Here is a 72,089-nt window from a genome sequence, read left to right as displayed (position 1 = left end):
AATCCAGCACCAAAATAATAAATAAATAAAATAAACTCACTTGTTCTATTGTAATCAGTTTTCAAATTGGGCCAAATCTTGTCCAGGGTCTAAAAGCAGACCTCCTTATAAACCCTCAGATAAAGGGTTTAGTCAACTCTCAAGGACATGGGTGAATAGAGCAAGCAGTGTGCCTCAAACAATTCAACCAAAAAAGTTGGAAATCCATCCATGTTGACAAAAGGGATTGATTAGAATGGAAATTTATATTCAGGCAGGGAAAATGCTTATATTTTATTCATCCTTGTTTTTTGAGAAGTGTCAATATCATTAATTTCTATTCTCTGGGTGTCCATGAACCTCTGGTGAAGGGGAAAATCTGATGGAAAATGAGTCTTTATTGCAGAGGAAGCAAAAGTGAAAAACCTTGATTCATCCAAGCACTAATTCAAGTTGCCTCCAGGTAAAGTGATGGTCTTGCTAAGTGCTAGGTAATGTGGTTGCTAGAAAAAATAAGAACAGGAACACACGCTGCCAGCCTTGGGTGGAGAGGGTACAGGGCGATGTATTATGTCTCACAATAACGTGCTTCAGGGTCTTGCTTTAAAAAAATCACCCATTCCATTGGTGATAAACTCATTTCCCCCATGCTTAATAAGTACGGCATACAGGCATTGAAAAATGAGTTTCTAGGTAAAGAGGACACAAGTGAGATTAAGTTAAGAAGGAAAAGAGACAAACTTGTTCTACTTCTGACCCAAATTTCCTACAGAGAGGAAAGCCGTTATGAAACCTTTCCCCTCACAAGAATGATCCCCTTGCGGGCATTCTCTTTCCTCTCCAAGAGCATGGCCTTGAATTTCAAAGGTACAGTCTCAGGGGAGGATGACAGGCAGCTTTGCCTACTCAGCCCCCTGCCAGGTGCACAGCGTTGCTGGGTGATGACTTACACTTACTTTCTGCTCGCCTTGTCCCACTTTCCCCACGGACTTCACTGTGTATCTTTCCATCTTCCTCAGAAACTCCCCTTTCACATTGTCACAGGTTCATCATTTCTGTCATTTGCATCAGCACACTTTTCTTCTTCGGGTCATCTGGCAGGGTACTTCTTATGGAACTTGGCAACAATTTATCATACAGCCTGAGATTATATTTAAAAAAAAAATTTTGTTGACATAGAACTGAGACAATGTTAGAATCCAGATGTGATATTATATCATCTTTTTGTCATATATGAATTTGGTGGCTGAATTATGCTAGTTCTCTTGCTGTCCCTAAGATAAGTAGATAGCTCATATGAAGAAGTATTATCCTATCACAGATTTTGAACTTTTCTTAATATTGAAGTAAATTAATGTTTTTCAAGAGAGAAGTGACCCAAGTGAGAATATATATTTCTCCTTTACTCTAGCAAGTAGAGCTTTCGTTGGGAAACAGCAGTGAAATGAGATTTTTAGTGAGAGGCTTTTTGAAGCAAGTTTTAGGAAGTACTGGAACAGGAGTGTGTCCAAGTACACTGGAGGGTCCAAAGAAAAGTGATGAAGGCTGCCTAAGAGGGAACAAGGAATAATGAAAGACAAGACCTTTACTCTTGAGTCCTGCAACCTGTCATTGCTCCAGAAGTTTTAAAAATATTCTTTGAGAGTTCCTTCCTTCCTTCCTTCCTTCCTTCCTTCCTTCCTTCCTTCTTTTCTTTCAATACTTTTTACTTGTAGGTGGACATAATACTTTTCATTTTATTTATTTATTATTTTTATGTGGTGCTGAGGATTGAACCCAGCGCCTCGCAAGTGCTCTATCACTGAGCTACGACACCCAGGCCCCCCCTCTCCCGCCCTCTCTTTTTCTTTCTCTCTCTCTCTCTCTCTCTCTTTCTCTCTCTCTCTCTCTCTCTCTCCCTTCTCCTCTTCTCTCCTTTTCTCTTTCTCTCTGTCTCTCTCTGTCTCTCTCTGTCTCTCTCTCTCTCTCACTCTTACGGGGAGTGAGACAAGGTCTCACTATGTTGCCCAGGTAGGGCTCAAGCTCACAATCCTCCTGCCTCAAACCTCCCAAATAACTGAGATTACAGGTGTGCACTGCCACACTCAATTTGAAATTTTTAAAATACACAGTCATATTACCTTCAAATAAAGACAGTTTTGTTCCTTCCTCATCTGTATACCTCTTATTTTTTTTTTCTTATCTTATTGTATTAGCATATTTCTAGTATAATGATGATGAGAAGGGCTCATCTCTGCCTTTCTCCTGATCTTAGGTGACCATTTTCTAAATTCTAACCACTGTCTATGATGTTAGCTGAAGGTTTTTCATAAATGTTCTTTATCAGGTTGAAGAAGTTTCCCTCTGTTCCCAGTTTTCTGAGTTTTCATCATGAATGAATGTTGGAATTTGTTAAGTGCTTTTTATGCATCTATTGATATGATCATGTGATTTATTTTCTTTAGTTTGTTGATGTGGTTGAATACACTGATTTTTGTTTATTGAATAAGACTTGCATAACCAACATAATTTCTGCTTAATCATAGGGTTTCATTCTTTTCAAACATTGTTGGATTTGGTTTGCTAATTTTTTTTTTTTTCAGTTTTAGGAATTGAAGCCAGGGCCTCATGCATTCTAGGCAAGTGCTCTACCTCTGAGCTACACTTCCAGCCCTAGTTTGCTAATATTTTCTTCATGATTTTTGTCTATATTCATGGGAAATATTGATATATAGTTTTTCCTTCATAATAATGTCCTTGTCTGATTTTGGTATTAGAATAATGCTCGTCTTGAAGAATGAGTTAGGAAGTGTTCCCTCTGGTTCTCTCTTTTGGAAGACATTGTGGTTTATTGATATTTTTTCCTTAATTGTTTGGTAGAACTCACTAGCGAAAATGTCTGGGCCTGGTGCTTTCTTTTTTGGAATATTATTAATCATTGGTTCAATGTCTTTAATTGATATAAGCCTGTAGTTTATGTCTCCTCTGTGTGTAAGAGTTGGTAGTTTTGATCTTTCAAGAATGGATTATTTTCATTGAACTTATCAAATTTGTGGACTTGGAGTTGTTTGTAGTAGTTCTTGATTATCCCTTAAATATTCTTGGGATCAATAGTTATCACTCCTCCTTCATTTATGATATTGATAATTTGTGTCCTTTCTCTTTTTTCCTTGGTCAACGTGACTATATGTCAATTTTATTGATTTTTTTCCCCCAAAAGGACTAACTTTTCAGTTGTTGTTTCTCTGTTTTCTCAATTATGTTTCTGTTTTGACATTACTCTAATTTTTATTTCTTTTCTTTTCCTTGTTTTAGATTTAAATGACTTATTTTTTTTTTCTAGTTTCTGAAAAGAAAAGGCTTTGAGACACTTAAGCTGGGTATGCTAGTCTGGTTCCTCTGAGAAGCAGACAGCAAGATAGAATGAGACACTTTCATTTATGGAAACATCTGTGAAAGGAGTTGGGGAAGGAGTCCAAGAAGCTTGGGAGAAACCATTAGATCACTTTGGAAGTCTGTCCTAGAGTAAAGAAGAGAGGGAGGGGAGGTTGGGCAGAGTTTAAGGAAGGCTCACCAAGGGCGTCAGGGAGTCTTCAAGTCAAAGTTGACTATCAGGTAGTTCTGTGCTGCTAGAAAAAGGCCTGCAGGGCTCTTTCAGTGGGCAGGAACATCCCTCAGGAAGCATGGTCTTAGCACAAATGTAGCAATGGAGGTCAGGGCACAGCAACTGGGACGTTTGGTCAGTTATATGTCCTAAGTGGGAGGACTAGGAGATGCATTTTCATGGCTGCTATACCAGGTCTTGAAAAGGAGAGAGCAGGAGGTAGTTGTCCCCAGAGGCATGAAGGGACTCAACATGTTTGAAACAAGTAAATTTCTTTGTGGAAGATTGGGGTAAGTGATAGGAAGGACACAGGATTAGTGTGAGGTGTACCTTAGAGAGTAACCAGGGACAGAATATGGGGAAAGTCCTTATGGATCATGGTGAAAATTTTGAAGTTTATCCTAATGAGGCTACTTAAGAGTTTTAAACAAGGAAGTGACAAAATTGGATTATATTCATTATATGGAAAATGTTCTGGCAACAGTGTGGAAGGTTGAGTAGGGTCAGGGAGTGGAGGCAGGGAAGACTGAGGCAGAGAGGACTCATGACTTCAGCCTATGAGAGATGATCAGAGTCTACACCAGCAAACAGTGGTGTGTGGGACCAGTCCCAGGGTCTTTTTTTTTGTGTGTGTGCAGTTTTGGGTGTTGGACCCTGGAACGCTCTACTACTGAGCTATATCACCAGACCTTTAAACAATTTTTTACTTAGAGGAAGGGTCTCTCTAAGTTGTCCAGTCTGGCCTCAAACTTTGTGGTCCTCCAACTACAGCCTTCTGAGTTGCTGGGATTACACGTATGTGCCTCCACACCTGGAAGACCCCAGAATTCTTTAGGAGATAGAACTAATATAACTCGGCTTGGGATGGGAAGAGTGTCAAATGAGTCCCAGATATTGAACTGAGGGGACTCAGGAGAGAGATTCACAGAAAATGAAAAGAGGGAAAGCAGGTATGAAAGGGAAATCAAGAGTTTAGTCAGTTTGGGACAGATGGCTTCTGAGGTCCCTCTGTGTTGCTGGCATTTGGATACTTGGGTTTAGGACTCAGTGTCATTACCGAGATCAAACATGGAGGCTTGAGAGTCACAGGTGTTTGGGTGAACTCTACAGCCATGAATATGATTGAAATTATCCTACATAGGATATAACTTTAGAAACAAAAGGGGTCAAATTCTGAAGTCCATGGAACTCAAGAGTGGAGATGAGTGGAAGAAGAGAAGCTGGTAGAGGAGACTGAGGAACGTGTTAGTGGGTGAAGAATTGAAAGAGTGGTGCTCTAAAGGTCAAGGGAGAGGAGAACTCTGAGAGGAGTGTGGGCAAATGTCAAATGCCACTTTAGGGAAACTGGTAAGATAAGAACAGGAAAGAGTCCGTCATCTGTCCAGTGTGGAGTGTTACAGGTTGAATTGTGCCTACCATTAGGACATGTTTAAGTCCTAATCGCTGGAACTTCAAAATGTGACCTTATTTGGAAATACAGTCATTGAAATGGAAGTTAAGATGAAGTAGCACTAGTGCAGGGTGGCCTCTTAATCCAGTGTGACTGGGGTCCTTAGAAGAGTCAGAGAGGAAAGAATGGTGTGCAGATTTAGGCAGGTGTTGGAGTTCTGCAGCTGGAAGGTACCAGGACTGCTAGCAGGACAACACTGGAGCAAAAAGAAAGACATGGAATGGACTCTTCTACAGATCCTTCAGAGAGAGCACGACCCTGCTGACACCTTAACTTCACACTTCTAGTCTATTGAACTGTGACTTAAGGTAGTTGTTTTAAGTCACTCATTTTGTGGTGCTTTGTTACAGCAGTCATAGGAAATCAATGTGAAGTTGAAGAGCCATGATTTTGATGCAAATACAAGACAGGCAAGTCCTCTTAGAAGAAGTCTTAGAAGACTGAGTCCTCTAAGACTTTGGGGAAGGGCTAATTGTTTATATATAGATGGGGAGTGATGGAGGGGGTGATAGAATTGCTATCTTTTCCTCTATGATGTTGGGGGCACAGGTCATTTGCTAAGAGTGAAGAGGGTAGAAGGAGGTCGCATTTTAGTTAAAGCTCAGAATCTCTCATGAGGTTCTAATCAAGGTATCAGCCAGGGTTCCAGTCATCTGAAGATTTGACAGGGTTTGGAGGATCTGCTCCCACTAGGGCTTATTCACATGGAACTCTCCATAAGGTTGTTTGAGTGTATTCACTACACATAACCAGTTTTCCCCATAGCAAGTGATCCAAGAGGGAGACCAAGGTAGACACTACAACATACAGACCAACTTCAATACAGTGTAGGAGGGACTATGCAGGGTATAAATACCAGGAGGCAGGGAGTATTATGGGCCCTCTTGGAGGCTGACCACCATACCACCTATATGCTGAGGCCTTCCAATTTTGGTCATGATTCTGACCTCTCTCTCTCTGAGCATCAGACACTTATAAAGTGTCTTCTGGTCATCCCTTCTTGGATGTCCCATGAGTACCTCAAAAGCAATAGGTCTAAAACTGATCTCTTCACTCTATTCTCAAGTCAGATAATTTCTCTAATAATATCTTAGCAGCCCCATTAATGACTCAAACACCCAAACTAGAATTTGGGAACATCGATGACTAATCTCATTCACCAACTCTTCCATCCAAACTAGCCAAAAGTTCTGTCAATTTTACTTTCTAAATATTTCTGGAATCTGTTGCCACTTTTTAAAAATTTATTTGCACTGCTTTGGTTATGGAACTTATTATCTCTCACTTGGATCACTGTAACAGTTTCCAACACATAGTTACCTTCGATCTGAGAACTATATGTTAGAACTTTACATTAGTTTCCAATGACTGCTGTAACAAATCACCACAAAATGGGTGCCTTAAAACAACTGACATTTGTTTTCTCACAGTTCAATAGGCTAGAAGTTTGAAGTTAAGATGTCAGTACGGTCATGCTCTCTCTGAAGGATCTAGAAAAGAATCTGTTCCATGTCTTTCTCTTTACTCCAGCATTGGCCTAATAGCAGTCTTGGTGTCTTCTGGATGCAGAACTTCAACACTTGCCTCCATCTGCACATCATTGGTTCTTCTCTGATTCTTCTTCTTTTATAAGGACCCCAGTCACTGGGATTAAGAGGCTACCTACTCTAGATCTATGGAGGATCTGAGATTTTACTTTATCCTACTTGCAAACTAACAAGTTATCCTGAACTTTATCAGAATACACAAGACTCCTGGGTCAGAGACAAAGAACTTAATAACTCCCAGCATAGCAAACCACACAAATTTCACATTTTCTTCAGTTCCCCTTGATTTCTGAGGCAATGTAGAGTGACTCAGGTGAAAGATGTTTCACATTAGTGAAACTCTGCCTCAGCTGAGAAATCCCAAGCTTGGGGTACCTGAAACTTTTATAATGGGTTACTACCAAAGTTACCTGCCCTTTGTTACACAGAGTTTCTCTTTCTTCCAAGGATACTTGCTATACAAACATCTTTGGGGAAAAAATACAGAACAAAAAGGCTGTTAGTACCTCACTTACAAGACATGCAAAAAAATGAAAAACCTAGAAGAATTGCCTTCCACCAATAGCCAAAATCCACACTGGGCCATTCAGTGACTCTCTGTGCCTACAGAATCAAGTCAAGTCCCTTGCACTGACACGGCCCTCTCCACCAGCCTTATTGTTCATCTTACAACATGAATTTGAAATAATGTGAAGTCCCTTAAATGGTCTATGTTCATCCTGGCTCCCAGGTCTTTGCTTGGATCATCTTTGAATTTCCCTCTTCCTTCCATAGAAATCACGTATTTAATGCCCAGTGGTACTACCTTTAGAGGCTCACATACAAGCCGTAGTTTGTTATTTGTTTATAGGGACATGAATCCAACAATCATTGCTCTTTGTTGGGCTAATGTTTACCACTTGCAGCTCTTTCCTTCTTTCCCTAAATGGAAATGCCCTCTATGAGGCGAAGGCCCAGCACATTCCAGTGAAATGAATCTCCCTAATTTTTTCAGCAACTTCTGTGGCAGGGTTGAATAAAGGCCTAATTTCTACTCTCACTCCTGGTTCTAGTTTGCTTCTTAGTTCAGCTGTCTCCCTAGAGGGACTGGAGCAGTTCCATTCGGGGCTGGCCTTACTCTGTGTCTGATTTTCATTGTACCAAAGTCAAAGTTAAAGTCAAATGTGTATTTTCACTAACAAAATAGTCATTCATACCATGACTTTGTAAACCTCCAACTGGAGGCCTAGTGCATAAATGGAAGAAGTGAAAATAAGGTTTTGAACAGTGGCCTAGGGCCTATTTGTGCAATACCACCTGCAATGGTTTAAGTGTGTCCCCCAAAAGTTCATGTGTTGGAATCTTAATTCTTCAATGCATCAATGCTGGAAGATGGGACCTAGTGGGAAGTATTTGGGTCATGGGTTTGGAGCCCTCATGAATGAATTAATGTCTTTCTCACAAGAATGAATTAGCTGTTGTTGGGGTTCCATCTACTTTTCTCTCTTCTGAATACTCCCTCTTGCCCTTCTGTTTTTGCACCATGAGTCAAAGTAGCATGAGACCCTCAAAACACAACAGCTGTATGTGACTGCCTGATCTTGAACTTCCCAACCCCCAGAACCTTAAGCCAAAGTAAACCTATTTTTAAAAATTATCCAGTCTCACATATTCTGTTACAGCAGCAGAAAATGGATTAAGACACTACCAATTTCCACTTCTCTTCCCAAACAGACCTGAATAGAATGTGTCACAATAATAGCCTATCTTTGGTTGAGACAGTTTTCAGAAATGCTATGAGAAGACTACTAATCAATTGCAGAAATGAACTCTGGTGGTCATTTGATCATACTTTGAGAATCATCAGATTTGAAAGAACGTCAAGGAATACCATCCAAGCAATACTGACTGCATCTAACTCTTCTTGTATTGCCCCTGTTTTCTGCTTTCATTTTTATTTTCTGTGGAATAAAGTTAACAGCATGAGCCACTGACCTGGCTCTAAGTAAAAAGAACTAACAAGGAGAAATAACATTAGTCTCATCATGCACTGGTGAAACTTGAATAAAAAATACTGTATGAGACCTCCCACTGTGAGAGTGAACTAAAAAAGCAGAATAGTCCCATCTGACATTTTCTTTTTGGTTGTGTGAATGTCACCTTTTGACATATATGCCCAACTGGCAATGACCTTCTTAATGAGGCCCTCTATAGGGTTGGGTTCCTGGTCTCCATGTTTATGAAACATAATTCCGACTCCCATTTCCTCCTATCCCTACAGGACTCTTTTTCATTTCCTCGAACATCCCAAGCACCTACCACAGTGCCTGGAGCATTACTATTTGTCGAATTGATAGTATTGGAGATTGAGATTAATGGAGAGATTCTGCCTGTGCTTTTATCTGAACTATAAAGCGCGTGCACTCTGGACCTGTGGGTAGCTACGTGTTATCGCGGAGACTGCAGAGCAGGTGTTAGTTTTCTGTCACTATACCAAACAAGTATATCAACACATAGAAATGTTTTATTTGGCTTGTAGTTTTGGTGGTTCCAGTCCATGATCAGTTGGTCCCATTGCTTTGGACGTGTGATGAAGCAGCACATCATGGCAGAAGTGCATGGTGGAGCAAAATCACTCACCTCATGATGAAGGAGCAAAAAGAGAGGAAGAGGAGGGGGTGGAGGTCCCAAAATCCTCTTCAAAGTCATGCCCCAAATGACCAAAAACACCTCCCACTAAGCCCTGCCTTTTAAAGATCCATCACCTCCCAATAGGGACTTACTCGGATCAAGCCTCTGCCCCATGGACCTTTGGGGAACATTCCAGATCCAAGCTATAGCATCAGTGAAACAGAGAGAGATCTGGAGAGGGGAACTTGAGCTGGCTGCCACTGATTCTGTCGCTCCTGCTACCAGGTCTTTCCCAGACCAAGCTGCAAACTTCTTTTTCTTTGAATAAATTCTTTTCTCTGTGCTTAAACTAGCTCCAGGGTGTTAACCTAAGGTCACACGGAAAACCTGGGAGCAGAGATGGTAAAAGTCTAGGTGTGATTAACAGAAAAAAATGGGTCACTCACTACCAGCAGCCATGGAACTAAAATGGGTTGTGGTCGAGGGAAACTGCAGTGAGTTAGCCATGACCCACCCATTTTTCTCCCACTGGTCTGAACTCACAAGCGTGTTCCGACAGTGATATATGGTCACTGGTTCAGCACTGTGGGGGATGTGACATGGTTAAACAATAAAACCCCATTTTTCACAGAGATACTTGATAATGTTGTACAGGAAGATCATGGAACCCATATTAGCGCATGGACATATCAAATGGACATTTTTTGTTTTGTTCTCCCACCATGAAGTAGAGACCAATAAATATCTTTCACACCACCATAGCTCCATGGAGGCACTTAAGACAGATGATAGCATGGTTAGAGCAGAAACTTGGACAAGAAGCTGCAATATCATGCATGTAGACTGTGGTCCTGCTAATCAGTCATTAGTGGCAGGCTTCTTTGTAAAGGATTCCACAAGTGAGGGAGTGCCCTGTGTTCCGTGTTTTTAAGAATTAACTTATTGAGCTACTGCTGATGAAGTTTTGGTATTTCAACTCTGAACTTTGAGCATTTACAAGACAACTCATAATTTTCTGCAATTAATATTAAATACACCATTAAAAGGAAGCACACAGTGGTGTGGAACACAAAGAATTCAGATGACAAAAGAAAAATTCCAGATAGAACCAGGATGAAGGCATTTCCCCAAGCCATGCCTGACTTAGTATTTCACCAGTACTAATGAGAAGCTGTAATAGCTGGCTGGTTTTGCTAAGCTAGACTGCAATATCGGCCAACGCTGCAGCCTCAGGGACTCACACCAAGCAACACTTATTTGTCACCATTGGCGGCTGTAGATTCTTCCGTAGCTCCCTGACCCACCTCCATATAACACCATTCATCCTTCCCACTCAGGTCCAGACTAAAGGAGCAGTTCCTGTCTGGGACATGCTCTCATGGAAGAGAGCAGAGAGAAGGCAGAACCTATGCATGGCTCTTAAAGTTCTGCTCATAGCAGCATCCCCACTTCCCACTCACATTTTATTGACCAAAACAAGTCGCATGACCAAGCCCACCTTCAGTGGAGCAGGAAGTTCAATCTCCCAGACAGACCCTTAGGGTAGAGTCAGGTAGGGCAGGAATATTTTGATAGTAATATAGTATAGCGGTGATATGGCTGTATATCTAGACCCACATCTTCTATCAATAACAGTCTAATCCATATGTAAATTGCTTAAGTTAATTTTAAGAAAACAATTTATAGTCACACTACAAAATGTGGGCTCAATCATTTCTTTCTTTCTCTTTTTCTTTTCTTCCTTCCTCACCCCCTTTTCTTTTGGTACTAGAGATTGAACCCAGGGACATTCAACCACTGAGCCACATCCCAAGACCTTGTTTAAATTTTTTAATCTTGAGACAGGGTTTCTCTAAGTTGCTTGGAGTCTTGATAAGTTGCTGAGGCTGGCTTTGAACTTGTGATCCAACTGCCCCAGTCTCCTAAGCTGCTGGGTTTACAGACCTGCACCACCTCGCCCCATAGGTTCAGTCATGTCTAATTGATCCTTTTGTGGCGCTCGGACTTGGGTATTGGAGACTCTCTTAGCTGGAACTGCAGGCAGGATTCTCAAAGTGGGAAAATGATTTCAGTGGTATCCCTCAGAGAAGTGTTTCTCAACGTGTGGTCCTTCTTCTACATGTAGCAGAATGACCTAGAATACAGGTTGAACATGCAGATTTCTTGCCTCAGTCCTAGATTGACTGAATTGTAGTTTTAAGGGTGGGACTGGGAATGTGCATTTAACTAGCATTCTGGGTGATTCTGATATGGACGAGTTATTGAGAATTGCCACTCTAGTCCTTACTAGAGCTCACTCCTGTCAGAATGCATTGTTCTGGATGTTCACACCATCAGCTACTCTCAGTAGCCCTGGTTCTCAGGGCTGCCTCAAGCAGGAGCCACTGTGCACTTTTACACCCCTGGGCCATGCGTCCAGGCAGGCCGTGGGATTTCCTGACAGGTCAAGCAGAAGAAGGTACTTTCTATGGGATGGTTCCTAATGAGGGCCTGTATCCCTCCTTCAAACACATTTTAGTTTATATAGTTTACCATTTTTCTTGTAAATCAACATCTGCGAATCATTTTATTTGTCTATTTTTAGAAACAAAGTGTGACTACATTGAATAATGTTCTCATAAAAAAAATCCTCTTGTAATAGTAACGATTGTTTTAAAACTTGTATTTTTAACTGTAGTTCCTCAACAATGTACAGTTGGACACAGATCTGTGAGGGCAATTTAATTGTAAGTTTCCATACCTGATTTTTGTGAGGTTTTCATTTGATTAAATATTTCAGTTATTGATCACTAAAAGTAAAAGTGAAATTTAAAAGTTTATATTCTGACTGGGCTCTGCCTATGATTTTCCAGGGTGGCTTTAAAGTGAAAGCAGTATTTCATCCAGGATGGTTTAGTTTTAGAGTTCTGTTCAGTGACCTCTGCTGCCTCCTGGGTCATTGAATTTGATAGAGTTCCACTTTCAAATGAAAGCTTTCTGCTCTTGTGGTGCCATAACTGGGCCTGGTCTAGCACCCAGGTAACCTAAGCTGCCCAGGAGCTGCCAGCTCATTTCAGGACAGCTCCAACCCCTGTCAGTGTACATGGTGAGAAGGGCATGGGCAACGGGAGAGGAAGGAGAATTGCCATGTGGGTACTCACCTTTCCTAGGAGCCCTTCAAACACCCTCAGAGTGCAAGTTCTTGTTGGGCTGCTCAGCTCAGTTTTCCCAGAGGCTCTAGCTCAGCACCATTTTCTGGGAGAGGCGACATTTGGTAAAGGTCTGTTCTGTTGTTCACACTGCATACAGGAATTTTCTTCTCAACACCAAACACTGAGATCTTAAGTGTTATTTTGAAGTTACTTCCTGCCTTTTTGAAGTCATGTCTAGTCGAAATGAGGAGGAGACAATTTACTGCAAAGTTCAGTTGAGGGGAAAGAGGGAAAGGGGGTGGGAAGAAGGAAGGATGAAGAGGAAGAGGAGGGTTTGAGAAGAAGGGTGGAGAGGAAGGGGAAAGAGACAGATGGAAAGAAAGACAGGAGGAGAGTGGGGAAGGAATAGATCCCAGTGAGACAGGGAGAGAGGAAGGAAGGGAGGGAGAGAGGGAGGGAGGGAGGAAGGAAGGAAGAGAGGAAGAGAGGAAGGAAGGAGGGAGGGAGGAAGGAGGAAAGAAGGAGGGAGGAAGGGAGGAAGGGAGGAAGGAGGGAGGGAGGAAAAGAGGTAGGACATTTCCGCTCTACTCAGCTTTAGTGGTCTTTGCTGTGCTAACCTGGCCTCATTATGCCTGTCCACTAAGTCCAGACATTCACATTTCTGTGTCTCTTCAATTCTGGGCTCTCTTTCCTGTGGCTCCTAAATTCTGCAAGTTGAGCACAGCCAGATCCATGTCACAAGATGAAAACCAGCATGCCCAAGGAACTTCTGGATCTCCGGGAGGTTGGCACTGAAAAGACAAAGGGCGGCGTGAAGTCTAAACTCAACCATGGTTGTCATGAAATTGTCGTGAGGCTTGCTCCCTGGAAAGGACAGGCTGCCTTTTGTGCTGACCGCAAAGCGGCAGCTCATTAGCGTGGCATCAGGCTGGCCATGCGAGTGGCAGAGACGCCGTGCCAATGCAAGGCGCTGCTTTTCATACAGCTAATGGAGACTTAATTGAGTTTCTTGGGATTAGAATGTTTCAATTTTGCCTTATAAAAATATTCCATTCTGGTTTCAGGCAGAGCATGAGTGCAGAAAAGCTGTGAGGTTCGAGCTGCCAGATCTCTTGCATTCCTGTTATTGTCTGTAATTTCTAAAGACTAGTAAGTAGACATGGCACTTTACAAATACACAAAGACAAGGGCCTGGCCTTCGGTCAGAAAAACACAACCCAAATGAAAATAATCCAAGCAGAAGCGGTAACAGACGGTTTGTGGGGGAGGGCACCGACTTTGGAGAGCTAAGTTGAAAGTATTTCTGTTTTTGTTTTTGTTTTGAAATGGGAGTGATGGGGGAGGGAAGGAGGTTGCCGGTGGCTGCATCCTGAAGTTTGCTCTGTGTTTAATCTTTCCAGGCTCGTGGTCTCAGGAGGTCACTGGATTCAAAAGCCAAGTTGTTCAAGCTGACCCCTCCCCCTGCAAGGAACTGCTTTCTATGGCAGTCAGCTCCTTTTCTCTGATGGCTTTGTGGCTGACCTCAGCTCCCCAGACAAGTGTAGGCTTAAATAAGATAATTGCTTTCTAAGGCACTATGCCTCCCTTGTAGAAAAGCTTCTGGAACAGAGAGCGCAACACCTCTGCTGGGAGGGGACCACACCTGAAGTCACATTCCCTAATCTGTTGTTTCACTTGCCTTCTTCCAGAAAGCTCTCCAGACTGCGACTGCGTGGTTAACTTCTAGAATCAGGCCAGCTACTCTGTACTGTGGCACAGTCAGTTCATCCAAGACACATTTTTATGAAAACCTCAAGTTATAACCCACATATGGTGGCAGATCATTATCCTAAGACTCTAAATTGAACCAGTTATATAGTTGGAGGTGGATCTATCATAATCTGGAAAACTTTTCTTTTACTGGTCTATTTTAACAAGTGTAGGGAGGAAATAAAACTTGAAAAGCATAAACTGTTTTACGTTTTGAATTGAACTTTGATAAAAATGGAAATACTCCAAAAGAAAGCAATACTGGCAAAGAAGGAAGGAAAGATGCAGAGAGAAATAAAGGAGAAAAATGTGGAAATAAAAAGGTTCTGTTCTTGCTTTTACATTTCCTGATTTATTTCAGTGAAAAAGGCAGGATGCACAATTGTAACAGAGATACAATTCCTAATGGGAGAGAGACATTCACAGAGATAGACAGAGAGGGACAGAGGCAGGGAGAGAAGTAAACACATAAAATGAGATGGATTAAATAGATCCCAGTGATTATCTCTGGGAATTAGGATTACAGGTCACTTTTATTTTGCCTTGGAGTCATCCAAATTCTCTGTGTTGTCCATGTTTTTCTTTAACCAAAATCAATTTAAAAAAATGTTTAAATGTATTCTGATTCCCAATGCAGTGATCTTCACCTGAGTCTGAGCACACACAAGCAGACAGAGTTCATGGCTGTTGAAGAGAGTTCCTACTTGTCTTAGGGCACCTTTAGACCCAAGGGAACAGGAGCTTGTTCACATGTTCTCACACATTTTGCATACAGCTCACAGATAGACATAAAGACTTTTCCACACTAAATATGTTTTAGCAGTTCCTACATCTGAGGCTGCAGTAACAGATGACACTGTGTTCTTGAGTGTTGACCTATTGCAAATTTTATCATTACCATCAGCAGACACCATCTGCAAGGTCAATCATAAATGATGCGTTGCTTTACGCCTTCTGCGCACTGCATAACATGACGTTGGCCTGCTATGGAGGATGCTGGGATGACCCTGGTTCTGGGTTTTAACTGTATTGGTTATTTCAGGAGCCATGGTCTCTAGATAATGAGCAAATGCAGCAAATGTCTGCATGCTTTCCAGGCTCCAGCTGTTCCAGGCCCTGCAGACATTTGTTCTGGGCATTTTGTCCCATCCATATCACACAGTTGGCTGCACAATGCCCCCTCTCCACAGGAGAGTCTATATAGCATGTCCCACTTCCTTGGCACTTGTCCTTTGGGTCACATGTGTAAAAGGCACTCTCAGAGGTGGACTCCAGACAGTTATCCTGGCCCACTACCTTAAACTATCCTCTCTGTTCTTCTATTTGAAAACCCTTGAATTAGAGGTTTATTAGGGTAAATTAGATCCTTTCCACAGGAGCACAACTGTCTCAAATAGGACTAGAAGCCATCTGTCAGAGCGACCTTACATAAACTGGTTTCCCAACAGAGGAATGGACATGTTGGGGGATCTGGAAAGGGAACTGAGTGTCTTGTCAGGTGTTGAGGATGCAGCTTGAAGACTGAGGCAGCAGGGAGCACTTTGACCCTAGCAGGGCTGAGGAAATAGGCACACAAAGGTGTCTGAAGAGAGAGCAGTCCTCCCTTCACCTCGAGTCCTTGCCCTCCCTCTTCCCCTCACTCTTGGAGGAGGATTCAGCCACCTAAGCAAACATGAGTCTCCTACACTTGATCCCACTCCAGCCTGCCCAACTTTCCCAGCCACACTTCTGGGAAGAGTCACTTGTCCACCTTGCTTGCATCTGCCACCTTCTACTCTCAACCTGCTCCATCTTCTTCTCCTTCCCAACTGTGAGACCAGCATTGCCCAAATCGCCAATGATATCATAACCAAATGCAATAGAAACTTCCATCCTTGGCTTTACCTGATTTCCCTAAAAGCCCTGGATCCTGATAACCTCTTCCTGCTTTTTGACTCTTTTCCTTGACTGCTTACCTCTGTTCTGCTTGGGTGAGTCGATCCACACCACTGTGCACTGTGTGCCTGCCAGCGCCTCCCATCTGCACTCTCTTAAGCTGTACACACCACGCCCAGGTGCCTGCAGGACAACCTATGCCTCCCAGATGTGCCAGGCAGCCTCTTCAAAGTGGAACCCATCCCACCTCTTACTACCCTACAGCCTGGTGCCTCACATCTCCAGGGAAAAGTGCAGGCAGATGCCCTGCTTAGGAAGCACTCCTCTTCCCCGGGCCCTCTCACCCCTTCACCGGGCTAACCAACCATCATTCATCTCTTAGGTCTTAAGTTAGATGTCCCTACTTCTGGGAAGCCTTCCTTGATGTCTTGAATTTGAGTCAGGTGTTTGTAAAGTCTCACAAGTTTCCATCTCATTAAAGTGTTTATTCTTTCCACCCAAATGTGTCACTCGGGAAGGTCAGGGAGCTTTCAATGTTGTTCATCAAATCCTTTGACCCAGCATGATACCTGGCACATAGGATGTTCAGTAAGAATGCGTTTATTGAAAAAAATAAACTATATCTAAGACCTGGATAGCTAGGAAAGGCCAGTGTGTGTGTGTGTGTGTGTGTGTGTGTGTGTGTGCGCGCGCGCGCACGTGCGCGCCGGGGGGACTAGAGTGTCCTTCTGTTCCGAGCCTTCCCTCTGTGCAGATTCCTATTCATAATATCAAGGATCTGTTACTCCGATGAACACCTTTTACACCAATGTTCTATTTAATCACAGGCTGTGGTTTTACCTGATTTCCCTAAATCCCTCCTGGCCCTCGCATATGTCCCTCCTGGCCCTTCTTCCACCAGGCATGACAGTTTGATTCTATGAGAATCACTAACTCAGAAATGAACTTTTGTCATTCTTTTCTTTTAATTCGAGAACTCTCTCTACCATATGTAAATATGGATCACTCAGCACAAATACACTCTAGGTCAGTCCTTCCAAGTAAAATAAACAATCTCGTCACAGGATAATTCTTAAAAGCAATTTGGTTTATATCTTAGTTTTTGTTTTCCTTTTTGGAGCTGAACTGTGCTAAAGAAAAATGTTCAATTCCAACATGGTCATTTGAAAATGCATTTTTAGAGTTCCAAAAGCTCAATAGTTTCTCCTTTTGCTTTGGCTCATTATGAAGATTTTATAGGTCCAAATACATATTCTTTGATGCTTTAATTAGTGCTCGTGGCTAAATTATGAAAGAAAGAAAATATTTTAATCAGTTTATGGGAATGAGTCATGAGATTTTCCCAAGCAAAGCCACAACACAGCACCCTGCACTGTGGCACATCTGTTTGTCTCTTTCCAAAGGTTTGGTAGAGGATTTTGACAGCAAATTTGAAAATAACATGGCTGTGTTCATCACCATGTTGGCAAAGGATTTATCTTGGGATCTTTCTTCCCAGGTTACTATATCAAAGGATGGTAGCCGTCTATAAGATTGTTGGGCTGTAGCATAGTTTTATAAACCAACGATGAGACAGAGGGTATTCTGGTGTCTCTTTTGCCAAAGAAAGCCATTTTTAAAATAAGAGTAATAAAATAGCACAAAGAAAATAGAGTAAGTGGACTGTGATTGGACTAATTATTCTGGTTATCTTTGAAACATTGGGTAAAATTCATTCTTGGTATTACATGGATGAGCTTCCCCACAACAGAATTTTCTAGAAAGTGCCTATCACACTGCTTGGATAACCACAGTCCTATCATCCCCAACCTTGAGAATGTGTGACGGATACTTTTGGGTTGTCTTTCATTTTTTTTAAGCTCATTTTGAAAAGGATTGGCTCTTCATCCGTCTTTGGTTTTCCTCTTCAGTTTTTTCTCTGGGGTAGACATCTGTTTGGAAGCCAGGTCAGAGACTGCAACAGGGTCCTATTTCTCTGTGTTCCTAGAACGGCCCTCCTCTGCCCTCTGTGGATCCAGATCTGAGGCTTCTCTTAACTCCTACCTGATGATCCTCAAGGGAGACTTCCTGTGCCCTTTGTTCTACTGAAGCTTCCTCTTCCTGTTTTCTGCAGGCCCCTGCACTGTGCTGGAGATGTTATGTGTCCTAGCAATAGCAAAGTCAGTGTCACTCAACGTTGTTTGGGGACTAGCAAAATTAATGCTCCTCGAGACCTTGCTAGGAATGAGCATTCTCAGGCCTCATGCTCAATACCATGAATCAGGATTGTTGTGAGAAGGGCCTGAATCTGTTTTAACAAGGTCTCCAGATGATTCCTGTACAGCTGTGGCAGGGAGGAGAGAACACTGTGCTCCTTCCTGTTCCAGGGAACCAACATCCTGGCAGCAGGTTACAAAGTTCTCCTGGCCAACAGGCAGTGACTGTGCCCGAGGTCCGAAACAGAATGTTTTCTGAAATCAGCAGCAAGGATTAAGGAACCAGTTTTGCCAGCTGAGAGGTTTCTCTTGGATATCCCAAAGTACCCATTTCTTTTTTCCACTGTACCCTGCTCCCCCACAAACACTTGGTGGCAACTGGTCTGCTCTGCTCATAACTGGCCAGGCCACGATCTCCTCTGTGCCCTCACTCCTTCATGGATCCCCGGAACCCTGGCAATCTAGAATAGACCTCCCAAGGGTTGGCACTGTCCAGGAACACATATTTATTGAGCACTCTGACATGTACAAGATATCTTTGACTTCCTCTCTCTGTAAAACCTCCTCTGCCCACTGATGCCCAGTCCCCTGTGGAGTTCTTGTCTCTGGGACTCCCCCTGACCCACTGCAACTGCTCGGTCACAGCCAAGGGCCCTTTTCAGGTTCTGCCATAATGCCTTTCAAACATTTTAACATGACCACATTGGAACACACACAGGTAGACAATAAAACAGAGCAGTCTTTTATTAGTATTAATGCATTTTGAAGTTAAAATGAAGTTAAATTGTATGTTGACCACTGAGTGTAATAAAGTTACTTCAATAATCCCCAAAAGTGAGTTTAGATGGATAAGTCTCTGTGTCCAGGGCATTTCTGCAATGGTTGGCTGTGCACTATTATTCAGATAACTAGTTGCACATGGTAATGGAGTATTTTTGTTTTTTAAATTTGTTTAGATGTTGATAGACCTTTTATTCATTTATTTGTATGCCGTGCTGAGAATCGAACCCAGTGCCTCACACATACTAGGCAAGCGCTCTACCGCTGAGCCACAACCCCAGCCCCTAATGGAGCATTTTTATTGTTGTTATTTTAAGATAGATTTCCTTGCAACCTCAGGATACTCTTTTATTAAGCAGATGGCAGGACAGCTTTATTCCAAGGTTTACCCACACATAGATATTTACATGGCATTATCACAAACACATTGGCAGACTTCAGTGAGTTAAAATTTGGCATGTTTTGTATTTGATTGTCTTATTTTATTTTTTAATAAGTTGTTGAAAAAACATTTAATGAAATTCGAATCAAATGTTTGTGACAACTTTAAAAACCTCTGCAACCCCGTGGGGCTCTCCAAAGTCCAACAGTCACTTCACAGACAAGAGGCCAAAATGAGAGCAGTGAAGTCACTCCGGTCCTGTGGCTTTTGGGGTCAGAGCTGGCTGCGTCTCCTGTCTCCCGATCATGATGTTTATTTTATGTTTCTCATGGACGTCTCAGCCCCCAAGTAGACTCCTCTTGCTCAGGGCTGAATCTTCCAGAGCAGGAGCTGTTTATCCTGCTTAAATGAATTAAGGGCTGGAATTTCCCCAGAGCCATCTCTCTTCCACAACCAGAGGGTGCCGGGGCAGCGAGAGCTGGGCAGCAGAGAAGATTCTGTGAGGTGACTTTGCCTCGTCCTGGTGTCCAACCAACCCATGCTGGCACGCACAGGCCTCTGAAAAGAATCAGTTTTCCTCTCGGCAGCCAGGGCTTGGCACGCTCATGGGGCTCTGCTCAGCTTTTCTTTCATCAGGCCTATTCCCAGAAAGCGCTTGCTCATTTAGATGAACTGCTGCTGGCATGTGCTCTCATTTAGCTAAGAAAGATATTATTCTGGCAATGTGGGGGGCAGGAGAGGGAGCAGAGAGATGGCCGGGGCTCAGAGGAAAGCCGTCTGCCCTGGCATCTGCAGACAGCCTTGGCTATCTCAGGCCTGGTCACACAGACCCTTCCTCCAGCAGCACAGTTTCCAGGTCAGCGCCCTGGGGAGACAACCTCAGTGGGCATAGGCCAGGGAGTTCCTAGAGAGAATGGAACTGCCATACCAGGTGACTGCCCCGTGAAGAAGCAGAGGAACCTTTTCTCTACCGCAACAGCGTGACTTGTCTTTCTACCTCAGAGAACTGGCAGCCGTTCTTCCTGGCACAAGTTGCCAGGGCCTGGTGACCGAGCATCCCCATCTGTTGGCTCCAAACTGAAGCTGCCCACCTCCATGCAGGCTTGGAGATCAAACAGGTTCCAGGCATGTCTGTCATCAGAGGGAGACGTTCTGTCACACAGGCCTCACGAGGCTCACTCCATAAGACCCCCTCAGGTCCCTCAGCAACTTGCTGAGTTTGGATTTTTCCAACTATTTTTGCAAGGTGGAATCTAATTTAAAAAGGTGAGAGGCCAGTCAGGAACAGCAAAGGGACTGGGACTCAGAGGTTTAGCCAACACTGATCCCTGGAACTGGCCTACTTTATGAGGTAAACCAGCCCAGGACCAAATGTGATTTATTCTTGACTTCCTGTTAGAATCAAATGGATTGCTTTAAAATTTTTGTCTCTCACAAAGAAACCTAATAAATCTAAGAGGCTTCCATGCTCTAATGTTCAGTCATAACCTTTCTCCCATAATGACCCTTTAGGAGATACTGCTGGTTGCTTCATTGGTATCCATTTCCTTCTTTCTTGCCAGAAGAAATGATGTGTTCAGTTGAAATCACACCTTCCCCCAACTCTTCTACACAGGGGAGCAGTCATGCCACCCAGTTCTTGCCAATGATATGTCAGTAGAGTCTAAGAAGTGGGCCTTCTGATGAAGATAGATTCAGATAATAGGAAAATTTTGCATGTTCCTCTATCTTTCTGTTGGCTGGAGTATAGACATGATGGTAAGGCAGAGCAGCCATCTTGTAATCATGAGGAGGATATCCTTACACTAACAATGGTGGAATAAGCAACTCAAGGGGTGTGGGTCCTCGCTCTACCTTGACCAGTTGAAGGAGTCCTTTACTGCATGCCTCAAAATTTCTTCTCAGCTGAACAAAATAAAATCCCATTTGGTTACGACTTTGTATTTGGGTTTTTCTTAAGTACAGCTAATAGCGATCCTAACCAATACACTTTCAAAACAGACTTCACCTCATCACTTCAAGCCAAGGAATGCTCTTGCCCAGCTGGTAGACAGGAATCTCTTTTTGTATTTTGTAGCATAAGAAGTTGAGTGGTGGGAAAGGTGATTCCCCCTTGATGAATCAACTTCTGTTTCCCAGACCTTGTTAGCCTCCAGCAGCCTGGGCCAGTGACTTACCCTCCTCCTTGGGACTTGCTCCTTCCTTCTTTCTTTCTTTCCGGTTTTTTTTTTTTTTTTTTTAATTTAAATTTTTGTTTTTAGTTGTAGATGGACACAATACCTTTATTTTATTTATTTATGTGGTGCTGAGAATTGAACCCAGTGCCTCACACATGCGAGGCAAGCGCTCTACCATTGAGCTACAACCCCAGCCCCTTCCTTCTTTCTTTCCATGGGACTATTTTTCTGTGCCTATCCCCATCTTTGTGGCCCATTTCCGAGTCTCTCATAGGTCCCTTTTCTTCTGCCAGCCCTGTAGTGCAGATGTACCCAGGCCTTTCCACGCTCCTTTGGGTGGGAAACTTCTATTTGCCCTGGACATTCACCCTGTACCCGGGATGAGAGGCACAGAGGGGTACCTACTGACTTTGGCAAGAGATGTCTAGAAAGAACTGCTAAGAGGAAAAAGTAGCTCACAAGGCAGGATGTGCTGTTTGATCCCATTAATCCAAAATGGGAGAAAAAGGAGAATTCGATGTCCAAACAAGATGTTAACACTGGACAGGCAGTGGGGGCAAGAATTGGAAGTCTTTGATTCAAGTGTCAGGTGAATTCCTAAGGATTGAGAGGTAGTAGAAGTTGTTTCACTAGGCTTTTGGTCATTTCCAAATTATTTTCCCATTTTTTTCTCCTCAGATACTTCCTTGTCCTCAACTCAGTCACTCACCCCCTCCTCAGTGAATTTTTGCTGTGTGACTGTCATGTGCCAAGTGTGGTGTGAGGGACTGCAGACAGCATTGTAAAACAAAGCCCCAACCCTAAGTACAGGGCGCTCTCATTTGAAATCACTGGCCAGACAGGAATCCACTGGTAGAGAAAGGACATAATTTGGTGCTGTGGAAGGGATTTTCCGGGTAGAACACAATAAGTGTTAGGCAGCAGCTCCCCCTGGCATCGGTCCTGACTAAGCACCAGGCATGAGGCCCAGGCCCAGGCAGAAATTGCTCCTCCATTGTCCCAAGGGACTTTCTTGGAAGAGAGACAACTTATATGCAAAGTCCCCAAGAATCTGCTAGGCCTACCTTTCCTGGGCATTCTACCAGGTACCCCCAGGATGTTTTCCAGCTTTTCTGGTTAACTTTAAGCACTTAGAAGTGAAGAGTTTAGAAAAACGAAAAACAAAACAGAGAGAGAGAGAGAGAGAGAGAGAGAGAGAGCGAGAGAAAAGCCACCTACACAAATGTCAGAAATTGCTGTCACATAGTCTTGTTCTGTTTGAAGTTTTGACCCTCTCCATCATTGTTTCCCTTGGTCCATTTCCAATCTCATTAAAACACTAAGGTGATACAGACAGGTCTTACCTACACACAGAATTGGAACGGTGGTGGAGGCGGCTCAGACTCCATTGCTATCAACACCAGGCCTCGAACCCCACGGCAGCTGTCTTAGCTGTCCGCTTTCCCTCCATGACTGCTGGAGGCTGCCCTCACCCCTACTCACAACCAAACCTGCCACTTGCCCTTCTTAAGGCAGCTCCCTGCCTCTTGTCGAATCTCTCTCCCTTCCTCTCCTGGATCTTCAGCCTTTTTCTCTATGTACACTAGTACATCCTCTTCAGCATTTAAACACTCTAAAAGCCTTTTCCAATTGGGAAATCGCACACGAGGATTGATTGTGTTATACATTTTGCATGAGGATGGTGCTGCGTGCTATTTGGCTGGCCTCTTGCACATCTAACAAAGTGCTGGGCCTTCTGGGGATTGCGGGCCCATTAGTGGCTTGCACTTGCCCTGAGACCCTGTCGACATTCTGCAAGATATTTTTTGATTCTGAGGTCTCCCTCCTTTGGTGGAGAAGTAACGTTTCCCTGGAAAGTCCTCTGATTCCTCCCATGAGAAATGTCGCTCAGGTCCTGCTACTAACATGTGTCCAGTTGCCGTGTGGGCAGAGTGGATGGTGCTGAACTTTGCCAGTACACAATGTGCATAGCACACTCTTTATTCTGCCCAGACATGGCCATGAGCCTGAACTTCAAGACACGTTGGCTCCACATGCTACCAATCCTTCATCTGGGAGGCCCTGTGCATCCTTCGAAGGAGAGCTGCTTATCGGTGGGCTCCATGCCTGGAGAACAGGAACACATCCTAGCTGCACAAGTGGGGGGGATTTGGAAAACACTGAAAATGTATGCAAATTGTTTCCATTTTCTGAAGAGAAATGTCCATTAGTGTCTTTTAACTTGTCCATCAAAAGTGCAGGACTCACTCTTTCCCTGGATCATTATGAGGGAATCTGATCCAGTTCTGTAAAACCACCCTCACTCGTTTAGGATTGGGATTCAGCCACTGTTGGACAGTGCACAGCCCTGCATCACTTGAGTGACCTTCTGGGCTGTGTACTGAGTGGGCAGGGGGTTGAGTTGGCCCCACCACAGAATTCTGAAGAATCTGCTGTGACCTCAACTTTTTCAAGGCTTACCTGAAATCTCGAAACTCTCATGACTGTTGACCTCCCCATCTGCCATTAGATGTTTTGCAATGGCAGACGAGGCCACTGCAGCAGGAAGGCAGCAGTCTCCCAAGCACCAGGCAGCTGCCTCCACAGAATCTTCTGGTGGGTTTAACTCTGGAGGCTGGCCTTTGGCACAGCTATTTGCTAAAGTGTGAGTGCTCCTGCCCGAAACCCCATCCCCAAGGGCTTTGCCCCTGCTTCCCTGCCGGCCCTGGGCACCTCTTCCCGTCTTCCTCTTAGAGGATGCCAACCCAGCAGTCCCTGAAAATCCTGGCCAAGCTGGTCTGCTAACGGACTTAATTATGCTGAAAGTGAAAACAGAGGCCTGAAAAAACAATTAGCTTTGAAAGACACCAGAACAGCACCAAGAAAAGGCCTCAGGATGGTCTGTTATAGATAGGGGTGACGGCTTTGGACAGCATGCTTGTTTGTTCATGTGTCAGGTGTGTGTGTGTGTGTGTGTGTGTGTGTTCTTTTTTTTCAATTTTGTCTTTGCCCAGATGTGAGCACAGAGCACAGGCTTTGCTGGTAACAAGTGATTTGATTCTGAGGGGTGTCCGTGTACATGTTCTCTGGTGTATATGTGTCCAGGTCAAAAGAACACATCAGTGTCTGGTCTCATATTCTCTGGATCCTTCTCTGAGCAGTACTGTTTGTTAGTAGGAGACAAAAATTCCTTGAATGTCCTTTATTGCCAACATTTACACCTTTTCCTGGTATGCTTCTCACCTCTCCTCAGTCCTCCCATTGTCCCCTGGACTGTCCACTCCCTTTTGTCGTTCTTCCTTTGCGGATCAAACTGCCAAAGTCCACTCTGTTTGCCTGCAGCTGCAGGACTGACTTGTTTGAGTTTTATTCTTTTATTTTTTGGGGGGAGGGGCTACCGGAGTTGCTTATGCCTCACTTTTGCTGAGGCTGGCTTTGAACTCACGATCCTCCTGCCTCAGCCTCCCGAGCTGCTGGGATTACAGGAATGTGCCACCATACCCAGCCTTGTTTGTGTTTTAATAGTAGGAAGTCATATTGGTTCTAACACTCTCCAGTGCATGTTTCCCAGATGAAACTTTCTTGGAGTAGAAGGGAAAAAAAAAAAAAAAAAAAAAAAGAATCAGACTCCCTTTGCTACATAAATAGATGTGACATTCAAACCCAGAGTTAAATGGAATTTCTTGAACATTAGTAGGCTTGTGCAGTGACCTATGAAGTCAAAGTCACTAAAGTTTTCTGATTAATTAGTTGCACGTAGTAACTTTAGGGCTCTAAGGAAAAAAGAAAGAAAGAAAGAAATGAAACACTTTGCAGCCCTGGCTCCCTGCTGAGATGTACGAAGGTTCTGGTGAGCATCGCCTTCCTATGATGGTCCTGAGGCCCTTCCTTTATCAGGATCTGAGGATTTTGCTAAGAGAATTTAGAAGGGAGGCAAATCTCTTGTGATGGTCTTACTGGGAGCCAAGTGCAGCATTCACTAACAGGCTGGGCAGTCAGGTCAGCGTCAAGACAGGGGCGACAGTGATGAATCCGAAAAGAGAGGATGAGGGGGCTCCCCAAAGTAGTGGAGCAGACACTATCATGGGTTGTTAAAAGTGACAGTTACCTTGAGAATATCAGGTGGCAAGTGGAGCCATGATATTAGGAGCCTAAGCAGTAAGGTAACAATAAGGGTAGCAGCTGAGAGGGTGGAACGTTCCAGAAGAGGGCTGGGGATAGAAGGGTTTTTGAGAACCATAGGTCCTAACCCAGTCCTACTGGTTTGGATGAGAAGTGGGTTTTCTGTAGAAGCTGACTATCACTGACTGGGAGAAAGGAGAGAGAAGAGAAACCTTCATCAAAAAAGGGATTCTTCTGAGATGCCATTCAGCCCAGGTGGAGCTGCAGAGCTGGGGTCGGGTGGGGCTCCCTGAGGTGAGACAGGGCCCAGTGGTCACAGCCTGGGTGGAACCAAAGAAGCCAGTTGGTCCATGAAACGGTTCTTCCTGCCTGCCACACCAGGGGGATTCTCTTCCTATGTAACATAATAAATTCTCCTGCAATCTCAAGATGCAGGTAACAGCCTGGCCCTGGTGAGAAATGGCTGGCTTCATGTTTCCCCCCAGTATGACTTCCTGTACATACAGTGAGGGGCCCTGCCCACTCCCCTGTGAGCCTAGAAGGGAAAAACAAGCCTGATTCATGTTTGTGATTAACTTCTCACCTAATGCTGTAATTCCATACGTAGAACCAACCCAGCTGCTAGTGCTCAGCTGGGAACTCGGATCTCAGAAGAAGGGCAGGCGATCACAGACTGCACCAACCTGGGCTCCAACGTGGTCTCCAACGCCAACCCCTGTGGCCTGCCTCTCCCTGCCAACGCCACCCTCTGTGGCCTGTCTCTCAAGTGACACCTCTGTCAGGGCACTTTTTTCTGTCTCTACCCCTGGGTCTTTCCCTCTGACTCCTTGGCATTTGATTTGTGCTTCCTTTATGATACTCGTCTTTTCTTCCCTTATCAAAGAAGGTGGCAACCGTGTTCTCCTCGTGTGCCAAGCCTCAATGCCAGGCACAGGTTCAGAGCTCTGTCAATCACAGCGGAATGAACTGAACAGCAGAGGATGACCTCCTTGGCCAGACTGTGCTGGAGAGAAAGGAATTGCAAAGTGAATTCCAGCCCTGGCCGGCAGTGCAGATGCGACCTCCCTCTGCTTTTCTCAACACTAATCCCAGCCCCTTGTAATGATAAACTACTTGCTCCTAGCTCGGCAGTACATCAGGAACTGGACTATGGCCAAGGAAAACACAGGGGCAGTGGTAGGACTATTGAAATAAATTAATGGCCTATGATAAATACAGAAAAAATCATTGCTAGTTAATGCACTTTTATGCCAAAAAAATCATATGTTATTTAAGAGGAGGAGGAGTTGTAACATAGCTGTTTATAGCTTTATGTAATAAGGCTTATGTTAAAGAAAAAAAAAAAAAAAAAAAACAAAACTAAACCAAAAAAATCCCCAAGTAATTCACAACCATTTTAGCCAAGTAAATGCTGGTCCTTCAAAGTTGACATTAATATTTTGGGAAGCAGCAATTGCCTAAAACAGCTCTATTGTTCTTTTCAGAGGTCTTCAGAGCTAGTACAGGAGGAAAATTAGATACATTACTTTATAATTATATTTTTTGGTTTCAAGTCCCAAATGATATTAACCAATTTGATTACTGGCCCAGTTCACCAGATTTGACTCCAAATTATTTTTGAGAGTTATCTAAAATTAAATCTACTATGCCAGGGGCTGTGGCACACACCTGTAATCCCAGAAGCTTGGGAGGCTGAGGTAGGAGGATTGCGAGATCAAAGCCAGCTCAGCAATTTAGCGAGGCCTAAGCAACTTAGTAGATTCTGAAGGGTTATGGAAAATAATATTCCTGCAGGATAGCCCCCGAAGAAAAATGGAGAGAGCGGTGACTGGGGAGGAGGGAGGAGAAGCTAGCCAAGTAACAATGGGTCCTGGGGGAAAGGGGTGGATACTGAATGCTGGGTCTTAAACCTTGACCTTCCCCCATAGCAAATTAGTACTAAATGGAGGCACAGCAAATACCAATGGGCAAGATTTGAGTACTCATCCCTCAGGATCTGGACTCTTATCTCCCCAGACAACTATGAGTTTCAACCTTTTTACAACTACCTTCCTAAATTAAAGTTTTAACCTGTACAACTAGTCCCTGATAGTCAAAGTTTCACGGACACGGCTTTCAATGATTACATCATCCTCATTGTACCCTATAAAACCAAAATCCCCTCTGTAATTAATTGCCATTTTTGCATCCAGAAAATGTGCCCCGACAATGCACAAGTCAGCGAATGAATAAAGGCTTCTCTGAATCCATTGAGGTCGGTATTCTGTCCTTTTGCACTTATAGATTCTGTTTCTAAATAAAATATAAAAAAGGGTTGGGGATGTGACTCAGTGATTAAGTGCCCCTGAATTCAATTTCCAGTACAAAAAAAAAAAATTTTTTTAAATCCACCTTCAAAAAAACCACTCTTCCTCAGTCACACTAAGGAAAGTCCTGTAAAGTTCTGGAATTCCAAAGGGAGATTCCAAAACCATTCTGAGCAAGAAAAATGTTCACGCTGACCTTGCAGGTGACCACTGCAAATATGCAAGTTCTGATTTCTTTGTTTGAAGATCTGTCATGTCACTTTAGACTCAGAGTTCCTACTCACTCATTCTGTGCAGACTGTCATCAGGTTTGGTTTGCATGAAATAGTTGACCCGAATCAAGGAATTTAAACTTTGAATACCAGACCAACGATGACATTTGCATCAGTGGGAGCCTTCGCAAATCAATATGAAAACCTGAGCAGCCCACATGGGTGTCTCACCAGCTGGCTCACCGACAGGAGGCACATGCAGTGAAATAACTAAAAGCAGCCTGCTTTCTTCTAGCCTGGCATAAATCACTCTGATTCGATTTCAAGGGGCGCAGGCATGACTAGGCCAAGACCTGCAGCCAGAGCCTTGTTGAGAAGCTTGGTGTTTGCCATGTGCTGTTCAGGTTTGGTTTGCCTTCCTGAAGGCAGAATGCCATGATCCACTTCCAGATGAGAGTAAGCACACCCCAGCACCAACCCATTGCTCATGCAAATCAACCCCAAAGCACTGGCGGGTCAGGGGAAGGCTCTGCTGTGCTGCTCCTTGAGGAAATGAGCTGCTCAGAAATTCCTGCTACTCAGGACTTAATTCATGTGCCCCAGGAGGTCTAGCTCTTTCTCTCTTGCTGTCTCTTCTCTCCCTCCTAAGAGCTGTATGTGAATGAAAGGGCACTAATGTACTGAGTTAATCCCCATTTGTTTGCTAGGTCAAAGATCTCCTTTCCTCAACCCATCTAAGGCAATGGGAATAGTAGCTCCCAGTTCTCCAGCAACCCTAGGACACTTCCAACCTGTAAAACCCACCCGCTCTGCCACCCTCCTCATCTGGTGTCCACCTTCTACAAGGCGATACTGGAAAGGCTTGATTTAAGAGCTTTCAGGCTTGGTAAAACTCCAGCTGCCACAGGTTCTGCCTTGTCACACTGATGAACATACCTATGGGTCTACTTCCCTAATCACAGGGATACATCAGAATAGATCTGCAGGAAGGGGCAGAGTGCAAGGAGAAAAACTCTAGACATGTCTACACCCAAGGGTAGCCTTGGCCATGAAAGTCACAAGGGGATGATAACAAGAGCTAAGACGTTTTACAAATCCAAGTGTCCTTCAACCTAAACTGTAACATCACAGGGTCTGTGGTCCATCCGAGTCAGTCATATCATCCAGGCATTACTGAGATTTTTGGTGCCATGCTGGGGTCCACAGGTTAGTGCAGGAAGTAAGAACACGACCATTGAGGGACTTTCCCTGGAGTTGGTTAAGGGCATAGATTCTGAAGTCAGACTACGTGGGTTTGAATCTGGGCTCTGCCACTTACTGTGTGACTGGGCAATATACCTAACATTTCTGTGCCTCCATTTCCTTTTCTGTAGAAAGGTTATCATAACAGTAACTTCCACATGGAGCCACTGTGAGGATTAATGATTGAATATATGTCCCAACTTAGAATAATGCTGGCCACATGGACTGTAAAAACACATGTCAAGGTCATAATCACTAAAGACAAGAATGTGCAGGGAGAGGACTTTGGAACTGGCCAAAAAAGAGGAATTCGTGGTACTGCAGTAGGCAGAATGGGCTCCCAGGAGAGATGGGGTCTAAGTCAGGACCGTGTGGGTTGGGCATGGTCTTCTCTGACTCTTTTTCTCTAAACTAGACTGTAAGCTCTCTACCCATGAACATGGGCACCACCACCCATAAGACGGGCCTCAGCTTCTGCTTCCCAAGCTTGCAGCACAAGTCCTGGATCTATGTCACCTGCTGCTCGCCTCCCTACCCAGGCTTTTGGCTCCATCTTTGATTACTGGCTTTGCCCACCTACTGTTGGATCAGGTGAGAGATTTCAGTTCAGTCAACAAACTTTAGGACAAGCCTATTTTGAGTGAGAAACTGAGATACAAAAGCAGATATTGCCCTCGAGTCCCTAGTCATGGTGACAGACAAGAAGAGTTTTGTAATTCAGTGTGTCAAGTGTGACTCCTATTGGAGCAGAGGAGGAAGGCTTGGCTCAGGGGTAGACAGAGGTCATGGCATCTTCAAGGGTGACAGGAGTGGTGAGAGAGAGAGAGAGAGAGAGGGCGGGCGGGGAGAGAGACAGGGGGATGACAGTTCAGAAAGAAAGACATGCTGGAAATGCTTGAAGTTTAGTTTGGAGTCCCAGCTTCCTCTGGGAACACTGGGTGATACTTCCTTTTGCCTTCCTCGGCCTTGAGTCACTTTGAAAAAGCCTCAGGATGCACCAAAGCTAGAAGCAGGGAGACTGGAGTGGCCCTGGGTCAACCCAATCTCTCTTATGGGCCAGTCACAGGCTTCCGAATGGGCCTGCTGCAGACTGGGCAAGTGGGGGTTGGAGGTCGGGGAAGGAGGCAAAGACTGCAGCTCGCAGTCCAAGTCGTGGGTGCAGTACCAACCTTATTTATTTATCTTTATTTGTTCTTTTTAGATATACAGTGACTGTAGAGTCTATTTTGACAAATTATACCATGCAAGGAGTATAACTTGTTCTAATTAGGAGCCCATTCTTGGGGTTGTATAACAGAGCCAACTTTAAAATTAGACTTCTACCATCAGATGGTTTTGTCATCTGGCAAAGTCACTTTGCTGCTCTTGAATCTCACTTATGTAGTGGGAAGAATAGTACTTGGTAGAATGGTTAGGAGCCTTGGGTGAGATATGTGAAGAATACCTAAGAAACACCTATGATGAGCACAGCTGGAAGAGATGGCCAAGACCCTGCCCCTCTCTCAGTTTGCTATCTCACATACAGAATATGACATGTGCACAGTGTTAGTTTTTAATAACAACTGTTTGCAAAACATTATAAACAACTTAAGTGTCCATCAACAGATGATTTGACAAATGAAGTAGAACACTATGCATACATGTAGATGTGTGTGTCAGTGTGTGATGGTTAATTTTATGTCAACTTGACTGGTCCACTGGATGCCCAGATGACTGGTGAAATATTTCTGCTGGGTGTGTCCATAAGAGTGATTCTAGAAGAGTTAGCATTTGAATCTGTGAACGGTAAAGAAGATCCTTCTTCACCCATGTGAACAGGTGCCATTCAATGTGCTGTGGGCCTGAACAGAACAAAAAGGAAGAGGGTGGGGATTTGTTTTCTCCACTTGAGCTGCAGCATTCACCTTCTCCTGCCCTCTAGTGTCAGGGCTCTTGGTCCTCAATCCTTCAGGATGGGGATGGGACATTTGAACTTGGACTGGAACTATACCACCTGCTCTCCTGGACCTCCGACTTAAAGACAGCAGGTGGTGGAAATTCCTAGCCTCCAAAACCATGTGAGCCAATCCCTCATAACAAATCTCTATATTCCATAGCTATATACATGCTATCAGTTCTGTCTTTCTGTGGAACCCTGAATAATACAATGCACATATATGTGTACATTTTATTATGTAAATATCTCTGAGAGATGGCATTAAGTCAGAAAAGCACGGTGTAGAACAGCCTGCATGGTATGCTACCTTTTGTGTATGTGTTCAAACAACTCTGGGAGGATCTTCAAGAAATATATTTCATTTGTGACTTGTGGGGAAAGGAATAGGTGGCTGGGGTATAGTCACAGAAGACTTCTTTTTTTTAATACTCTATGAACTTGAATATGTGACCCACAAAAACATTAAATAAAAAGTATCTCCCTTAAAAATAAATGAGCCCTTGTTGTCATTGGCAGATGAGTGGATAAATAAAAATGTGGTATATATGCACAATGGAATATTATTCAGCCTTAAAGAGGAAGGAGATCCTGACATGGCTGCAACATGAATGAATCTTGAGAACATTTTGCTAAGTGAAGGAAGCCAGTCATGCAAAGGACAAATACTGCCTATTCCATTTACATGAGGTACATAAAGCAGCCACATTCAGAGAGAGAGAGAGCGAGAAAGAGAGAGAGAGCAGAATACTGGTTTCCAAGGGTTTGGGGAACTGGGGAGTTATTAGTGAGCTCAGAGTTTCAGTTTTGCAAGATCAGAATTTTGAGATTTTATGCACAACAACATAAATGTACTAACACTACTGAATTGAGTACTGAAAATGGTTAAGAGGGTAAAGTGTATGTTACATGTATTTTGCCACATTTTTTTTTCCTTTTTTTTAATTGTAAACAAATGGGATACATGTTGTTTCTCTGTTTGTACATGGCGTAAAGGCATACCATTTGTGTAATCATAAATTTACATAAATTTACATGTTGTTTGATTCATTCTGTTATTTTTTCCCCTTCCCTCCCGCCCCTCCCACCCCTCTTTTCCCTCTATACAGTCCTTCCTTCCTCCATTCTTGCCCCGCTCCCTAACCCTAACTCTAACCCTAACACTAACCCCTCCCACTCCCCATTATGTGTCCTCATCCACTTATTAGCAATATCATTCGTCCTTTGGTTTTTTGAGATTGGCTTATCTCACTTAGCATGATATTCTCCAATTTCATCCATTTGCCTGCAAATGCCATAATTTTATCATTCTATATGGCTGAGTAATATTCCATTGTATATATATATATATACCACAGTTTCTTTATCCATTCATCAATTGAAGGACATCTAGGTTGGTTCCACAATCTGGCTACTGTGAACTGAGCAGCTATGAACATTGATGTGGCTGTATCTCTGTAATATGCTGATTTTAAGTCCTTTGGGTATAGGCCAAGGAGTGGGATAGCTGGGTCAAATGGTGGTTCCATTCCAAGTTTTCTAAGGAATCTCCACACTGCTTTCCAGAGTGGCTGCACTAATTTGCAGCCCCACCAGCAATGTATGAGTGTACCTTTCTCCCCACATCCTCACCAACACCTGTTGTTGCTTGTATTCTTGATAATCGCCATTCTAATTGGGGTGAGATGGAATCTTAGGGTGGTTTTGATTTGCATTTCTCTTATTAGTAGAGATGTTGAACATTTTTCCATATGTTTGTTGATTGCTTGTAGATCTTCTTCTGTGAAGTGTCTGTTCATTTCCTTAGCCCATTTGTCGATTGGATTATTTGCATTCTTGGTGTAGAGTTTTTTGAGTTCTTTATAGATTCTGGAGATTAGTGCTCTATCTGAAGTATGATTGGCAAAGATTTTCTCCCACTCTGTAGGCTCTTTCTTCACATTGCTGAAAGTTTCCTTTGCTGAGAGAAAGCGTTTTAGTTTGAATCTATCCCAGTTATTGATTCTTGCTTTATTTTGCCACATTAAAAATAAAAAATTGCCCATAAAATTATTTTTTTTAAAGGGCTCTTGATTAAATTGATTTTGTCCTCCTACCCATAACAACCACCTACTATGATGTCAGAGGGCTTGAGGGCTCTCCTCTGCCTGGTCTTTCCCTCAGCTATAGAGCAAGCTTATATTATCAGATTGCTCTCTGCTTTTGTTTTTTAATCTGAAAAATAGGAACACGATTTTCCAGCCCTGGTATCTTAATTGGATTATTGCATATTTGATGTTTCTCCACTCAGGTTTCCAGTCATATGATAACATCAGCCCTCAGGAATTGTCTACTCATTTTATGACATTCTTCCAACCCAAGCTTTGAAGAAGGCTACTGAGTTAGCATTCATGAAATACTTTGAGCACTCTAGATTCCAATGAGTTAAGTGTAAAAGACTCTTTTGACTACTGGGCATTCTTCACTGCACGTCTCTGAACAGAACAGTTGCTTCTACACAAAGCAGAGAAGCCAAAGGCGGAGATCACAGAAGCCCCTGACCAAATCAGGAAGCTTATCCTGCAACCAAGCAGCAGCTTCAGTGTCCTGAACCCCCAGCCTCCCCAGCAATGTGAGAAAGGTGGCACAGAGGTGGGAAAGATCACACACAGGAGGCTGGTGTGTGTCCTCTCCATGCCCCTGACAAGTATCTTAGAATTCTGTCCAAACCAGCAAACCAGATGGTACATGCCATTCTCCTGGGTTAAACCTGTAGGTTACATTATACCCACAAATTAACATGAAAAACAAAACTGCTGGGTTTAACAGTGTTTGTCGCAAAACAGCATACTGACTCCCCGGCCAGGGCTGTGGGGAGGTGTCAAGAGGGTTTTCAACTCAGCACCAGGCCTGATTGACAGCCTCCCTTGACCATCCCCTCAGGCTTCCCTCTTCAGGGCTAAGATGGGAAACAATGAAGGAGTGCTCTTGGCTTAGATTGACCTGGTGGGATTTTGAGACTGAGCCCTACTCTTTCTCTAGTATCAAGTCTAAAGTTCACTGCGGGCTTCCACACCCACTGCAGTTCTGCTCTACCTTTCCATCCAGCCCCCTTCCTACCACCCAAGGTGAGCATGCTCATCTCGCTGCAGTGCTCGGCCTGGGAGTCCTCTGAATCCTCCCTCATGCCTCTCCTGCAAAGCCAGGCGCAGGTCCAACCCTCCCCTGGCCCAAATCCATCCTTTCCTCCTCTGAATTCTTATGGCATTTATAGTTTGCCCCCTACAATTTTCTGAACCACTTAATTATATGCTCTTGGGCATTGCGCAGTGATTAGTTCTTGCATTTGAGTCTGACCTCCTGAGTAGATAGATCCTGAACCCAGTGGGGCAGAAACCAAATTTTATGCATTTTTATTATACCTAGAGTCATAGCAATATTAATGGAGGCCATTTATTATGCATTTAGTGTATACCTGACAGTACTTTGTATATGCTACCTATTTACTATCCACAATGCCTCTAATGAGGGATCATCATATCTATGTTTCAGATCAGAAGACCAAAGTTCAGAGAGAGTCACATGGATACAAAACTTGCAAGGGCTGAAATGATTCTGGCCAGTGGTCCCCAAATACTTTAATCAAACTTTTTAGCCAATATAAAAAAAAGGAAGTAAAGAAAATAGAATTATGCTCAATGTAACCACAAAACCCCCAGAAGTTCCCTAAGAACAGGAACTTTTGCCTGATTTATTTGTGTCCCCAGCTCTTAGAACTGAGCCTGACTCACAGTAGGTACTTAGTAAAATATTTTCTGAATGACAAATAAAGTGTAATCAACAAACCTACTCCGAGCATCTCCTAAGTGTAAAATCTGCTCATATGATGAGAAAAATAATGTAAATAAACAAAAGTATGCTCTCTACCATTTCTCTTTCTTCCTCCTCTACTCCATATTCTCCCACTCTGGTGGAAGAAATTCCACCGGTTTATTCCCAGCCCTGAACTACCTAGTTTAGCAGAGAATTTCTCATTTCTCCCTCAACTCCCTTTCCCAAGAGCCTCCTCCACATGTCCACATACTCGAAATTCTTTTAATGGGGATAAGTTATTTTCATCTAAATCAAAACCCAAACTTCTAATGTAAATAACCCTGGGTGAGTTAACACAGGGTCTTATCATTTACACGAAGTTGTGAATGTCTAATATAATTTTTAAAGAGGGGATGGGGATGGAAAGAGGCAGGAATCTTTTCCGGAGCCGACGCCTGCTGGTGCAGCTGCTTTCCCTCCACCGCAGCCCCCAGCCCTGCTCCCTCCCAGGCCTGCTCAGAAGATACCCACCACCCAGAGGCAGAAGCAGAAGACACAGTTGCCCTGACCGGCTCTATATCCATTCCAGACTCAGGATTACAATAATTTGGGAGAGGGTCAACCAAGTCAAAGTCCCAGATGGCAGAAGAGCTGCTTTAGCTTAAGACTCTTAACTCTTTCCTCAGGGCAGGAAAGCTTTGAGACAATGAAGGATGAGGCTTTCCAGGCCCAGGACACAACCTTGATCCAAAGCCTAGTCGTGGCTTTAATTTTTGTAAATCAAAGCCTCCAGCTTTCCTTTTCACTCTCTTAGCTGAAGACATGTTTCACAGGATGTTTGAAAAAAAGAAAAAAGTAAAGGTACCAAACTGGAGATTGTGTGACATCGGGTGTCACTAAAGTCCTTTGTAGGCAGGAATCCCTGTTTTACTAAACTCCTTTTCTTAAGCCTTTCCCCACTGACCAGTGTCTTCATACAATCATCCCATATTGGAAAACATTTGTCTAATTATCATCACACACAAGGATGGGCCTATTGCCAGCTGCTTTTTATTTTAACTTCGGATTCTTTCCAGGGTGTTTGTTTTTTTTTCTCGGGGGTGGGGAGCAGAAGAGAGAAGTGTGTGTCTGTTTTTGCTATTACACAGACCTGATCGGATTTCCTTTTATAATCACAATTAAACTTTCAGACCCGGTCATATGAATATTTCGAGTTTAGAGGATCTGCATGCACATTGACTTGATTTATCTCAAAAAAAACTGGAAAATCTGGAGGTGAGAAGCTGATCCATGAAGTTGAGCAAATCATCCAAGGAGAATAATGAATCCAAGGACTCACGGAGCCCAGGGTTCCTTGTTCTCCATCATTTAAGACTGGGTACTGTGGGGTTAAGCGCAAGGAACATTTGCTGTGGTCCCTGTAATATGATGATAAGCCCCATAAAATCAGGGCCTTGGTCCATCTTGTCCCCCACTATCGTCCCAGCAATCTGCTTGGTGCCTGGCATTATAGTTGGTGGGTAGCAAATCCTTGTTGAATAATGGATTATTTCTTGCCACCTACTCCCTACGATGAGGGGGTGGAGGCAGGGAAAAGGCATACTTCATAGACTATACAAAGCAGGACTGTCAAGCATTAAAACTAGTTAGATCAGTCGCAGTTCTAAAAGGATTTAAGCACCCTGGCTGAAGGGAATAGGGCTGGGGCTTAGGGATGCACTGCACAGCCAAACAGCTTCACTTCCACTGCATTTTATTTCAGGGCTTCTGGGGGTGGGGCTCAAACTTCTCCTTCACTCCCTGGCACCCCAGTAGCTCAGACACACAGCTAGAGGTGAGAGGCAGTGTTAATGGGAATCTGGGAGCGGGGAGGGTCTCCAAAGAGGTGCAGAGGCTTTGGAAGAGGTTTCCTTTGCTCCCAGAAGTCTTTTTTCCTACACCTAAAGAGCACGTATGAAGAGGAATGTCTATGAAATTAAATCTGGGTAGTCGTCACCTTGACCCAGAACTTGAGTGATGATAAGTATAAGTTCCAAAGTGAGAGCATCTTCATCAGGCATCTAAATCCTGTTGGAAGTGGAGCCCCAAATTACCATTCGCTGTTCTGCTGCTATGAGCAACAGCCAGTGTGGGCCAGCCTACCCCTGATTAATGGGGGGGGGTTCCCCTGGAATAATCTGTGCTCTTTAAATGCACAGTGATTCGAAAGGGGTTAATCCTGTGAATTACACCCCAGTGAGATTTACTTTAATAAGCATCTAATAGTTAATGCTATTTAAGAAAAGAGAAAGGTACTTTAATCTTTTATTGGAGTTTCCTTTCTTTGCTCTTTTTTTTTGGGGGGGGCAGGGGTAGTGAGAAAAGATAATTAGTGAAGGGAATATTAATTCAAAAAACGAGTACTTGCTTTGCATGTGTGAGGAATTAACAGTTTCTAATGCAGAAGAGAAAATAGGACAAACACAGAATTCTTAAGTACATCTATGTAAGTGATATCAAAACAAAGTACTGTGAGAGTCAGGGGAGGGAGTGATTTCTTATGTCTGAGCAGTGACTAGGTACTGACCAAGGCAGTGGAGGATTTTGACCAGTGGAGATGAAACAAGGGAATGCCAGGCATTAGAACGTTCCAGAAAGGTCTGGGTCATGAGACTAAGAGGGGTCAGACTGCTGGAGAAAACCAGAAGACAGGTGAATGACGGGAGGGGAGCAAGGGGTTGGGCCAAAGCCATCCCAAGGAGGAACAAGTCAGACTGACCCACTAACTGATCAACCAACTAAGTCATCATCTGTCTGCAGTGGATCTGGGGTGCACTTGTTCAATCAGTAGTTTGCAGCCTGGCGACTTAGTGGCAGTGAAAAATCAAGGAAAAAAGGACACCAACACAGGACATGCTGTAACCTCTAAGGTGGGGAAGGTCCTCCTTGAGGCTTTGAAGGGTCAACAAGCTAACAGGGAGTGCCAGAGGGTGGAAGCAGAGCACAGAAAGAAGTGGTCAGGCCTTTTGTAAAAGCTTTCCATTTTCTCCAAGACGACTCACAAGAACCTACTAACTGGTGGTTGCCCCTAGGGAAGGTAAGTAGGAGGCTGAGGGATAAAGATGAGCGACTTTTCCTGTTCTTATCTTTTGAATTTTTACCTCCTTGCCTATTACAATGAAGTTTTAAAACCTACCAGGGTTCTGGTAGGTTGGTTTAATAATTAAGACACCTTGTTTTTACTCATGTGAAATGTGCCCAGCCTAGAGAGGTGTTAAGAAGTAATATTTCACTCCCTCCCACCCAATATCCCCCCAGTAAGTTGAAGGTTTTCCCTGTGTTTGGGCTTTCGCTTCATTACCATCACCAAGTTCTCAGTTTTTTTCTCAGATGCCTAGGAGTCAAGTACTTTAGGCAGGCCAATTTTTAGGTGGGCATCAGTGCCAAAATCGGGAGAAAGGAGAGGAAGAGACATGATTCCTGTTCAGTTAGGTCAAGCCTGCCATGGGATAGCAATGGTTCTGGTAGGCTGCACCTCCCATTGTGTTAGGTCTTCCTTGGGCTTAAAGGAGGACCGAGACTAGGTGGACTGAGGGTGCATTCCGGCCCAGGGTAGCAGAACCTGCCCGATTTTTCTTGTAGATTCCACCACAACCCCTTGACCCTGAACCGTCCTGCCCAGGACACTATGGAACCCTTGTCCTTGGCACCAAAAGACATAGTAGGGGACCTGGGTGGGAAGCGAATCGCGAATCGCTGTAGCCTCAGGACCCCGCCCTCTCCAGAGCGACTGGGTTGGGGCGGGCGGGTGATTGGGGTGCGGCCAGGCTTTGGGCGGAACTGAGCGCAGCTCTGCCAGCTCCAGCGCGCTTTCGGGGAGCTGGGTGGCGGGGAAGGCCCCGAGGCCTGGGGCGCGCTCTGCGGTCCCGGGAAGCGTGGGTGGAGTCCATTCCCTAGGGTTCGCTAGCAGTTTCCGCTCATTGGGTATGAACGCTGACTGTTCTAAATGCATTTTTCCCTCCCTTATAGTCTGTTAAATTGACTAATAAACTCAACACAGCGTTCTCTGTGCGGCTTCAAAAAACTCGGTAATTTCGTTAGAAAACGTTGAAATCCAACCCCAAAGTATTCAGCCCAAATGTTTAGTTAAAGTAACCCCGTGGGTTAATAAACTAAACAAAGACAACCCATGCAAAACTGGAGCAATGAAAACCAGGCTAAATAAACGAAGGGAAGTTTATAAGAACCCTTTCGGAGGAAAAAAAGAGAAAAGGCACCGGGCACGGAGGTTTAATGTGAAGCATGTGAGCCGGGCTCAGTTTACAGGTACGCGGGCCGACGACGAAGAGCGCTGTCAAGCGGCCCGGCCCACTGCGGGTGGGTTTGCGCCGCCCGGGAAACCTTACTCCGGCGCGGCCTGGAGCTCCCCGCCCCGCGGCTGAGCGCCCCCGCCCGGCCTTTGGCGCTCCACGGCAACCCCGGGCGGCACAGCGTGCGCCCCCTGCGCCAGCGCGCGGAGAGGAGGGCGCGGCGAGCCCTGTGGTGGTGCTTTTCCTTCCCAAGAAGGGCAGTATTCGCTAGTTTGCAAATATCCCGCATTGAGGGACACTGTGCTGTTCGACAGGCGGACGTGAGTCCCGCGCCCACGGAAAGTCCCACTCCCGCCCTTCTCGCCCTCGGGCGCTGGCAGCGGAGTAACAAAGACCATGCTGCGCCGTTGACCCCGAAGAAGCGCTGATGAAAAGGAAGGCGGGCTTCGGGGACAGAGGCTTCTACAATTAGTTTCTTTTGCCTTTACGGTTCTGGGGTCCAGGAGAAACCGAGGAGGTAGAAAGCAGAGAACTGGCCAAGGCTAGGTCCAGAAATCAGGAATCACTGTGTTTCTTCTTTTGAATTGAAGCTGTAAAACAGCTTGTCCTCTTGTCTACCTCACCCACAAAGCAGATTCAGCCATGAAAAGAAAAAAAGTGGCGAAGAAAGAGGTCTATTTTTCAGATCACTCTTTAACTTCCCTCTCCCGGGCGTCCTCACCCCCGGCTCCGGGGATTCCTTAGAGAGGCGGGCCCCCGCCGTCGAGCTGATTCTGGGCGCTCCGCTAGGAGATCAGAGGCAACACAGGTTCGGTGGTAAAGGAACCTTCAGGTTGCGGGACAATGGCGCGGACCTCACACGGGGGCACCAAGTCTTCCCCTAGCCGCTCTCGGCTCCCGCCGCTTCTTTATTCCACGTGGTGAATCCTCAGAGTCTCCTACCGCCGGCAAACCAATGGGCCGACGGGGGAGAGCTGGACGCGCAGGAGACGGTTTGAAAGGAGGTGTGGGTTTTAATTTTTAAAGGGCATAATTAGAAGAGGGTTATTTTTTCCCTTGGCTAAGGGGGGAAAAAGGGAGAAGAGAAGAAGAAGAAGAAAAAGGCGAAACACAACACATTTATCTATCAACCGCTAGACAAGACAAAGAGGTTTTAACAACAGTTTGAAAAGAGCGGCCTGTGAATGGTTACTATTCAATTTGTATTTTATTCCCCGCTGGTCATGGAATTGAGATCAGAAGAAAAAGTGAAAACACATGGCTGAGGTCAGGGGATCAGAGAACCACCACATACAGCAAAGGGAAGGGAAAGCAATGGGAACTCGTGTGAAGAAATGGATTATATAAACAGAGCTTACCATCGCCTGCGCCCCATTATCCTATAATTTACCCTGCATGGGAGCATAGAAATATATTAAACTAGTGATAGGTTTTACCATTTCTTTACAACCCAGCCTCGTGCCAATCAAGCCTACTATATACTTTGAGACATGTTTAGAATTCTTGAACTAATGTGTTTATTTTAAATATCACAGGGAAATTATTACATCACCAGAAAATAATGCCAGAGCGGGGGTCTGCCGCCCTTTTGAAGTCCTGCTGCAACGAAACATGATTTTAATTACATAATCACTTTGAAACTATAATTATACAATAAACGATGAGGATTAAGCGGGAAGTATAGAGTACATTAAAAATTGCTTAGGTCTTGAGAAAACAAACTGAACATGCAGGGGTAAAAGAAAGAGATGAAATCGGAGGTCCTGAGTAGGGGTTGATAAATCCCTACAATCGCCTTCTTCTGAGCTGTGGTGGGGATGCGAGCCTCGGGCTCTCTTTGCCTGGCCCAAGGGAGGGTGGGCTGTGGCCTGAGTCGGGTAGCTGAGTAAAAGCTAGTAAATCTGAGACAGAATCAAAGAGAAGCGCTAAGGATGGCTCCAAATGGGTTTGCTAGCATTTCTGCACCAAAACAAAGTTGTTACTTAAGCGTTTAAAAGATGCATTTACATTGAAACCCATCATACATCAGAATGCCATGGGGGCGTTGAGTGTTGCCAAAGACTGTTTTGTTGGCTCTTCCCTTCCAGCGGGAAAGGCATCCAACACAAATGGCGTCGCGGGTGCCCTGATGCCTGCAACGAGTTTATAAACAACCGCGAGGGCGCGACTGCCAATAAATACCCCAGGGCACGCCTGGTTCTTGGGATGCACACATCAACCACAGACTAAAGCCTCACTTTAGCTTTCTGACCCTGCACTCCTTTCCTGAAAGCTGTCCTGCCATGTAAATTTGCTTCTGGTTGCATTTCTGGTGAGGCCAAAGACAGGCGCAAGGGTTTTCCTTTTAAAGGTAAAAACCCGACTGCACCCAGAGGCCACCGTTATGCCCCAGAACTTCTACAGAGTCCCCAGCATGGGACTCTGGTCTTTCTTGCTTTAAAATTCTGGTGGGAGCCAATGGACAGGGACAGGGGTTCTAGGTTTGGTCACAGAGTTCTGAATGCTTTGGGAAGCATCCTGGAGACAGAAATTCTGGAATGAACTCCACAAGAAGCGGTTGTGGGTATCTCTTTTTTTCCCCCCAATAGCACCAATTTTACCTGCTGGGATTTGCCAGGCCAGGCAGTGGGAGAGGGGAAATGCAGAGTCTGATTCAGGCCTCCTCTTGAAAAGACAGGCTTTTAGGAGACTGTTATCATTAATATTCCATAGCCTTGGATCGCCTTTAATATTCCATAGCAGGTGCCCTGGGTGAGGGCGGTTTAGAATGCGGGCGCCTGGTAGAGCCACAATTTACATATAAAGGGTTAAATGCTACCATCCCAAGCTGGGCGGAAATGGTACACTCCAGCCCAGAAGGGCACTCTGGCGTTTTGTTCAAGCAGAAAATCATGATTGAAGAAGCAGCAGCGATGTTTAAATTCCCGCACAATCCAGAAGGTTTTTCCCCAGAGACTAAGATGTGAGGTATGAGGGTGAATGGGAAGAGAGATAGAAAGTGACAGTACAAATATTTTCTTGCCTTCACTTAGGTCCCAGGTCGCTCCTGACCTTGCCCTAGTCGGCCCTGCCTCAGGAGCGAAATAGTGCTCTCAGCTCTGAACCATTAATATTAGGACACATCAGCATTGCATTAGTCTTCAGCAGACCATCAACAACCAAAAAAAAAAAAAAAAATACAAATAGAAATAAAACAGTTCATCCAAAAAGTCCTATTGTGAACGTGTTTATTTTTTGCTTTCCTTAAGCCCAGGATATAATTTACTCACTGCCCTCTTGCAAACAAACACACTGCATTCGTCTGGTAAGGTTGACAAGCCCCTTTCAAAACCACTAAGGAAATTACAACTGGGCACCCATTCAGGGGCCATTTTATATGGAGCCTGAAGCGTCAAAAAGCCTCCCAGTTTGTTCCCCCCTCCAATGGTCATGTGGGAGATCCAAGATTAAAGGAGGAAGAGGAGGCGATTAGACTCTTTGGGTGTAATGTAACACTAATAAGTAATATATTTATCTACCTCTTTACACAATACAGGCAATTTACCTATGTTACTCTTTTGATGCTACAGCCACGAGGGTAAATATTGTACTTACTTTATCAATAGTATCAAATAGTTATGCCCTAGCATTATGGTGTTTTACTTTAATTTATTCCTCACAACATCACCATGTGGGTAAGGAAGATTCTTACCTCCATTTTACAGACGAGCAATTGAAGAATGCAGAGATTCACCTAATCTTCCCCAGGTCACAGGGCTATAAATGGTCAGGATGACTTTTTTCTTTTTTTTTTTTTTTGTACTAGGGATTGAATCCAAGCCTCCAACTAGTAATTCTCCTGCCTCAGTCTCCCCAGTCGCTGGGATTACAGCCCAGTGCCACTGCGCAGGGCAATGGCCAGGATCTGAAACCAGACTGAGATCTTAGTCAGGGCACTACACCAGCCAAAGAAAGTGAGGGTTGGGAGAAGTTGAGGCTTATCTGAAGTTCCAGTGAGGATACTGAGGACGAGTGATTGGAACCCAAGTCTTAGTGAGTAGGGACTGTGACGAATTTCCACCCACACGAAGCCACCTGCAATGCTCAGAGAACCACAAGTTGCCCTCGAGGCCTGCAGCACCGTCGGGCCAAAGAATTAACGCTGGACTCTGTGCTTCACCTGCAAGCCGGGATCGACCGTGGAATGGCCCGCCCGTATATCCTCGGCACCTGGGCAGCAGTTTGTTTCGCAGATACTTCAGAGGGGTCGTCAAGGACGACAGCGTCTCCCTGGGATCCCCGCGCGAGGAGGCTCAGGGGCTTGCGGTTCTGACCTGCTCCATTGAGAAGGGAGAAGGGGCCTGGCCCGGCGACTGGAGCGGCGCGCCTTGCCCGGGTGTGGGTGCCCAGATGCCCTCATGAGACTCATGAGGTTGAGCGACTCAGTCCTCACTTGCTCCAGGACCCAGATCACGTTCGGGGCAGAGCTAGTGTGTGCGACTTTGGGGAACCCCTCTCTAGCACGCACTGCGCCTCCCTAGGAGGCGCTCCGCATCCCACACTAATCTACTCTCCAGTGTAGGCTTCTCCTTCTCCGCAAGTTCGAACTCCCGTTCAGAGCAGAACTGAGACATATCCCGGTGCAGAGTCCCAGAAATTGGCCAAGAGGGACGGTTTGGAAGTTGTGTCTGAGATGTGCTTGTTAAGACCACCAGGAAACGTCGCCGTCCCTTCTCAGTCTTTGCCTTCTCTGGAACAGGGCGCATCAGTAGTGATCTGCAGATCTGACAAGACGTCCCCACGGCTCCATTTATTGGCGCCGCCTGCGGGCGCGCAAGCTTTGTCTTATTTCCGAGCAACTGGCAAGACAGATGTGATCATACTACTTGGAGAAGAAACTGTCCAAGTGGCTTAGCACAGCACCAGCAAGCACTTCTAGGGGAGGAATGATGCCAGCTCCCTCTCATTTTACAGGAGGAAGGCACTCACCCAGTCCTGGAGACACCAGCTAGTGTGTGCCTGAGTCTACCGGAATGCATCTGCCAGGCACCTGACAGCGGGATGCCCCTTTTTCCCTATTGACCTCTCAGCCCAGTGTTTCAGAAAATCTCAGCACTGCTCTGGGCAGAGCTGGGGAAGAGGAGGTGGAAGGACCTCCTGAAGGTTTTTCAGGAAAATCCCAAAGGCAGAAGGTCTTCTGGAGGGCTGTGGGGCTCTAGTGGGAAAGGAAGCTCTATCATTAGGGCAAGTCTAGAGAAGTTAATTACGTGAGTGCTGACCACCAGTTTGTAGTAGGCAAGCCCTTTATACACATGTTATGCATCTTGAATGCACATGGGAATAGTGTGAGGGATTTAAAAAATCTGATGCCCAATACAATAAAATCATCAGTTCTAGGGATCAGGCCAAGTCATTGATTTTTTTAAAGCTCCCTAGGTAATTCTAATGTGCAGCTGTGTTTGAGAATCACTGTTTTAGGGACATCATCTTAATCCTTACAGAACTTCATCTGACTGATACCATGATGATGCCCATTTCTTAGGTAAGAAAACTGAGGCTCAAAGAAGATCCATGTGTGATCCAAGGTCAACTCAGAAACAAGCACAGGTGAGTCTGGTGCCAGAGAGCAGGCATCCAGCTTCTGGACTAAGCCCCTTTTAATTTTTATTCTCAAGTTTATTCACTGGAGAGACACCCTGAGGTTATAGCAGGAAGAACTAAAGTCACAGCTTTGGGCAGAAGACTGTACATTCAGGGTCTTGAATAGAGAAGAAGGCAAGATGGGGAGAAAGAAAAAACATCTTTGGCTTTCTTTGGGAAAGAAAGAGAGTCCCCAGGTGACCCTGACTCCAGACCTTGCCCTGGTTCTATTGTTTGAAAGGTGACATGCAAAGAGTCAAGCCCAGTCACATGGGCAGCCTGAAGTGATGAAATGAGCACTGGACTAGGAGTCAGGATTTGGGGTCTACCTGGTTAAGCCACTGGCTGGCAGTGTCACCTTGGACAGATCACTTAAACTTGTTTCTTCTCCTGTACAATAGTGGTTGATTGGAATTATCTCTTGCTTCCAGCTCACACATTTTATGGTGATTTCAGGTCATAGTGTGAATAAATTCACCTCGGGACTCAAACTGGAAATGCTAATATTGATAAAACTGAGGCTCCAGATTGTTCAGAATCTCCTAGTAGTTTCTAGTACTACCCTAGTAATATGTGCCCTCTCAACCCCTCTGTTCTTGTCTTGTAGGTCATTGTATAGTTGGAGAACTTCAGGGCATTTGGAGGAGCACATGACAGAATATGGGAAGCAGTTCAAGGCCTCCAAAACACTGTAACCCAACAAATTTAAGGAGGTTCATAGCAGTTTTGTGTTTGGGAAGGTGGGAAGAGAAAACCAGTCTTTTTTTTTTTTTTTTTTTTTTTTCATACCAGGGATTGAGCCCAGAGGTGCTTAACTACTGAACTACATCCTCAGCCCTTTTTATTTATTTTTTATTTAGATACAAGGTCTCACTAAGTTACTTAGGGTCTCTCTAAGTCGCTGAGGCTGATCTGCACCTTCGTGCCTGGTGAAAACCAGTCTTCTGAAAGAGAGCCTTCTCATAGCTTCAGTTTTTATCACCAGCCTGATTCCTGACTGGGCCACAGGTTCGCTGGTAATGCCTATGAAGAGCTTCAACAGTTTAAGGCCAGAGTGGTGACTTATTATCCTGAGGAGGCCCAGCCTGGGCATGTAAGGGCACTGCCATCCAAAGCACTTCAGATCTCTCTATGTGTGTGTCTTGGGCCTCAGTGTCCTAATTTCTGACTCTTCATTAAAATACCTGGTGAATTGAAAAAATACAGATGTCCCTCAACTTACAATAGTGTTCTGTGTCTATAATCCAACATAGGTTGAAAATATCATAGGTCAAAAAAGAATTTAAGGGGCTAGGGTTGTGGCTCAGTGGTGGAGCGCTTGCCTCACATGTGTGAGGCACTGGGTTTGAACCTTAGCACCACATAAAATAAATAAAGGTATGGTGTCCATCTCCAACTAAAAAAGTTTTTAAAAATATGAATTTAAAACACTTAACCTACCGAACATCCCAGCTTGGCAGCACTGTACACTGCAGAGTGTTGATTGTTTCTCCTTGTGATTGTGGGAGCTACAGCTGGATGCCACCGCCCAGCATCTCAAGAGAGTATTGTACTGCATATTGCCAACCTGGAGATCAAAACTCAAGATTTAAAATATGGTTTCTATTGAATATGTATCACTTTCAAACCATTGTAAGTTGAAAATACCAAAGTTGCACCATGGTAAGTTGGAGACTGTCATCAGAGCTGTGGCCTATCTGGATGGATGAAAGCAATAGTTTAGGTGACACACACAGACATGTTTTTAAAAGCTGCTATGATTGTAATGTGCAGTTGGAGTTGAGAACAACACTTGTAGAGGTGTAGAGACTGATGATCAGTCTGGAGCTCTGAGAAGGCAAGTCAGACTGGAGATCCAGATCTGAGGCTGAAACTGTGTGGGTACATGAAGAGGGCCATGGAAAGCCAGAGAGGGCCGAGGACAGAATCTCAGGAAAGCCCAATGCCAGCAAGGGAAGCAAGAGAAATGACAGAAGAGGCTAAATTGGAGGAACTTGAGATATAAGGGGAAAAACTGGAGAGATGACCTTCTAAAGAACATCCCATGGTCACAGAGGTCAACAGTGGCACCACCACCAAGAGGCTGATTTAAGATTAGGACTGAAAGAAAGTCTTCGTTGGTCTTAACATCTGAGCAGTCTTGGGTGGCCCTAGCCAGAACATGGTGGAGACAGTGAAGCTGAACCACAGTGGGTTGAGAAGGGAATGGAGGTAAGCCAAGAGAGACACTGAAACTTCTTTCAGCAAGCCAAGGATACAGCTATGATTGGGACACATTTCCTCCCCTGAGACTGTGAGCATCCCCTCACCACCCCCCAGGAAACATAAAAGGAATCTGGTTGTTATTTTGTTTTATTTTTAAACTATGGAATGCCTCATGAATTTATGTCTCATCCTTGCACAGGGGTCATGCTAATCTTCTCTGTGTTGTTCTAATTTTAGCATATGTGCTGCCAAAGAGAGCACTGGCTGTAATTTCTGATGCCCAAGTTGAAATGGGGTTCTCCCCACAGGCACAGATACATGCTCCAGCTCACACGAGCACTTGACACCGGAGGAAAGCCAAACCAAACTCAGAGCCAGAATATGAAACCTATTTAAAACATGCTTGATTGATTCTTCTCCGAAACAGTGTCAAACTCAGGGTAAAATAGCCCACTGCAACCAGGTGGCAAACCAAGCAAAACCAGCCATGACTTCAGGCCACAAAGATCAGTGCTGAGGCTGCCAAGCCTTCGAGGCCTGACTTTGTCGCCTAACAGGAAACCCGTGGAGCAAAACAACCTATACTCCTCCTCCGGGATGGTTGACCACTATAAGGGAATTCAGGGAGGCTACAATGAGAGAAAACCCACAAAAACACCAAAAAAGAAACAGAAGCCCTCTGTGAAGCCCAACACTGTAAAATGCAACCAGACACCTCGATGCTGAGAAGAGAATTTGCCATCTTCCTTTCTCCAGCTTCTTCAGTTGCAGAGATCAGCTCTGCAATGAGACAGGAGGAGGCAAGGATCGGTTTGTCCCACTGGTGTCTCCTCTTCTTTCTCCTCTAGGGGCTGCCCACTCCTTTCCCAACCTGACCCTCTCAAGAACCACTTCCACCAGAGGGGCTGCTGGGTAGGAATCCGCAGGCTGCCAGGCTCAGCCTTCAGCCATGGAGCTGTGCAAAGAATCTGGTGGAACTTCAGTACACTGTCTCTGCCTGAGTTGCCCCATGGCCTACAGTACAAAGACAAGGGAAAAGCACAATAGCAGTTTCCCCTAATTGGGGGTAACTGGAAGTGGACACAAGGGGGCGCTCTCTGTTTTGTCCTTGGCATGGGGCATGTTAGGGTTATTAAAGTCCCTTGAGCCTTTAGGAGTGGTGCACTTTTTTGTTTGCATATTTTACTGCAATAAAAAAAAATTGTTGCTGTTGGTTTTTTTAAGGCAATGACGAATATGCCCAGTGGCTCCCTCTTGCCAGGCCCCAAAATACCACCCTGCTATTTCTCTCTCTTCAGGCAATGGCCTACAATTTTCCTGTTGCCCTGCAGCCACCACCATGCAATTTGCACCTCACTAATTTCCTGGCTGGCTCTTAATGCTGTCTGGTCATTGCTCCACCCTCCCTGAGATTAGTGACCTGTTGCTAGACCTACCCATCAGTTTGCTGTGTAGGGCTTAGGAGCTATCTCCGATTGGCTGTCTGTGAACTGGAAGATTCTTCTCAGAAATTCAGTTTTAAAGACTCACATAGAGGGGCAGATATTCTGGTGACACAAAATGCAGCTTCCTGAAATCCTGTGTTATGAATGGAGCTGAGGTGGTTTTGGAGCTGTTCCGAGCAAGCCAAATATTACATTTCACTTAGGTTGGAGGGGGTGTTGCTTGGCAGGATTGCGTGATTGATGCTCTTGCTCTCCAATTTTCTGCTCACTGAAGCGTTAAAGCGGCAATCCTGAAGTCACTATAAAGCCAACGGCCTGGGCACAGAGCACTTAATTCCAATCTACAAATGAAAAGCTTTTATTACTTTCTTTCCTTCTCGTTTTGCCTCAGATCTCAAATTATCTTTCACAGGGTCTTGCCAAAAATGTAACTGGCAGATCTCGAAGTACTTTTGCAGGTGGCAATTAAAACAGCTGAGTTCTTCTCCCTCCATAATGAAGGGTTAGGAGGACTATATATAAGTACTGAGTAAACACCTCAGATTCTCTATTTATGCTTCCTCATTCTTAAGGCAGGGTGGTTTAGTGGAAAAATTCACTTGGGTTAGATGTCAGAAGAGCTAGGTTCTGGTACAGATTAGCTATGTGACCTCAGATAACTTATTTAGACTCTTCAAGTCTTGGTGTTCTAATCTTTAAATTGAGAGAATCACACTAGATGATGTCAAGGGTCTTTGTTGTCTTATGTTCTAGGAATTCATGATATTGTTGCACAGCTAAATATATGTTCATTCATCTTAATTAAATGTGTTATGGTTTGTAAGAAAAAAATCCTGTCTACTTGGAGGTGGGCGTTCATTCATAAGCAAATATTGATTTAACAAATTCTGTGGTAGGCACACAGGCAGTTCTGTGAAAGACACAAAAATGAGTATAACTAAGCCCTTATTCTCAAGTATCTGTGAATATTCAAACATATTAGATGTGGTGTTATCCCCTTTGAAACACAATAGTAGTAATGAGCTTGTCAGCTCACTCTAAGTGGGCATGGACGAGACATAAACTCCTGCCCAAATGGTGGTCCTCTTTAGGCCTGATCTCCTACAGATTGCTGAAAAGTCGTCTCTGAAAAGTTCTCAAAGTCCAAACAGCTTGCCAGATTCTTCAAATGAATTCATTTAGAAAACTTGCTCAGTTTAAAGCATATGCAAGTTGATGTTTGGTTCACTTATTGATCTTAAATTGCTCAAGATCTCTCTGGCCATTTTAAGCTTTCCCGTGTGTGTGTGTGTGTGTGTGTGTGTGTGTGTGTGTATGCGTGCACACACACACATATGCATGTATCTGCTCACATTAGATATATTTGTTTGTGCTTTACATTTTAAAAGTTCCCCAACAGTCACCAGTACATTTCCACTGTCAAAAGCTTGCATGTCCACATGTCCCATGGGCCTCCTGCCCTGACATCTGTGGAGCTGGCATCTGTGGCAATCTTACCCTTGCCAGATCTGTCCCACAGAATGTTCTAAAGAGAAACAGCTTGTTTCTCTTCTGGTTGAAGGTTAGGAAGGATGTTATGATTTGGATATGTGGTGTCCCCCAAAGCTCATGTGAGAGACAATGCAAGAATTTTCAGAGGTGAAATTATTAGATTACAAGAGCCTTAACATAATCAGTGCATTAATCCACTGATATGGATTAACTGGGCGTAGTTGTAGGCAGGTAGGGTGTGGCTGGATGTGTTATTTTGTCCATGGTAAGTGGAGCTCTCTGCTCTCTGCTTCCTGTTCCCATGTTCTGAGCTGCTTTCCTCCACCACACTTTTGCATCATGATTTTCTGCCTTACCTCGCGCGCACCCAGAATTAGGGAGTCAACCATCTATGGACTGGGACCTCTGAAACCATGAGTCCCAAATATGTTGTTCTTGTCAAATCTTTTGGTCATAGCAACGCAAAAGGTGACTAAACCAAAGAAGAACCTGGGGCGAAACTGCCAGATCCCTCCCCTTGGACCCCTGTTACCATGGTGGCATCATCCTCCCACCCCAGCATTCAAAACCCTCAAGCTCTCCAAATTCCACCCCCTATCTTCCTCCAGTTTGAAAAGTTGAGACTTCGGGTGGGAATGGGTTTGAGTCTCAGTTGGCAGGAATGTCAGAGATCTCTAGAAAGTATTTGTGAGACATTGGGGGCATATAAGGAAAACCCCTTCTTTGGACCCAGGAGGCACATACTTAGGAGAAGCTGAGAACACCAAATCTGGAAGGGATGGAGGATGGAGGGCCCACCCAAGCTCTTCACTCTAACATGTCAAAAAGCTGACAGGTGACATATTCAGAGTTACTAACCAAACCCTGTAACTCCTGACTTCTATCCCAGTCTCTTTCTGCTTTGCCACTATCTATCCACTTCTATACTTTAAAACCTTTATCTTGGGACTTTTCATCCTAAGGGATCTTTATTATGCAAATGAGTGCTCCAGGTATCAGAACTGGGCTCAGTCCTGGAGGGAGTTCTCTGTCCTCAGCTCTAAGCTGAGCTGAGCCTCCCCTTCCTTGCCTCCCCTGTTCCTAAATCACCCCTGACTCCTCCCATGGAATCACCAGTCGCAGATGCATCATGCCCGCTTTTTCCTGGGAGATGGGACGTTAGCCCCGTTAGTGTTCAGTGACTTTCTATGCCAGAACCCACTCTGCCCATGTGTGCATCCTCATTCCTCCAGTGTGATTTCTCTCGTGGCAGAGTCTGGGTGCAGGCTGCCCACCATTGGAATGCACTCTCTGGGCAGAAGTGTGTCAGTGTGTAGCACAAGCCACAGGGCAGGCAGAGTGTGTGGCGGGAGCTGTCCTCCGCAAGGACAATGGGACTTTTATTTCTGGCCTACCTCAGCTGGCAGTCTCTCTCCCACTCTGTCTCTTGGTCGGGCTTTGGTTTAAAGTTACTCTTTCAGGATTAGCTTGGTGTTTTCTTTCCCATACCACCAGGGAAGTTTCTGTTTCCGAAGTGGACCTTGCAGACAGGTCAGTCACAGGCCCTTGCCTGGCCACTAGCATCAGCGTTCAAAGTGTTCTCTAAATCTGCCTGACAAACAGAGGACTGCTGAGCACTCCTTGCCGTGTAGAAGGGCACACTGCAAGGTGAGCTAATCTTATAATCATTGTTTTCTATTGGGTATATGTAATTATAAGCAAGTGTCCCTCTCCCTGTCTACCCTGCAAAGGTTTTCACAGAAGATCCTGGAAGAAGCAGCTGGTGTGTGGCTTTGTCTGTTAAGCAGGCCTTGCTCCTTGCTCCTCAGTTTTAAGACTTCAATCACCATGAAGTCTGGCCACAAAGACATTCATCCCATCTCCTTTGCTCTGAAACTCAATAACCAAAAGAATGAAACACCCTAATGTTTTTTGGTACCTCTAAATCCAGTTGAGAAAGTTTTTCTATCTCTATTTATCTATCTATCTAATCTATCTCTCTATCATCTATCTATCTGTCTGTCTATCCATCACCTATTTGGACTGGGAATGAAACCCAGGGCCTTTGTGCATGCTCGACCAGAGCTCTTCCACTGAGCTACATCCCCGGCCTCCCCTCACTTTTTTTTTTCCCAAAAAAATACTGAAAACTGTTGGAGGGAGAGGGTGAGGACAGAACTTCTGAAATCAGAGATGCTTTTGAGGAACCCCAAAGCTCTGATCCCATGATCTTTATACCTTGGGAGGTCATGCAGGGCTGTTAGAACCTTGCCCCCAGCCATTTCCAAAGCTAAGTGGCTGGCTTCCTAGTGTTTTCTGCTTGAGGAAGTTGGGCCCCAGAGACACATCCCAACCCAGAATCTGAGTGAGCACCAAGAAGACAGAAAAGTTGGCCCTTTGCAAGCCCATTATATGCTGTTAATTTCACCACATAACATCCACATATGCAGCGTGTTTATCAGGTAAGAGGGAGCACTTTAAGAACAAGAGGTGACTTCCCTCAGTATACCATTCTCCTACTCTGGACTCTATGTACTTTTAAAAATTTCTTTTCAGTAGTACAAAAGCAATACCTATATAAAGCAAAGAAAACAAAACAAAATCCATTCCTCTGACCCGTCCTCCCTACAGCCTCCTCCTCAGAGTAACAGTGACTAAAGTTTGGTGCATATCTTATCAGATCTCTCACTTTCAGTGATCCAGATAAATACTCCAAGGACAAGTTTTGCTGATTTTTTCTCTTGTTTTAAAATTAATTTTATTGAGATGGATTTACCTACAATAATATATGTGCATTATAAGTGTAGAGTGGGATAATTTTTTTTGTTTTTGTTTTTGTTTTGGTACTGGGGATTGAACCAAAGTGTACTTTACACTGAGCTACATCCCCAGTCCTTTTTATTTTATTTTTATTTTGTAGGGTCTTGCTAAGTTGCTGAGGCTGGCCTCAAATTTGCTATCCTCCTGTTTCAGTCTCCTGAGCTGCTGGGATTAGCAGTGTGTGTCACTGCATCAAGCTGGGATGAGTTTTGATACATGTATGCAACCTCAACACTGCCACTGCAACCATGACACATAACATTTCTGTTATCCACAAATTCCCTGGTGTCCCTTTGCTGACAATTCCCCATCCCAGACCAGGGCTGGTCTGTCCTCTACTATTGTAGAGTAGTTTTGTATTTTTTAGAATTTCATCTAAATGGAATCATGCATTATGTACTATTTTGTGTCTTTTTTTTTTTTTTTTTTTAATCAGCCTGATGCTTTTAAGATTCATTTGTGCTGTGGTGTGTAACCTTAGTTATTTTCTTTTGCTGGCTAGTATTCCATTATGTGAATATGCCATAATATGCTCATTACTCTTCTGTTGTTGGACGTTTGGTTGTTTCCGGTTTAGAGCTATTATGAATTGCCTGAAAAACTGGTATATTGTTATTTGTAATCATGACAAAAGTAGTAAATCCAAGTTTAGTTCAGAGCTATAATTCAGAGCTTAGTCATTAGCAGGCATGTCTCTAAGGCAAACATTTTTATGTGAACAAAAAGTACAGATAGGTCATCTAAATCTTGATTATAATAATGATAATTATTGATGTTAAATGCTTGCATGACACTTCCAATTTGCAGACTCTATTTTCAGACACACTCTCTGGTAGTTTAATAAATCTATGAATTCCAGACTCTTAATATGCTCTTTCTCAATCCCACCTCCTCATCCACAATCCACAAGGAGGGACAGGGTTGACTCCACTGGTTCTTAGAAAACATGAGGAATTCTGTTAATAGTTTTACCCATGAAACATTGACCCATGAGCCTGCTTACACAGACCATTTAAGCCCTGATTTAGATCAAGTTCTGGGGAATTCCAAGAGACCAAAACTATTCCAAGAGGTCTGCTATATACATATCCATTGATTGAAAAGAATCCATTAAAAAGAATCTTGGAAAAAAATAGAAAGTAGGTAGCAGCAAAACCTGATTTGACTTATTTTGCTGACTTATTGCAGCAATTTTGATGATGGAGGACATGCCACCCAAAAGCAAAATCATGGAGCAAACTGGTAGAATAAACTTACACATTTAAGTCATGGAGTTCATGCTTCTAGCCAGGAATGCAATTTTCCTCTCACTCGAATTATTCATTTCCTTTTTAATAGGTCACGTCTCATTTACCTTGATTTAGCATTGAGCCAAATATGGTTATATAGTTGGTGCGGGGGAGGGAAGAGAGGGAGAGTGAACAAGAAAGAATTAGATAGGAAATATGGTGGTCCTGTTCTTAATATCCAAGTGCATGCAGGTCAGGAATCGTACCACATCTTTGATGTTTTTTCTATTGTGGGAAGAGGAAAGGGTTTCCCTCTGTTTATATGCTTGAAAGAATAACGAGAAGTATGCCTGAAAATGCTGTTTGATGAATAGTGCTTTTGTGCATGTCACTGTGAGGAAGTATCATAATGTACATTTCACCACGAGACCAAGGAGAATATTTAAAAAGGAAACTCCACTCCAATGTGAAAAATAGACTGATCCCTACATCTGTCTACAGGATGAATAAATCACTAAACAAATATTTAAATGGCCTTAAAATACAATTTTAAAAAAGCAATTCCCTAAGGTAGTTGGCGTCCTCACTAGAAGGTTTATTTTCTTTGAATGTCTAGATTGTCACATATCACAATTACAGTTATGATTAATTTACAGGGAAAAAAATTACATGTTCACAGTCTGTTAAATGAGATAGATAGAAATAAAGTCTGAGATGAAGAATTTCTTCACATTTGGTAAAGAAATGGCACAGTCTGATGTTCCAATTCTGACAATTGATTAAAAAAGAAATCCACCTAGAGCCCTGATTTCTTTCCACATATCATCTTTATGATACAGTTTGTGTTTTACTAAAAAGCCCACAAGGTAAGCATAGCACTCAAATATTTTTTGAATAAATAAATATTGACCTTATATAGTTCTTAACATTCCACTAACATTTTAAACAGCATATTGTTTTTATCACTATCCTGGTGGATAGAGAGCATTTGTATCAGAAGTTAGAAAATTTTCATGATCCTCAGGAATGATGGACTGAGCTACACCTGGGTTTTTCTTTTGATAAAAAGTTAATATTTTCCCCATCAAATCACATATTAAAGGGCTGTGTATCTTTGAGTGAGAGCTAAAATATCCTTACTTTTTTAACTAAAAAGAGTAAAACAAATTTGTTTTACTGTGTTGAACGATGTAGAAAAGTGCATATTATGCAAAGGTATAATCCTCTTACTGAAGTCAGTGCTTGTCCATTGTAAACCATCCATTAAACTACAAAGTGTAACCTTCCAGTAGCTTTTCTTACCTTTAAATGCATAAACATTTTTAAAATTTTTAAGCAGAAAAGTATGTCATACTATACACATTATTTTTCAATTTGCTTTTTTCATAATGAGATTTTTTTTCTTTTTGGTAGTACAACTTTTTTGTTGGTTCTTTTTAGTTATATATGACAGTAATGTCCTTTATGATAAAATTATACATGCATGAGATATATATTATTCTGATTAGGGCCCCAGTCTTTGTGGACAGAGATTTTTTTTTAAAGTAACATGATAGTACAGAGTTCCGTCCAGCCTTTAAGGGAAAGGACCTCTTTCAGTAGAGAATCCATTCAGTTAAAATTTGCTGTCTTAACTGTGTAGTGGAACTGTTCTGGGTACCAGGACCCAAGAGGGCAGGAATTCCTGCCTTCATAGTTAACTTCTCTGCATCAGTTTATTATCTATCTCTTGAACCTCTGGGGCCACATATTTTAGTTACTGGCTGAACATCTGATTGCAAACCTTCCTTTACACTAAAATCTAAAATATAGTTAAATGAATACAGCATCTGATAAGACTTTATTAAATATGTTTTTGTATAATCACATGGAAGCTTAAACATGTTTTTAATCCTTGAATTTAAGCTATAATATGTTTGGTTTCCTGTTGTTTATCTCTGATATGCAATACAATATGGATGTAGTTCTTCTTGTCAACTGAGGGGATTTGCAGTCTCCTTTGTGCCACAAGTTGTAACCAAATCATACACTGACCATAAGCAAAACCATTCTTTAGGCAGAAGAGAGCCTGTTCCCATATACCACAGAGAAACTGTTGTCCTGGCTTAGATACTGTTGGAAGGGAAGGTCATCCTCAAACATAATGCCTTAGAAAAAAGGATAAAGCCATCTACATTTTCTTGTTTTGTATTCTTCCATACCAAGCCCCCACCCCAGGGCCTGATAGGTTCCTCTTAGGAGGAAATGTAAATCCTGGGCTAAGGAAAATGTCCATAAAGTCATTTCTTAATACTGTCTTCCTTTCACACACCTGATTGGTTATGACAAAGAGACTGAGCTTGATCCCTCCCCGAGGGTTGCTGGCCGTGCTAATCTGTCCTCTAGGTCTTCCATGGGCATGCAGAGCCAACCAACCAGCTGCACTGCACAGAGACCCCATTGAGGCTGAACTCTGTTAACTTGCTGGCTGAGTCAGGGTGGCATTTATGACTGCCTGCTGAGCTTGCTTGGCCCACAGTAGACTGTGTGGGCATTTGTACTGTTCCAAGTGGGAACACCTCTGCCCAATTCTCAACCTTGCGCAAGAACTTTTTGAGCCCTGGCAGCTGAGATGAACTTGGAGGACAAAGAGGTATTTGCTCGGAACTGAAAATGAACCTCTCCTAGGTGAATCAAGGCAATTTCTCAGGTCTAGTAGGGATATGCTGAGGTTGGGAGAGCAGCCTGTGGGAGAAGGCAGTCCAGCCTGGCCCCCGAGCATCCCTGCACGTCCTTGCTGAGTTTGCCAAACTGCGAAGCTGATGGTCTTTTGATCCCAAGCTATTTCTGTAGGTAAGTAATGTGGATGATTAAGCAGATCTACAGGGCTGAGTACTTACTCCTCTGTACAGAACCACTGGATTGTCTACTCCCTGACACACAAGGCGCTCAACTCTTGACCCTGATACCCTTACTGTGGCAAAATTCACAATGTGCACAGTTTCTGTCTGTGCCTGTCACACCTCCTCATTGAACTTGGAGTTAGGGAATCAGCTGTACTTCCCATGTTCCTGCAGTTTGCTGTGTTAGAAATAATAAATTGACTTGAGCCTCACCATCCTATGAAATTGGGCAAGTCAACCTGTTTGCTTGCCGTCTTAGCTTCCTTTTGCTGCGTAACAAATCATCCCAAATTTAGTGGCTTAAAACAACACAAAAGTTTTATCTTAAAGTTCAGGAGCTCAGATGTCTGGAGTGAGCCTATGGAGCTAAAACGAAGGTGTTGGCAGGCCTATATTCTGAAGGCTCCAGTGGAGAATCTGTTTCTCTGAGTTTTCCAGTTTCTAGAAGCTATCTGCTTTTCTTGGCTCATAATTCCTCCTTTCCATATTAAAATCACATCACTCCAAACTCTGCTTCCATTATTCAATCTCCTTTTCCTGCCTTTAATTTTGCCTTCCTCTTACATGGACCCTTGTGATTACAATGGGCACCTTGACATCTAAAGATCCTTAATCACATCTGCAAAGCTCCGTTTGCTGTGTAAGGCAACATATTCAAAGGTTCTGGGGATTAGGATACAAATGTCTTTTGGGTGCCATTGTACAGCCTACCTCATTGCTTAGTCATAGCCTTTGGGGTTTTGTCACTTCTTGCATCTTCTATGGTGTTTTTCTTTGCCTAGTAGTCCAGAACCCACTGATAATAATAGCCTACTCTTTAACTCATAGCAAGACAAAGCAGGGGACTGGTCCCTCCTGATGTTATCTGATGCTATGGCAAGAAGGTATAGCTTGCTATTCCTGGGCCAGATCCAACAGCCTGGCACTTCTAGAATGAAATTTCATGAGGTCAAAGAACATTGTCTGATTTATTTGCCAATGAACCCCAAAGCCTATAACTGTGCTTTTTGGAAATAAAGAAGATTGAATTAATGTAAACATCAAATTCTGCTTTTTTATTTATCTTAATAGATTTTAAAAATATTGGAACAATAAAAATCTGGTTACATGTTTATGGAATATATTAAAACAATAATAGATTTTCATACTCCTTGGTGCATGGTGGATGCTTCTAGGAATAGATGCTGTGAAAGCAATCAGAAATCGTGATAGAAATACATAGTTAGAGATGTTCACTGGGGGCTGGGGTTGTGGCTCAGTGGTAATGTACCCACCCAGCACGTGTGAGGCACTGTGTTCAATCCTCAGCACCACGTAAAATTAAATAAAATAAAGGCATTATGTCCATCTACAACTAAAAAATATTTTATAAAAAAGATGTTCACTGTAGCATTATCAATTTAATTTCAATTTGATATTATTAAAAAATATCAAAACTTCTGTCCAAAAATAGAGGTTTTGAGTTTTTAAAAAATTATATCTATTTTATTTGAAATTGTGTTACAATTGAAAATTAAGGTTAGAGTTTTTTAAAATTATGTGGGCAAATGTGGGGTTTTGTCACTTCTTGCATCTTCTATGGTATTTTTCTTTGCCTAGTAGTCCAGAACCCACTGATAATAATAGCCTACTCTTTAACTCATAGCAAGACAAAGCAGGGGACTGGTCCCTCCTGATGTTATCTGATGCTATGGCAAGAAGGTATAGCTTGTAAATACCGGTTGTAAAATTATAAATATAACATGGCTTCAACTCTAGAAATATACACATACATGAAACAAAAACCACAGAGAAATGTGCTAACGTATTGGCATTACTTTTGTGTTTGAATAATCTTCTCAGACAAGTATTTGGGATATTTTCTTCTTGCTACTTCTCAGAATTTTCACATTGAATAGATATAACTTTTATAATTACCAAAAAAAGAATTTTAAAATTGCAATTTTAAATATTAAAGTATCTAGAATGTGCCATTGTCTTTTATCCAGAAACCATAGCATTTGGGGTGATTTGTGAATGATTCACCGCAAAAGCCCTGGCAAACCTGAAGCTTCACATTTTTTGTTCTTTCAGGGAAGAGATCATGGATGATCTCTGAGAAGACAATGGGGGAAGCAGGAGGGGTCAGGAGACCTGGGGAGATGTGTTACTGGAGCATTCGGGGTGTGGCAGTGACCAGGGCACTCTGAAGAAGGCCCTGCAAGCTCAGGATTCAGTGTCCTTCACTCAGGGGTGGAAGTAGGAAGACAGAACACAATTACTAAGACTCTGAAAAGGACTCAAATTACTGACAGCTTAAAGTAATCAATGCAATGAAAGCCATAATTACCCCAATACTGTAAAGGTTTGGGGTTAGGAAAAAAAAAAAAAAAAACCAACAAAAACCAGCTCTCCTAATCTGTGTCTTTCTGTCTGGGTCTCTCTAGTTACATAACAAGAAAAGGACCCGCTCAGGAATGAGTCACAGATGGCTCTGCTCAGTGTTTGCTTTGAAGTCAGTTCAACTTGATTTATCTGGTCCATGGTTTGAGGATGGGGTGGAACGATCCAACATACAGAAGTGCCCCAGGCCCAAATAGGGGACAGAATATCTGCTTCCTGGGCGCAAGTGTGTGAGGAAGGATTTGCTTGCTCTGATTCTGGCTGTTTGGGGGAGAGGAGTGGAGGATGCTACTCCCTGTCCTGCTTGGCCTGGAGTCTGCAGGGCCAGGCTGAGGCTGCTTGTCGCATGGCTGTGTGAAGGCTGCAGCTCTAAACATGAGCCAAGCTTGGCCCCACTTGCCCCTACCAACCAGGGAGAGCCAGACCATCTCAGCCCAGGAAGGTCAAGTGGGGCCCTGGGTTTCAGCCCTCCTTTGTGAGCCTCTGTATTTATAGCTGTTGCTCTGCTCATTTTCTCTCAGGTAATTAATTACATCATCTCTCTCCAGTTTTCTGAAAGGAATAATTGACTCAAGAGGCAAGAGTGTCAAATATTTGTGGAGAGCAGTGTGTGGTGCCTGAGAAGCAGCAGAAGTGAGAAGGTGCTGCTGGGAATCATAGACTCACGAAGGCCAGTGCCAGGCAGTCTCTAAAGTTACCTCGCTCAGGGTCTGCAGATCCCGATGGCTACAGAGACAGAGAGGCCCCTAAGGGTAAGAGACCTAGAGGTAAGCCAGCATGAGGGAAGACGGCCATGGACTGGAGAATGCACATTCTTCCTGAAAGGAGGCAAATCTCAATCTTAAGAATACTTTATAGACCAAAGAAAACACAATTGCAGGTTGCTTTTGGTCCAGGAGTCAGCAATTTGACAGGTTTGGGTGGTCCCACCCCTTCAACATACAGATAATAAACAGATCCAGGGAGATGACTTATCCAGTTATTGACTAGACTAGTCTAGAATGCAGATCTTCTGGCTCTCTGGCCAGGGGATTTCTAGTTTGAATTTTTGCTAAGAATCTGCCCCAGGGAAGATTCTCTGCCCTGTCCCTCCACAGGGAAGATGATGACAATTTGACCAAAAAAAGCACCCATTGATGCTTACCTATTTTAGGAAATAGCCAGCTGCAGAAACATGTCCATCCCTAAGATGAAGCAGTCCTCTTCTAAAGTGTCAGTCAGGTGACTCATTTGCCAATTTGCAGCTAACCAAGGACTGACAAATGTTTCTGGACACCAATCAGAAAGTCCAAAATCCCACCTCAATAGAACACTTGCCCACAGAGACCATCTTGGGAGGTTCTATATTCACTTCAGGAAACACACTGTCCTTTCGAACACGTCACCCCCACTGGAACAAAGGTGATCTGCAGAACAGTTTATCAAAAAACAGCTGGGGTTCCTTTTGTCCCAGACTTAGTTTCAGATACTGCCCTACATGAGAGGATGACAGTGCTCAGGGATTTTTCCCTGTGTCTATCTGCTCCTAGCAGAGAGATGAAATCTGTCCTGTCACCTGAAACCTGTAACTATCTTTCCCCTCGCTGCTGTATCCCTAGCATGGCTGCCGGCAAATTTCTGCTCCACCTGCACTGGAGCTGCAAGAGAAGTGCCGGTGCCCACAGGGGCCTGGGAATCGTCTGTCTTTGGGCAGAGTGCTCATAGCTTTTCTAGGCTCCCCAGGCTGCCTGGCTGGGGCCCCACCTCCTGATAGCACAGACGCTGCTTGGGACCTGGGTTCTTCCCAGCAAGCCCTGCTGTCATTCTCAATTGTGAGAAGGAAAGCACATCCAGTCAACATCCACTTTCTCAATATGTTCTATGTGAGTCCAGATCCAGCAAAAGCCATAGTGAGCAAGACTCCTGTTCTCCTTTCACAATGACAATAGGCAGAATGCTATGTTATGAAAGTTGATATTTATGGAGAGTTTATGATTTCCCAAGTGCAGAGCTAAGCACCTGTATTCTTCCTCTCTAATCCCTAGGAAAATCCTATAAGGTAGGCATTCTTATCCTCTTCTGCGCTAGTAATGAAATCAAGGTTCATAGAGTAAGCAAATTGCCCAGGGTCAAACAGGAACAGAATTCAAATTTCACCAAGGATTAAGCTGGACTCAACCTGCTTCTTGCATAGATATCTGCCTTTTGCTTTGCTCCATCTTATAGCATAGACTCTACCCCCAAATCACTATCCTATGCTATAACCAGATGGGACTCGTATGAGTTTCAGGAGAGGGCAGTTACAACTCAAGTCCTTCCCAGGTCCTATGGCTCCTAACTTTTGCAGGCACCACCCACAGGATATCAACTGTATTAACATGCTCCAGCATTCTAGTTTAGTATAAATGTTGTCAACAATCTTTTGTGTGTGTGTGTGTGTGTATGTGCATACACACATGTTATCTAGGGATTGAATCCAGAGCCTCTTGCATGTTAAGTTTGCACTCTACCAGTAATCTTGCACCCCAACCTCTGATAGACAACATTTGGAAAACAGAGAAGTTAAGAATATTGCTGAAGTTTGGTCAAGTAATAAATGTTAAGAGCTGGGACAAGAATTGAAACAGCTCATGCTCTTAGCCATCATAATGCACTGGTTTGTAAAAGCTTTTAGACATGGGAAGGGGTAGCCTTTCATGTCCAAAGGACTTAGTTTGCTTGCTCAGTGTGTTATATGTGTGTGTGTGTGTGTGTGTGTGTGTGTGTGTGTGTTTTGAGGGGGGAGTGATAAAGAATTTCTTGCCTTATGTTTTGCCTTGTGCAAGGTGGTTCAGAGAATGACAGGGAGATGACCCAAGACCTTTGATTTCAAAGATGAAGGTCCAGGATGGGATGCTGTGATGGCCTGGCAGAGAAAGGAGCTTGAGGTTAAGACAAGAGTGTTGCCTGAGGTTTTGAGAGATGGTCTCTTAAGTCTTGGAAGGATCTGTATAAATAGCACCCCAGGAGTAGTAGAGATCTGGGTCATGCATACAGGGACCCCGAGATGGCAGAACAATGTACCCTGTCCTATGGATGTAGACACTGATTGTTATAGCTTTGAGACCCTCAATAACAGCCCCCAAGACAAAGTTAGGCACAGAGAGAAGGAGATTCTAAGGGAGTCATTTTCTTCAGATGGACAGTGGTGATTGACAGATGGGAACAAAGGCCTGGTGCCCAGAAAGTCCAAAAATTCTTACAAAAGGGGGATGTGGAACCTCAACAATGTCTGATTCCAGAATTCCCAATACTTAGGAGAGTACGTTCATATACCAGATTTATTTTTATCTAGGAAAATAAATGTGACATTTCTTTCAATTTGAATGTCATGGAACAATTCATATCATATGTTTATTCTGTCTCCTTTCCAATTCTTCCCATTTTTTTCAAGCTCCCAATTTTTTCTAAATTGAGTTTGATAGATTAGTAAAGAGAGTAAGGAAAGGGGCTCAGAATTCACACCAGCCAACCCAATCATTTTTCTGGTCCCCTCACATGATGTAGCCTATATACAAATGTCATGTGTGCATTTAGCTGCCTCATCTGTGTGTGGTCCATTTTCCCAAACCATGGACTAAGCTTCCCCTAAATAGGAACCAGATCTTTTCTTTGTATTTTAAACCCTATGTTTTAATGTTGCAATGGTCAGCACAGAACCCAACACCTAGAGAATGTTCATAAATGTGGAGAAAAATGTGTTTAGGTTTTGAATGACCTTTGTAAACATACTTAATTTCTGGGTCTGCCCCTACAATGACAGATCTGCCCTGACCATGGGCATTACTTCCCAGTCAACTGTGATTTGAACACAAAGCAGGGATGTCATTCTGGAAGCATCATAATCAGAAATTACCTGACACCTCTGCAATGTGCTCTGGATGTTGTTGGCTTCTTTCTACCTTCTCCTTGCCTTACCAGACCTTCACCTGGCTCAGTGGAGAGAGAACTACTATAGAACCCAAGACACTGGAGCTTGGATGAATTCTTTAGGTGAATTCCTTAGCTTCTCTTAACTTTTATTCCTTGGTCTTTAAAATGGGAAAAAGAGCATTTACCTGAAGGAAATTTTAAAAGGATTAACTAACACTTAAGCAAAGCCCTGGCATGGAGCAATGCTTGTCATTGATGACCACCCTTCCTCACCCACCACTTCTGTAGCCATCCCTTGGAAGTCAGACCACAATCCAGAAATGTGCCAAATCAAGGGAAAAGGAGGCCTAGCAAGCATTACAGAGGAAAGAAAAGACCTGGAGACTGACCCAGGCTGACTCACAGACAGATATGGATATGAGGTGTCTCCCAAAACTCACATGTGAAAATGCAAGAAAGTTCAGAGGAGAATGATTGGGTTTTAAGAGTCTTAACCCAATCTGTGATTTAATTCCCTGATAGGGATTAACTGAGTGGTAACTAAAGTGGTAGGGTGTGGCTAGAGGAGATTAGAATTGGGGCATGACTTTGGGGTATATATTTTGTATCCAGAGAGTGGAGACTCTCCGCTTGCTGATCTCAATGTGAGCTATTTCCCTTTGCCACACTCTTCCACCATGATGTTCAGCCTAACCTCAAGCATGGAGTCAGCCTTCTATGGACTAAGATCTCTGAAACCATGAGTCCTCAAAGAAACTTTTCCTACTCTACAATTTTTCTGGTTAGGTCTTTTAGTCACAGCAGTGAAATAGCTGACTAAAACACAGACTTGAGACCCTCACACCAGAAAAAGGGAACAACGACTTAGGGCAAGGATTACAGTCCATTTGGGAACTACAAATTGTGTCCCCTTGGGCCTTCCACTGAGAGCCCTAGATCCCACTTACCTCCACTACAGAGAGCCACTCAGCTGTGACAGAATGTAAGATCTTGAACCTGAGTTAAAAATTGTGTTCTGCCACTTACTGCCTTATGACCTTGAACAAGTCATGCAAACTATCCGGACTTATTTTATTTTCTGTAAAATAAATTATATGAAGCCCCTCACAAAATTCCAGCACAGAATCGGTACTCAGAAGCATTTTGCATTATACTGTGGTGGCTACTCAGGAGCCATGCTTGGACATTCACTCTTTAACTGTGCTCAAGTAACCAACCTACCGATGTTTTACTTTCTTCATCTACAAATTGAGAGAGTCATATCCACACTGCTCTTTGTTTGGATGCCTCCAGAATACCTGAGACAGGAATTCTGGAACAAAGAGTTTACTTAGAAGGTTATCCTAGGAAACACTGGTAGGAAAATAGGGAAGTGAGGCAGGGAAGGGGGAGGCATAAAGGGCAACTGGAGGTTCTTTATGCAGGGTAACTTAGGGATAATGTATAGAATATACCCTAGAGTTACCCCAGGTAAGTGGCAAAAATGATGAGGTGTTTGTCAACTAAATTCCCCTATGTTATTTAGTTGAGAGCTGCTCCCAAGCATTGCAGCTTTTAATCCTCCCAGTGTCCTGATTGTGGTCTGAGCATATTCCTGCATCCAGGTTATTCAGGCAGTGAATTTCAAGTGTCTGCCATAATAGACTGCATTGCAGAAGAGAGTGAGAGGGGAGATGGATAGGTTGTCAATGGCACCTGCTTTACTACCTCATGAATTGTTAGAATAAATTAATACAGTAAATATGTGAAGTTCTTAGAGCAATGCTTGACATGGAGTAATTGCTGTCTCAAATAGCATTCACACTAAACAGGTTCAAACCTAACACTTAAAAATATTTAAAAGCATTGTGTGGATGCTCTTACTATCTCTTATTTAATGGAAGGGAATAAGGAGGAAAAAACAATTCAATTCAATAAATATTTACAAAGATCCCACCATGCTTGTGACATGCTATGTTCTCCTAGTAATCAACAGAAGTGAATATCTATCTGAGATAGGTTTTACTCACACAACTTCTTTCTAAGCATATTTGATTATTATCTTTTTAAAAATATCTTTTACCATTCTCATTCTTATAATTTGTGGTTGTGATTGTTGGTAATCTTTGAAATACTATAGATAAAATATAAATTACCCAAACTATGAAGAAAGGCAAATATCACTTTCCATAATTCATAATTCTATCAATTATGAACCAATGAAATTCTGTTATTAGCCTAGTTTTTTCTCTTAAATATGAATAGAGCATCAAGAATCAACAGACATTTGGGAAAAGTCAAGAGCACAAAAGAGGACCAAAAGATACAGATAGAATAATCTACAGCAGAAGGAACAGATATAATACAGAAAACTAAAAAGAATCTTTAAAGTCGTATACCTATACACCTTGAGAAATATGACAAGTTTTCATAACCACAAAATGATAAGACTGCTATGAGTAAAAGTAAAAGTCTAGGCTCCTCATGTGATCTCCATTGACACCACAGTGGGAAAGTGCTCATTACCAACTGGTAGGGATAAAAGTCCAGCTCCTTATTTGGCCTTTTTCTGACTCCATCATGGCAGGGAGGTTGGGGCATTCCATTACAACCTGTGAGGTTGAGAGTCTAGGCCTTACCTGGGTTGGTGGTGCATGCATGTAATTCCAGGTGAGTCAGGAGGATTGTGAGCTCAAAGTCAGTCTTAGCAACTTAGCAAGACCCTAAGCAATAGTGAGATACTGTCTCAAAATAAAAAATAAAAAGGGCTGGGGATGTGGTTCAGTGGTTAAGTACACCTGGATACTGGTACCAAGAGAGAGAGAGAGAGAGAGAGAGAGAGAGAGAGAGAGAGAGAGAGAGAGGGAGAGAGTCAGTCTATGCCTTTGTTGGCATAGTAGGGTAAGGTCACTTTTTTTCCTGTGGGGTTTGGTTATTATCTAAGTTTTTGATTTTGCTAAGCTACAGATTCAGGGGTTCTGTTGTTGTTTTTGTTTGTTTGTTAATCTCTGCACCAATTTGTATTTCTTGGTTCCCATTTTTTTTTTTTTTTACTTTTCATTTTTATTGTTTTAGCTCCAAGTCTAGTATATGTGAGGCCAAAGAGTATCCAGAAAGCTCACTTCTGTATCATTTGTTGGGTTCACATGTCCTAAGCTGGTCTGCCTTCTTTTTTCATCTTCCAGAGCCTTCTTATACTAGGGGTTTTAATGGCAGGAAAAATAAAAAGTATGACTACTCCATCTTCCCTGAAGTCAAAGTCACTCATTCTTCACTTTAAAGAGCTAATATAACTAAGAATTTCATTACAAGGCTTGGAAAATTCAACTGCTAAGAAATAGTCATGATTTTATAAAAACCCATAAAAGCTGATGTTTGGGGACTAAAACTAACTTTTCTAATAGAGAGAAACTTTATATAAAAATTTTCACTAAATGTTATCGTTTTGTTGAGGGGTAGGCTATTTTGACTTGTAATAGATATAATGTTATAAAAATAATATTAAAAGTCATCACTGAGCTTTAAATGATTTGGTGATAAGTAAAAGAGAATTTATTCTATTTAGTGGCACTTTGAGGTTTTTGGAGAATTCTGCTGCTTAGTTGCTTTGAGTTAGAAGGTGAGTTATTCTAGGCCAGGTGTTACATGAGTGATCTGCTTAGTATCCCCAACCAATGACATCATTTATATATGTGCATGTCAAGAATACACACTGCAAGTCTCCAAAGGTAGTTAAAATAAAAATTCTTTGGATCATCTCCACATGGAACCACTTGGGTTTAGTTCAGGCTAGAACTGAACAGACTGACTAGATAACTTAATGAGGCTCCAAGATGCAGTCTAAGTTCCATAAAGTGATAGTGATGATTGGGAACATCAAGTAACATTCTGGGGTCCAAAATATTTGGAAAGGGTTCTATTGCTTTTTGTAAGTTGCAGAATAAAACCATCTTTTTCAGAAAGTCCCTTCTCCTAAAAAAAAATAAAAAATAAAAAAATAAAAAATAAATAAACCAACCAGAGATTGTTTGGGTGAGACTCACACTTGGGTGATGAAGACATAGAAATCACACTGGAGCAATCCAGGAAATATTTGCTGTTTTGGTTCAAGAACACTGCATACTTGAGCAAGGGGTGTGAGTCTTGGGTTGGGGAAGAGTAAAGAAAGTGAAAAAGTAACTTCAAATGTTCTCCTCCAGAGTCCAAAGCAACTTTCCTTGACACACATCAATTTTCTTTCCCAAACAGTCCTGCTATGGTCTTTTAGTATCAACTGGATATTCCCAGAGAGTACCTATAATCCTTTTGAGATCATTGCTTTCTTAGGTCAGTATATATATTATCAGCAAAGATCTCACTATTCAGACAGAACAAAAATTAAATGGTGTTCAGCCTCAGCATAGTTAACTCTGATTTGATTTCATAAGCCTCTGTTTTCCAAATCTTACCCAATCTCACAACTCAGAAATGCATGAAACATAAACACTTAATTCTAAACTCCCACACATGCATGCATACAATGGACTATAAAGTTGATTTTAGGTCTATGTGTGCTGAGCAGATAGTCTTGCTAATAAGAGCTTGCCTTTCAGATCTAAGTTCCTTGGTTGGACTGAGCAGTCAAACCAAAGGAGAACATGGACATCCCAAGACTTTAAGGAAGCAGCTTCTTCAGCAGCTCTCGTAACCCTGCCTGATGGGTCACTAGTGGTGAGATCCTGACATATCTAGAAGCAACACTGACAAAATTTTATTTTTTGCCTTAGTTTCTTCATAGGAGACCAGTTTCTCGACATTTCTGAAGAGAATGTAAAACTGTATCTTTTGTAGTACTTAAAATACATGTTCCCCACTCTCATGGAATCAGAGCCCCAGTGCAAGTGGTGATGTAAGAAATGAGCACCCAATGACTTAGAGGAAGCACAGTCAATCAGCAAACAGCAGAGTTGTTTGCATAACAAAGTGCTAGGAACTGGAGAAAGAGGCAAAAATGAACTGTAAGACAGTCCATGCACAATGAACTATATTCTCTAAGCCACCACATTCATGATAGAAGAATAGTTCTCCATGGCTACATCATGTACACAGCTCACCAAGGGTGAAGTGGTAAGAAATGTACAGCTCGAGAACAGGTAGACTGGGTTTGAATCCCAATTCTATTACTTATTGACTCTGTGACCTAGGACTAGATGCCTGACCTCTCAAAACCTCCATTGCTTATCTATAAAATGGGCATCAATACCTTCATTCACTTAGCACTTATGCAATGCTTACTATGTGACCAGCATTGCACTAGGTCCAAAATAACGAGTTGGTCCTAAGCAATGAATAAAACAGTTGGGTTTCTTGTAATTCTGATTGAAATAGAAGAATGTATGTAAAGCATCTGATATAGAGACTCGCTATTATTTCCTTTCTTCATTTTTTACCCTTTAAGGTATATAGTAGTTGTTTGCTCTTGAACAAGCATTGGTTCACTAAAAGATAAATCACATCATCTCTACCTCCAACACAAAGAAAGTTTCAGTCCACAGAGTGACTCCTCTTCTGGAGTCACAAACTTGGGATCACAAATGTTAGGGCCTTTCACTGGAGCTTGAGATAAAAAGGTAGGGGGAATTTGAAAGATCCCCCTTCATCCACTTGTTTTGACCTTCCCCTTCCAATTTAGGGTCTGCTCTTGACTGACAGTCACATGGCAGAGGGAAGAGATTCCAGAAAGCAAGGGTGTGTAGGGTCTCTTCCCTGAGTCACTGATAAACCATGTGATGGAAGTAAGTCATCTAAGCCCAAAATAAGAATAGTCATCATCTACTGAATTCTTATGAGTGCACCCATAAGACCAAAATTTCCTGTAGATAAGAACTGGCTTATTGTTGTCTCTCCTTCAATGACTGTCAAAGTGCCAATGGTCAGCACTAAAAAGCATTTGCTGAATGTAAAATAAAAATCATTTGGCTTTGCCCAATTGTTTTAATGACAATAAAATGAGGCCATTTTTTTGGTAAATACTCCTTGCATTGCAAAATATCATTGATATCTGTTTGTTTCAGGTCTGGGAAGGAAGAAGGAAAAAGAAAGAAGTGGGAAAGATGAAAGAGAGCTGGGTGAGGGGCAGGCAGTTGGATCTGAAAGCAACCTGAGACCAGTCAGAGGTGAAGGGAAGAAACTTGCTGCAAGAATTCAGGGCCACCTCCCACACAGACTAACAACCTTTCAGGGACTGTTCCTCAAGACCTGTTCAAAGATATTCTGTCCCATGACCAGCTTTAGGGTATTGGGAATACACTTTACCATAACAGTCATATATGATGGAATACCAAGCATCTTTCAAAGGTCATGCTTCAAAGAGACTGTTAGTGATATAGCAGTTAGGATCTTAATTTTGTAAAACAACAACAATAATAAAAGCATATAGAAGCCAAGTAAGAGATTAAGAGGAAATATACAAGTAAGCTAACAGTAGTATATTGTTAAGTAGTTATAAGTAATTTTTGTTGTCTTATTTACATGTGTGCATATATTTTAGAATTTTCAATAAATAAGTATTGCTTTTATAAGTAAGTGTGCATGTGTGTGTGTGTGTGTGTGTGTGAGAGAGAGAGAGAGAGAGAAAGAGAGAGAGAGAGAGAGAGAGAGAGAATGAGAGAGAGAGAGAGCAAGAGAACACTTTTTCTTCTTGGCTATTCCAGGAGCTAATTCAGATCCAAATCAGTTGTACCAGGTACAGAATCAAATCTAATCACCAGAAACAGAATCAGATATTCCATCCAAGTCCCAACTGTCAAAAATGAGACCCGTCATGCAGCTTTTTGTTTTTGTAAAGCTGTAAAGCTAGATTATAGATTATGCTCTTTTCCCTTCCACCCTAGAAGTAGATGCTTAGGTCCAGCCAAGGCTTTACCTGTAATAGCCGTGTGCCCTCAAATACATCACTGAACCTTTCTGGGTCTCTTCTGTGAAAAGATGGGCTGGCCTCTGATGATCATGGTGCCTAGGCAGTTGTTACATTAACCACCTTCTCCTGGTTCTTTTCTTCTGTGCTCTATTTGTATCAATTCTTCTCAAGGAAAAGAAGTGAAATGCAAATTATTCCTTTTGCATTTTTGTTGATACTTCAAATTGCAGGTTGGAAGACTCCAGGGGGCTTTGGTCCTGGATAGCTGGAGTGAAGGGTGTGCTCACTGGAGGAGTCCATAGGCCAGACCTGGTCCTGTGCCCTCTCCCTCCTCCTAATCAGAGTCCTGGCTGCAGAAGCCCAGGCTGGCAACAGAACAGCAACCAACGTTTGGTTGACACAGAACATAATTTTTAATCAAGGGAAGGCAAAAAGGAACACAAAAGGCTTCTTTTCTGCACTCAGGTTTGAGTATCTGCTTGTAGTTATGTCTGTCTGTTTTTGGCAGGGCCGGTCTTGAGGAAGGTCTGGCATTCAAGACCAAGGGGTCAGTCTCCTTCCTTCTCCAGGATGGAAGCAGCACGAATTGTTCTGATCAGGGAGCAATAACATACCATGACCCCCACAGCTTCCCAACAGTCTGGGGTGGGGAGGGGAGGCACACAGTCGCAGCGGCCCCATGGTTGCCTGGCCCCTGAGAGCCACATGCCTCACATTTCCCCAGCTCCAACCTCCTTTCAAAGGCCCTTTATTAAACCACCAACTATTTGCTGTCGAGACATTTAGGATGAAATCATTGTGTTAAACAAATAAACGCAGCTTCGTCCAGATTTCTGCTCTGGGAGCAGAGTAAGAAAATAATTTCTGTCTGCTTGCCACAAAAGCGGCTGGAAAGGCCCAAAGAAAAATATTATTTTTACTCCATTGTGTGAAATATTGTCCTGGAGGATCTGACGGGCTGAGCGTTTGAAGAGTTTGTGCTGGCAGGTTTCAAGGGTCCCCCGGGTCGGCCCCCTGGGATTGTTTTCTGCATTAATAAACTTAGCATGATGTGTGTTAAAAGGAACATTCTGTTTGCTTTGTAAATAAGGGATGTCAAACAAGAAGCAGAAGCCTTACAGACACTGGGTGATGTGTTCTCAGAGCAGGAGAGGGAGGTGGGGAGGGAGAGGCACCCTGGAAAAGCGGGATCACTGGGGCTCCCTCAACTGAGCTGAGGCGTTGTTGGGAAAACAAATCAGTCTGTTTGAGTCCAAACCAGGCCATTTCCTCACTGATCCTGGTGGGAAAGCTGCACACTTTGCCCCGAACCAGCAGGATACGGGCTTGGGAAGGAAAGTTCTCAAGTGTCTGTCAGCTGCGTGGTGGAGGAGAGACGATGGCGCCCGGCGGAGGCCCTCCCGCGCCCTCCCCTCCCCTCCCCTCCCCTCCCCTCCCCTCCCCGACTCCCCTCCCCTCCCCCCTATCCTCCCTCCCTCCTCCTCCTCCCCCGCCCGCACGCTCCTCCCTCCTAGACAAGTTTCTTGGCTTGTCAGGGTCCCCCAGCCCAGGCGGGCAGGAGGGGCAGAGGTTAAAGCCATATCTTTGGGAATGATGATCTGACTATCGCTCCCTCCCTCCGTTTCTCTCATATGCCTTTCTCAGATGTCGCTGCAGCCCCTGAGCTAGTTTCCCTGTCAAATTCCTGACGGGCCCTCGGGGACGCTGACATCGTGGGAGACACATCACCCTGGCCCTGTGATCCTTGCCTCTGCGGGAAACCTGCGGGAGCCAGGGCAGGATGTGTACCGTCTCTGGCTCAAGTATTTGCTATTTTCACAGGTGCCTCCCGTTGGCCCCACAGCCCTCTCCACCCTCGTTGTCCGAGCCCATGTTATTGAAGGCTCCCCAGACCTCCCAGGCGGTTTCGTTTCCACCCGCCGCCTGCCGCCGACTG

At 43.6% G+C, this 72,089-nt stretch overlaps 1 non-coding gene across 1 annotated transcript; it reads right to left on the bottom strand.

Annotated features, from left to right (window-relative positions):
* Window positions 1–47,311: 47,311 nt before the first annotated feature.
* On the bottom strand, window positions 47,312–47,418 carry LOC124987793 (U6 spliceosomal RNA). Its single transcript, XR_007109303.1, has one exon. It is a non-coding gene; the product is annotated as a U6 spliceosomal RNA (small nuclear RNA).
* Between the last annotated feature and the right edge of the window lie 24,671 nt (window positions 47,419–72,089).

The sequence above is a fragment of the Sciurus carolinensis genome, chromosome 6 (genome assembly GCF_902686445.1).
Source record: "Sciurus carolinensis chromosome 6, mSciCar1.2, whole genome shotgun sequence".
In the NCBI taxonomy this organism is placed as follows: Eukaryota; Metazoa; Chordata; class Mammalia; order Rodentia; family Sciuridae; genus Sciurus; species Sciurus carolinensis.
Note: the sequence above shows the minus strand (reverse complement) of the source record. Positions and strands in the feature narration are given on the sequence as shown.